The sequence below is a fragment of the Cebus imitator genome, unplaced genomic scaffold (genome assembly GCF_001604975.1).
Source record: "Cebus imitator isolate Cc_AM_T3 unplaced genomic scaffold, Cebus_imitator-1.0 Scaffold46, whole genome shotgun sequence".
Classification (NCBI taxonomy): Eukaryota; Metazoa; Chordata; class Mammalia; order Primates; family Cebidae; genus Cebus; species Cebus imitator.
In genome coordinates, this window is record NW_016107361.1 from 6,873,276 (window position 1) to 6,945,364 (window position 72,089).

Here is a 72,089-nt window from a genome sequence, read left to right on the forward strand (position 1 = left end):
AACCGTATTTTTAAATTTAATTTATGCATTTGACATGTAGCACCTGGAAATCATTGTAAAGAAGACTCATTAAGATTCCTCTGTGACAAATTTTAAACTTAATGTTTGGAGAAATGGAGAAACCTCAATTTACCTCTGAGGTTTATTTTTTCTTATTATTGAGAATATTCATATTGTTCTCTAGGCATTTCTCTTTGCATATATAATACATGTAAACCTCACTCTTAAATTCTTATAATTTGTTAAACTAAAAAAATTCTTAAAGTGTTTTTACATGGCAGTAAAAGAATATACTCGAGGCATTTTGCTTTTGCTTTAAAATCTAACATCAATTTCTCAGTGCTACATGAAGTAATACATTCTCGAATTTAAATTAATAAGAAATGTTGAGCCTATATAAGAAAAAATTAATCACTTGAAAAAGATGTAATGTATTTTTACACTATGTATACCAGAACAACAAAAGTTATTCTGGAAAAGAATTGATTTTGATGAAAAACTAAGCTCCTTAACAAAATGATTCTGTATCAAAGAATTCAATATGTAACATGATGAAAAAGAAAGTGCCCCTGAGAGGGAGTCAAGAGCCCTGATTTGGCCTGAGTCCCTCCTCTCCCTCACTGAGTGATCACAGGTAGCTCAGAATTCACGTTTATGATCCTCTTATTAATGTGTCTTTCATAAAAAGTGATGCTCAAACTCATATAAGCATATATTCCACTGGCAGAACATTCATGATATTTATTCTATTACTATAATCTTATATCCATATATAAATCTTTTAAAATAAATATATTTTAAAAGAATTAAAGCTCAGTTTCTGATATGAAATACATATAATTAAGAAGAGAGAAGATAACCTTACATAACATTGAATAATACAGTCAGGAGTTATATTACTCATAATAATTGTTTTTTATTATTAGAAGGGTCTGGGTGTTATGTGCATGTCTATAATCCAAGCACTCTGGGAGGCTGAGGTGGGTGGAATTGCTTGAGGCCAGGAGTTCAAGAGTAACCTGGTCAACATAGTGAAACCATGTCTCCACTAAAAATACAAAAATTAGCCAGGCGTGGTGGTGCATACCTGTAATCCCAGCTACTCAGCAGACTGAGGCACAATGATTGTTTGAACTCAGGAGGCAGAGGTTGCAGTGAGCAGAGATGATGCCACTTCACTCCCGCTTGGGTGATAGAGCAAGACTCTGTCTCAAAAAAAAAAAAAAAAAAAAAAGAAATATCTACATGCCAATTTGACTAAGCTTCAGAATGTCCCTTAAAAAAAAATTGATAGAAGGGACCCTTATATTTTAAAAGTGCAATTGTCATGTGTAAGGGAAATGGCTGTGGTTTAGGAGTAGGCCAAGGTGGCCTTCCAGTGCAGCATGACTCAGCAGGTTTGGAGTGCAGGCACACAACTCCCCAGGTTATGTAAGCACACACACGAGGTGCATTACCACACCACATGAGGTGCATTAGGTAATCACCCACATGTGCTTTTGCTTGACCCAGAATCACTATTGTGTGTAAGAGGTGTAATTACCCTGTTAATGCTGTACATATGGCTTGCTTGCACCTATGGCTTGCCTGCACCCAGGCTCACTCATGCCAGAGAAAGAGTAAAAGCCATGTTGAAACTGTCCATGATTCCTCCGGTGTTTTTCCAGCTACCCACCAGTCGCCCACCAACTCCCCTCAGACTTCACTTAGAGCCTGACAATTGACTGCACGAACAGGATCCCAAGCTGTGCTGTTCAGATGGGCTCTGGTGGAAACCTGGGTGGCAGTAGACAGGCCCCCCCGCAAACACGGAGAAGGTGCTAACAGCTGAAAGCTCAGAGAGCACTGAAGGAGCGAGCCTTTGCCAGCAGAGGCGGCTGGGTGGTTTTGATTGCACTACTGAGAAGTACACACTCAGTCCGTGAGGGATGAGCCCAGCTAAGGGACCTTCAGGCACAGGCGGGGTGCCTGGAGACCTGGCCACGAACTTGGAAAAGGAAACAGAGGCTGCAGTGAATGCAGGCCTGGTCCACCATCTCAGCCAGATATCCCCACTCAGTCTGAGACTGAGGAGGAGGAACAGCAGTTGCAGGCTCACCCAGTGGCCCATCAGAAAGTAGATCATGAACAGCCGTTGGGCCCTAAGGGTAGGCTCAGGAACACCCCCCCCCACCCCACCATAACACAACATACTTCATGTAGTGCCTATACCCCAAATGAGTTGCAGGAATTCGGCAAGCAGTGCCGCCAGCATCCAGGCGAACCTCTGCCCACCTGGATGCTTCCTCTGTGGGATGAGGGAGCAGACAACACATCTTGTTCCACCTCTAAGATGGAAAACTGTCCACTATCATGACTCACCCCTTCATCTGTGGCTGCAACCGAGTTTGGCACAAGAGCAGGTGGACCACACCCTGATTGGCTACGGCCGCCATTAAGGACTGTGTGGAATGACTCCGGTGAAATACCAGAAACTGTCAGTAGATGGCAGTCATATACAGATTTGGTGCAAGTCATTCGGGAGATGGGTATGCGGCAGGCTCTGTTTGACCTGAAACCTGGGGGCCAGATGATGAACATTTCACCTTCCACATGAGGGATCTCGTGTTAGGTTCTGCGTCCCCAAGTGCTTTCAGCTCCCATGCTGCTGTCCTCACCCTGTAGGTTGGGTGCCGCACACATGAAGTGACCAGTGCTATGGCAGCTCTTGGGGAACTAGCAGGCCCTCAGTGGGACCACGCCCTAAAGAAGGAGAGCTGTTCCACCCACAGGGGACTCCCCCACGGGATAAAAGGTGGCCCCAGTGAGTGACATGCTCACAGATGTGGATAGATTTGATTTTGGCCGGGTTTGACTGAGAGAAAATTGATAAGCAGCCCAGTGAAGTACTCTTCAACTTTGTGGAGACGCTTGTCTCTGGAGCAGCAATTCCAGAAAATGCCCAATGGGGAGAAAGACATTGCTGCGCGACGTAGTCCAGCCCAAGAGTTTCAGCTCAAAGACTGCTTGTTGCAGCCAGACGGAATCTTAGAGCCTTTTCTGTTTGATGAGGGAACTGGCCTAGGTACCTGGCTTGGAAGGATACCAGACACCCAAAGGCCACATGTGGAATTAGCAATCCGCTGGTTCCCTACCAGTGTACAGCAGCTGGTGCTGGTGCGAGTGGACACGGGCGAAGATTGCAGCCATAATTATGGGAACCCGGATAAGTTTCTAGGCAAGGTTGCATAGACAGCTACGAAGGACAGTCAGTGAGAGTGAAACCTGTATCTCTGCACCTTGGCATTGGCCGTTTGGCTCCCCACTTATGCACTGTGTATGTGTCTCCCATACCTGAATACATTTTGGGGGTGGATATTTTACACGGCTTGGCAGCTATGCCAGCTGTCATGGACTTGATGGACCACTTGAAAGAACTGGGACAGTACCAGTGTGTGGGAGACTTGGCTAATGCCTTGTTTTCTAGAGAGCCAGAAACAGTTTGCCTTCATGGGAGGGCAACAATTGACTTTCACAGTGTTGCTGCAGGGCTACGTGCATAGCCCTACCATATGTCACGGTCTTGTTAATGATATTATGCTAACCTCTGATTCTCTTGCAGATTGAGAAGCGACAATGCTCTCCTTGCCTAGAATTAAGATGATGCAGCTGAGATCACTTTCCTAGCAGCCAAATGGGCTATTCAGCAGACATAAGCCCTACGGATAGTTGACCAGGGGCTCCTGTTTCAGCTGGGTGTGCATGTGACCACAGATGGTTTTGGCTGGGGGCCCACAGCAGCACATGGAATGCTTGAGAACACCAGTAGGCTTTTGGTCCCAACTACGGAGGGGAGCTGAGCTCTGGTTCCTTGATAAAGAAACAGCTCGCAGCTGCATATGCTGCCCTTTAGGCTCATGAAAGTGTGGCAGGATGGGCTACAGTTGTCATGCGGACCACTTACCCCATAGCAGGTTGGGTGCATTCATGTATAATGACCCCATGGACTGGGATGGCGAAGAGATCCACTTTAGCAAAGTGAGGGCATCTACTTGGAACAGTGGAGTAATCTGAGTACAAGTCCCTTAGCAACAGAGTTGCAAGAGGTCTTGGGACCCGTACTCCTAATGCAAGGTAAAGCCATTGGGCCTAATCCACTCCTAGACCCTGAGCCTTCACCATTTAAGGAAGGGTGCCCCCCTATTCCCAATGGGGCATGGTATACAGATGGGTCTAGCTGAGGTGCTCCTGCTGCCTGGACTGCTGTCACAGTCCAGCCTGGTACTGACACCACAAGGTTTGATACCAGGTGTGAACAAAGTAGCCAATGGGCTGAACCCAGAGCAATGTGGATGATGATCACTAAGGAGGTGACACCTATGGTAATCTGTACTGATAGCTGGCCAGTCTATTGAGGCTTAACCTTGCGGCTAACTACCTGAAAGTTACAGAAATGGCTAGCTGGTCACTGGCCCATGTAGGGCAAAGCCATGTGGCAAGACCTATAGGAGGAATGATGATCTCTTCTGACCAGGTATGGGGACAAATGGTAACCTGCTGTTGCCTGCCCCAACACCCCTGAAGGCAGGGGAAGCGAAAACGTTGCTGTGGCCATGGAACCTCCAAGCACCCCCACCCTGCTCCAGTGGTGGTTAGCCATTGTAGCTCCCTGGGGGGAGGGCTTACTGTACAACTTGCATGTCATTCCTTGGGTGTTCAATACATGGCCTCCACCATGGACTGTTCATAGGGGATGGGCCAGGAAGGAACCCCCCTCTGGGGGACATATGTACTGTCCCTGTGGCCTGTTGTGAGCTCCCCCGTAGCTTTGGCATGAATGCAGGATTCAGGGGAATCATGGAGAGCCGAGAAGCTGTGACACCATCACCCAGTCCAAAGCCCTTGGTGGCTACATTGCTATCCAGGGGTGAAAGGTTAGCCTGTATTTTGCCTGAGGGACATGATTTTACCTCTGTTAGTACCTGTGCCTGCTCTGTTGTTTCAATGGTAAGTCAATGTTTCCAACTGTTGGATCTGCACCACCCTTCCAGCAGCAGCTGCGGACGGCTTGCCTCAGCACACACATTCATTGTTTGCAGAGAACTGGACATGGCTGGAGACTTGGAGTCCCATGGTGACGCCTGGAACACAACGCGGCGAGCTTTGAACAAAGGACACTGCAAGACCCACAGTGCATCCACCCCCTGACTGGCTGGTAGCATTTATGGTGGGTGGGGCTGGCTGGTGGGGGAGCATGTAGTACCTCTGGCCCCAGCACCGTGGTGCATAGAGGAACACTGAGGTAACATCCCTGTGGGATGGGTACCTATCACAGCCTGTGTAACTGTAACACGTGTCATCACATGAAGGTATGATGGAACAAGTGGCCCCACCAAGGTTGGGCTCCAGTGGATTTTGTGCCCTCTGGGAGTTTATGGGTCTGTGAGGACACAGGGCAGCCTTACCTACCCACGGGCTAGACAGGACTGGATATTGTACCTGGGGGTGGCCTTATATACCTCCCACTGTTCTCTCCACATTGCCCAGATGCCCACATAACTGGGAGACACTACACTCTCAGTTTTTGTGAGTGCAATAAGCCCCATGGTGGTTCCACCTCTTGGCAGTGACTATCCCTGGAGTGGGTGTCATAAGTGTAGAAGCACAAGTTACTGCTTGCACAGCACACCGCTTGGGCTCTGAATTACACCTGCCTGGCCACCCTCCTGTTAACGGATGAGGTTGATCAGATGAGAAAGGTGGCATTGCAAAACCAAATGGCCCTAGACATAGTAACTGCTGCCCAAGGAAGCACTTGTGCCCTTTTAGGAACACAATGTTGTCCTTTATCCCTGACAATTGGCAGAACACAACAGCCTACAAGGTCTCCCATGGGAGATGAAGTTGGTGGAGAGCCTTACTGATGACCACCTGCAGAGATGGTAGGCATCTCTAGGCTCTGGTCTACTCTGAGCTCTCATAGTCATAAGTAGCATAGCTGAGATCCTAGTAGTGAGATGTTGCTCTCTGTATTGTTGTTGTGGGTTATGGATTCAGGGCTCTGCCCTATGGGCACGTGTTCCTGCCTAGGGGAGCCCTTGCTCTAGGGGGTGGAGTGTGGGGAAATGGCTGCACAATAGTCAGAAGGAGGCCAAGGTGGCCTTCCAGCCCAGCATGACTCAGTGGGTTTGGAGCACAGGTGCACAAATCTGCAAGTATGTAACCATGCCACGTGCGGCACATTATGTAATCACATCAGGTGAGGTGCATTAGGTGACCACCCACGTGAGTTCATGCTTGGCTCGGAGCCACTATTGTCTGTAAAAGGTATAACTACCCTGTTAACAGTGTACCTATAGCTTGCGTGCACCCATGGCTTGCCTGCACCCAGGCTTGCTTATGCCCAGAGACAGAGTAAAAGCCATGTCGAAACTGTCTATGATTCCTGGAGTGTTTTTCCAGCTACCCGCTACTCTCCCAGTGACTTCCCTTGGACCTCAGTTAGAAATGACATTATGCCTACAAAAGACACAATATTAAAAGCCAAAAAAAAAAAAAACCCTCTCAACTACAAAGTAGAACACAGTAATACACACTGATAAATAAAAAGTTACAGCTACGAAAGATAGACAGGTAGAAGACAGGTGGACAGATTCATACACATGCAAATTTAGAGAGAGACAAATATAAATAAAAGCAACCAGGAAATATAAATGTAATACAGTCAGTGTTATAGGAGGCTATCACAGATCAATAAAAAATTAAAGCTTAAATATAGCTTTAAAAGTATATATTTGAAAAAAAACACAAGATAAGAATTCGATATTTGGTTCAGTGTAGAGGTAGAACAAAGTGCCAAGAGAAAACAGAAACCATCTGCTGTTTCTGACCTGTTTCTCTCCTTCTACCTGCCATGGACACAGCTCAGTTTTGAAAATTTTTTTTTTCTTTTATACTTTCCTTGCCCCTGAAGAAAGCCTAGAGCTCCCTAGAGAGCTCCAGTCACCAGAGGAAAGTACAACAGGCATACAAAACTTCCCTATTTCACTTAGCTTTGCTTTCTTTTTATTCATTGTTGAATATGAAGTCATTGAGTACATTTAAAACAAATAAAAGTCCTCTACATTTTGGACAAATAGAGAAACAGGCTTTCTTAGAAGTGTTATTGCCGAGACAGGGGCTACCCAGAGATAGGGGTTTAGTTTCTGGGTGGGGGGTGTGATCAGGAATCTGTCAGCTGTGTTCTGAAAATCTGGGGAAAAGTCACGAGAAAACGATCTTAGGGCTTCCATTTTTTGAAAATTGTGCAAAAATAGTGATCTAAGATGGTTAACTCACAGATTGAGCTACAAAGATTTGAGTTTGATCAAGCCTTATTTCTGTAAGACAAAATTTGAGAAAAACTGCTTTATTTTGATACATAATTTGCTATTCTTAAGAGGTAGAGTTATGATGGAGTTAATAGGTTCCTGTTATTTTTTAGTTTCGCTTTCTTTAAGAGTTCAAGTTACACTCTGATCCATATAATTTCTGAAATTCCTTGGGGATTTTGATGAAAGTGAGTTAAATTATTGATTATTTTGTTATTTTACTTCATAGTCAACTTCAAAAGTAGGCTTCTACAGCTAAATTAGTGAAAATACCATTTGAATATTAACATGTCACTAGATTTTAGAAGCTTAGTGGGTCTAATTTACATCCTCTGAGTGTTTAAATGCATGCTGTAACATATCTCACTTTTATGTATATTACATATTTCCTCAAGTATTAAAGTAATATACAATCATTGAATAAAATTTGAAAAATAGTAAACACTATCAAGCAAAATCAACTATAGTCCAATGTCAAAAGATTATATATATATACATATATATGTGTGTGTGTATATATATATATATATATATATATATATATATATATAAAATGCTAGGCATAATAAAAAGGTACATTATAAATACATAGGACATAAAAGTCAATTAAATTATAACATAGATCAGTACACTTTGGATCAAGCTTTTAAAAATTAGGATTATATTACATCTATCTTTCCATGTTATCAAATATTCTCTTACATAGCCATTTCACAAATAATTAAGCCAACACTCTATTGTTTGGTATTGATATACTGTATTTTCTAATTATTTATTACAAGTGATGGTTCATTTCAAGAAGTGGAGTTATTGAATTAAATGTTGTGGTTTTTTATATTTCTTAATAATTAATCAGTAGCCTAGATAATGTGATAAAAACAAGTTTCAGAGCTTCACAGACTTAGATTCAAAAGTTGGAAACTCAAATTTTAAGCTTTCTGCTTCCATTAAAAAATAATTTTTTAAATCATGATGTTGAAATTATAAATCACAAGAAGTCTGTTAATAGAATAGAATTAAATAATTGAATTTAAGTATGTCTACTTTAGACAAGGCACGGTGGCTTGCCCCTGTAATCCAGTATTTTGGAAGAATAAGGCAGGAGGATCCCTAGAAGACTGGAATTAAAGGTTACAGTGAGTTGACTGTGACACTGCACTCCAGCCTGGGCAACAGAGGATGACCCTTTCTTCAGGAAAAAAAAGAAAAAGAAAAAAAATATGTCTATATATCAGTTTACTTTAAACCTATTAAAGTATCTAGTAGACAACCTGGCATATAGTATATTCCCAAATAATAAATATTTTTTATTTTAAAAGAGTATTTACCCTATAACTGTCATATTTGTTCCAAACATTACTTCATTATTTGCAATTAAGAAGTTTATGTTATTATGGAACAAAATCTATTTTTCTTTTTGTATTATTCCCATTTTATTTTAAGTTTAGAAAGTTATTCACCAACTTGAAGTCAGAAAATAGGTCAGCTATATATTTTTAAAATTGTATATCTTAATTTTTTTTACAAGGAGAAGTATTATAAATAAGGTGAGGAGCCGAGAACCAGGTTACTAAATTTCTCCAACATTGCCTAATTGGATAATAACTATAGACTCCGTTGCATTCTCTATTTGAAACAAAGAACCTAGATGTCTGAGCAAATTCAACGTCACAGGAATAGACTCACACTAGATCAATGCTTCTTAGGTTTTGCATGTTGAATTAGGGCTTCTGATAACCTTGACCTTCGTACATATATTAAAAAAGGAGATGTTAATTCATACATATATTAAATACATATATATATATATATAAATACATACATATAAAAAAGGAGATGTTAATTCATACATATATTAAAAAAGGAGATATTAAAAAGCAAAGAAGCAGATATACTTTTTTATTATATATTAAATACTGAGCCTTGAAATATCTCTCCCAATTTAGTGATTGGTAAACAGAATCTAAACAAAATGTGAAACATAATGGATTTTTAAAAAGAAAAAAAAAGGGGGGGAAATGGACAAATAATGTAAAAAGTTAGAGAAAGAGTACCTTTCTAAAATTGACTGTAAGGAAAATAGTTGAAAACATTAAGAAAAGCAAAGGGAATTAGAAAGCGGGCAAATAACCACAAGAAATCAAAGTTTATAATGACTTCAGAGATGTATAGTAAGCTGGCTAGGATCAGAAAAATAAAAGAAAAATGCCACACTATTTCACTGTGTATAGAAGAAATAATTAAAAATACAAGAAAAGAGAACATTTCTGAAGTAAAGAAATGTTAAATATAAAACTGATAATGTATGGAGGCAGAAAAATTAATTTACTTAAAAGTATTAAAAATCAGAGTGCTGTGACATTTCTTTTCTCCAACACAAATTACAGAAGCCAATACAATTTTGAATAAAAAAAATCTCATTCCAAGTTAGTGTGTCCCATAAAATCACTTTTCACATGCAAATAATCCTTATATAATTACATAGGAAATAGAAATTCTACTATTCCTTTACTCTTCTCAATAACGTTATGTGAACACACTCTTTCTAAGTAAAATGCTTCACCAATGTTAACTTGACATTAAATTGACAATCAACTGAAAAATAAATCATAATTAAGTATTCAAAAAAGTAATAGCATTAAATGTCTAATGGAGAACAGTGAAACCAATTAACTCAATTGAATGAGGTATAAATAGTGGCTATAATTATGGCCACAAACTTGGGTGCAAAAGCCCAAAACCATCTTAGAAATTATTTTTATGTGGTAATAATGCATATAAAATAAGCTTGTCCTGAAACATATATTTAAAGAGAATATATATGTTTCAGTGTGGAAGATGAGGAGATATAAAAATGTGCTTTGTGATTTTTCGCTATATTTCAAGTTTCTGGCAATGAATATATTTTTGTGAATATTAAATGGTATAGAAAAGGATTTTCAACAAATATTTTCATTTACCTCTGGAAAAATAACCACTATATTTACTAAGCCATAAAATCTAGCTAGATTTGAATTTTATGCCATATTGAAGTAAAGTATATAAGAAAATATAGGTAGTTATTTAATAAATCTCTGGAGAAGTGAGTTCAGAAAAAGTAATGGAAGCAGTTAGAAAATAATTATGGATTTGACCCTATTAAAAATTTAAAAATACATATAAAATAACAGCAAATAATCAAAATGGAAATCACAAAATGAGTAAAATATCCAACAAGTAAATATTTTTTATAATATAATCCCATAAAGTATTTGGAAATCAGCAAAATAATAATAAAAATTATAATACCATAAGTATGTAGTCAAAAATAATATATAACTCATTCCAGAAGAATTATATTTGGAATGTAAGCATGAAAAAGTCAACTTTCCTAGTCAACAAAATGCAAATTGTCAATCAAATAATTTTTAAAAACATAAAAATTTGATGAAAAATAACACTATATATAATCCTTACTACTGGCCTCACTGTTGTAAGGACTTTTGGGAGATAATTTGACAATATCTATAACAGGCCACAAAAGTATCTATATCTTTTGACACAGTTATTTCAGTTTATGAATCTGTTCCACAAAGGATCTAAAAAATGGAGGCTCACAAGTATATGAGCATAAGTTTGACATTCATTAAAGAAACACGTGCTACGAAAAGAAGAAGTGTCATTGAGAAATAAATAATGACATTTGAATTTAACAATACAACCACATTTGTCTAGGAAAAATATAAAAATGATCAAAACCATACCATACTTATTGACTCGTGAGAATACAAGATATCAAATAAAAATAAAGAAACAATCTGTTGTATTCAGTATGATAACTTTAAATAGAGATATAGAGCACCATAGAAACTATAGAACACCAAAGAAACTCTATTGAAACAATATACACCAAAATAGCAATGAAGACTTTTTGATAAAAGGTAGGATAATAAGTGGTCTTAATTTCTGCATTATATTTTAATGTTTTTACTACATTATATATTTATCATATATATTGTGCAGATATGTATGTTACATACATACATATATGGTACAAATATTGTTTCTATAACAAAAAGCCATGAAATACATAGCTCTTTTACCTGTATGATGCATTAGAGATACATGAAATACATAGAATTAGGAGACTTGGTTCCAGTCCTGGTTCTGTCTCTTAATACCTGTACTATTTTGTACAAGTTACTAAAATTGTATCTGAATTTTAGTTTCTTCCTCTCTAAGCTGAGGATAATACTATATTATAGGGTTAGTATGAAAATAAAATAAAATAGTGCCTTGAAATTTTACCCCCACTATTCACTAGGCACTTGATAACAAATAGTGTTTAAACCACATAAAATTTTCAACCAAAAGTTTGACTTATCACACCTTTAGTTTCAAAATGTTCTTTAGTTGGATTATATACATATATATCTGTTGTGTTGCTGTTGTTTTGTGTTTGTGTTTGTGTGTATGCATACAAATATATTAATGGGGAAGGCAAGCCATAGTTCTCTTCCCTACTGTTCTTCAAACCACTTAACAATCTTGTTTTTCAACTATGAAATTGAGATATAGAGATTAAGATTCACCAAGGCTGCAAATTCCTTCAAAAAATTCACAAGTATATAGTGGATCATGATGCAATTTTTAAAAAATTATTGAGAACCTATTGAAGTATGTTGTGTCTTTTTCTTATGATAGCATCTCTGCTTCTACTCTTAACACCCAACATTTTCAATTGGACTAACTCTACACAAACTACTTTTTGATTTGTAACCAATTCTAGGAAGTACTGAATTGAATTTCATCTTTATTACTTAATAAATAGCCTCACTGCTTAAATAGGCAGGTAAAGGTGCATATATCATTATGTCTGTAGTCTTGGGCTTTCCTTTTACTGTTTCAGAATATTTTCTATTGTTATTTTAGTTGATGTTGCACCTCCAATTAGTGAAGGCACTGGTAACTCAGTGTGTGTTAAATTTATTGCTTCTTTAGGTCTACACTATGCTAAATTTATTTCAGAGTATGGAACTCAATATGATTACAATATAATCACATGGTTAATTGCAAGTAAAACTGCCTCTAAAATTAATATTTAAAGTAGAATTGCAGCCAAAGCAGAATGAATGAGGAGGTATTGTTATAACAGAGTGCCCTGAGGGAGATTAGTGTATTTCAGAAAAATCTGGATTGTGAGACAGGAAGTAATTCTTAATAAGTCTCCAGAGAAGGTCAGTCTACTTCTAGAAACTATATTTCTCACAGGCTACATACTCTCTCTTGCTTTACCATCTTTGCATTTTGCTAGATGATCTCTTGTAAAAAAGAAAAATAAGCCTTTCTTCGAGATCTTTTTTATTATCTTTCAATGACTCACCATAATGGTTTTTGCTTCTTTTACAAGCACCTTATGTCTAACATGACTTTTCTTTCCACGTGTTTGCTAGATGTAAGAACTAAGCTCATATCCTTTCCTTATTCCTATTTAGCATTAAATTCTTAGCAAGTATTTCAGTTTATCTTCTATCCCAGAAGATTAGTTGAATAAGTACATATGTAAATCATAAACAGATTTTTTTGTGGCTGTATCTTATTGTACTTTGCTGATTTAGCGCAATGTAAGATGATATTTTATATAAGGTGGTGATATTTGACTCCTGATACGGTATTGTACTCAACTTTGAATATTTAAGCACTCTCTCTGCATTTATCAACAGTCACTTGATTTCTAATGCTATTTATATTATACAGACTTTTAATATAAAACTTTAACTTATAAAATTTTAAATATAGAGATGTCATTTTTGTCATTTTTTTTCTTTCTTTAAAAGAAAGGGAACATGAAGGCATAATTGTAAAGGTTTTTTCTAACTGATTAAAAGAGTATTGAAAAGATTATAAATCCAAAAATCAGTCAAATATTAGCCCCAATATGATCTGACATTTCAGAAATTCAGTTGACTTCCAGTGTTCAGGAGAGGTGATTTACATACCATCATAACTGGGCATCTGTCATAAAATGTGTCATAGCACAGTACTCATCTGCACTCAATATCATAAAAGAAAGAAGATTATTCAAAATAATCTTTTCTTAACACATAAGATTGGTTTCAGTTATGCTGTTTTGGTTCTTTTTGATTGGTTAATGATGTCTAGTTGGTAGTTTTGTCTTGTATTTTTTGACTCCTGAAAATAACTGAAAAAAATTAATTGTAAGAGTTGCATTAATACTGAACCGAGAAAAATACAAGTTCACATGTTCTCTCTTAGTCTCAGATTAAATTTCTTCATCGATAGAATCATAGTATGTCTACCTAGAGAATTTAAGAGATTCCTCAGGTTTTATATTTAATTTTATAAATAAATCAACTGAGACCCAGAGAATGTTTTATCTTAAGCCACTAGGCAGTTAGTAAGTGGACTGCTCCTTGTACTTTGCTGCATCCCTGATTAGGTATTTCCTCATCTCCTTGGACTGTTTGACAAACAGATTTTCCCAGGTGATGGTGATAGCCCAGGAGAGAAAACCTTAAAGAACTTTATCAAGAGCCCTGCAACCTCACCATCACTCCATCTCTGACTACCAGCCTTTCATAAAATCTGGCCATTTCCTATCTCCCCATGATTTGGGCTCTGTGGGCTGTACCATGTGTGTTTAACTGGTAAAACTTTTAATAATTCATTCAACACATATTTATTTAGTTGAAGCTCTACAATGCACTTTTAATAATGAGAAAACATATGCAAAAGCTAGCTACAATTTTTATCAAAATTAAATGAAATTTAAGTGGACTTTCAGATTGGAAGAAAGGGGCTTGATTCCAAGAAAAAATAGGCTTAGAGGAAAAGGAGCTCATCTATGCCTTAAAACTCGAGGAGGCATTTGAAAACTGAATCTAAACAGCATACCAAGTAGACTCAGCAAACTACATTCAAAAAGTGTGGAGAGGTTCAAATGGAGGGAACAGAAAATGGCATGGATTATGGTTTGGTTGAGTTGATATTATGAAGCATTATAGTCTCATAGGTCATAGTCTCATTGATCTATTGATCTCATGTATATTCCAGCCCTTTTTGCTATCAATGGGACAAATAATTCAGCTTCTTGTCAATTTTGAGATACACAGGCTTATTTCAAGTTATGAGTATTTGCTTTAGGAATTAAAACAATTGTCGTTCATGTTCTTCATAACTTGTCAGGCAGCCCATATGTTGTGTGTTTAGAACAGGCAGAAGCCTGGATGCCATGAATTGAGGCATGTTGAAACACCTTTAACTGTAAAATAACACAAGGCAATCTGTCCATGAAAATATAAGCTTCAGCATGGAGATACACCATAGTGTTAGAACTAGGCATTTTATTAAAGGAAGCAATACAAAGGCAGTATTTTGCTCATAATCCTGTAACATTGGTAGTATCACACACTGATTTTTGAATGAAGAAATTGTGTCTGTAGAATTCTCCTGTCATAATATTATAAAACCCAAAGACTCTCTGAAGAAGAAATACTTACTTTAGAAATACACACACACACTTTTTTTTCTTATTTTTCCTTTTTTTAGAACCCAAGTCACAAACTATCATTATTCATGCCCTGCGGTTCACAGCTTACTGACACCTGAGTCCATACATGGTTTCTTTGGTTATATTTGCTTATTTATTAGTAATATAATTAACACCTCTAATGTACCATGCAATACCGGATTTCAAATATTTCTAAAATGTCCATTTACCTTTGTACCTCTCCCATATCTTGTCCTTGGATCTCACCCAGAAGCAATTTGTATCCAGAAATTAATGCTTATCATTCCTTGTTTTTCTTCAGTATTTTCTATTACATATGAATGCTTAACAAATATGTTGTGCATTTTTGCTTATTTTTTAAGTTATTAAAAGGAGTATAATTTTTTATAAATGTCTTAATGTAAGATTACTTTGTCAGATATTTAACTAGAATTTGAAAACAAATAGATAAAAGCCTGAGGGAGTAATAATACAAGTCCATTTAGCAAACATTTGTGGAAGAGTTACCATTTCCAGATGCTGGAGATGCAAATAAATATGGTTCCTTCTTTGAGAAATTTGTGATTTTGAGAAATGGATATTAACAGATAATTGTGATAGCATGTAAAAAGTATTATAAAAACATGTTTGTCAACCAGTATGACTGTATGAGAGAGGTGGGATATTTCTTAAGTCCTTAAGGATGTTCAGGATATTATTATAATAAGAGATATATTTCAGGTTGGGGGACACACTGTGTAATGCTACTGAGGTAGATTACAACAGATGTCAAAAGATCAAGAAATTATAGACTTAAAGCAGAAGGGAATAAGGCTGATAGATTAGGAATAGTGATGAAGTAATGAAGAGGATTATCGGGAATTCGAGAAGTTATATCCATACTATCTACACTGTAGATACTATTGATTCTATAGGATTGGTGATTGTTAGAAAAGGAAATGAAAAAGCCAAATGAAAACCAAGGATTACATAGACTCTTATATTGTATAGCTGAATAAATTATAACGCACCATAGGAGAATAAGAGGAGTGCGTAGGAGAAATAAAACTTTAAAAAAATATTTAACAATATTTGTTTTACCTAATTAAAAAAGACATGTTTTCACTATAAAATTTTTAATAGGTATGCAGCAGTATAATGTGTCACTACATATGCAATTTTAATGGGCATGTGCCTCACGATGTGTGAACCCGTGTGTGTGTACGTGTGTGTGTGTGTGTGTGTGTGTGTGTGTGTGTGTATCTCCCAAATTCTCATAGAAGTGGGAGTATTCAAGGACATTCAAGGCAGCATTATTTGTGGTGACAAGGGAGGAGTGGGAGGCATCTTGAGTATCCATAACTTGAATCAGTAAATAGGATACACATACGGTGAAACTTTAAGCAATAAATAAGAACAGTGCTTTTATGTTAGATGAGTCTTGTGTTGCATGTTGATGTTCTTTATTCTTATCACAAAACTGACCAGATGTGATTGAATTGTCTAATCCATGACTTTCGCTCATGTGGAGTCACTGTACTCTAAAATCTCATTACTGCAGAGTTTCTCTGCCATTTGATGTTAGGCGTAGCACAGGTGTAATTTGTCTGGAAACTTCAATAACTACTACACTGGGTCCTGGCCTTGCACTCATACCCTTTTTAATAATCCAAACAGTTCACATGCAACAATCTGCCTTTTTTTCTGAAGCCCAAAATCAGATGCCTCGTGTCTGGTTCTCATAAAATTATCCTGACATCCACAAAGCAAATGTGCTTTGAGCTTTGACTGCAGGGTAAGGTGACCCACCAGATGTGGTATTCTGGTGTGGTTTGAAGGAAGCAGATGATGTTTACATTAACCTTTTCAGGCCCTTTCTCATGTGGGGTTAGCAGCATGGCAGTTAAATAAAAATGCTTAGTCATCCAGAATCCCATAAGCACTTGACACCATGTCAAGTAATCTACTCTACCCCAAATGATTTGGCGGTTCCGTATATGGCAGAGAAGCGGCCAGTAATAAGAACCCAGTGCTATTTGAGTACTTATCTGCATCAGGACATTACTCTGACTATTTTCTTTTCCCTTTGGTAATATGCTTTTACCAAACCTCATTATGAGGAGACTGGCCACTAATAGGAGAGGGATGAAAATTTCATCCTGATTTTATGAATTTCTGGACTGCAAATAGATTCCTCAATTATCTATTTCTTGGATTGTGATCTTATAGGCAGAGCATTACAGACAGAGCGGATTAGTAAACAATGTTCCTTCAAATTGTTAAATAGTTCACTAAAGACATTTTTCACTAACAGAACTCCCGACTGGCCTACATTATGCTTTACTGTAAGTGAGAGACTATTATAATCTCACAATACCAGTAGCTTATTCCAAGAAAGGATAGAGATACTTTTGAAAATGACTATATTTAAATCTTCTATGCATTTATTTTCCTAAGAAATGAAAACCAAATTTACACACCTGCCTTTTCTTGGTTAAGCTCCTGTCTTCACTTAAAATAGCATGTGGTTTTCTTGAAACTTGTTATTTTTCTCCTTCTTTCCCTTCTAATTTATAAAAAAGAACATAGCAGTAGATTTAAATGTTCCAATAGCTTCAAGGCAGCACAAATATCATTTTATAGACATGAAATTTGTCATAATGCTCAAGTAATAGAAAAAAAAAACATAGTGACAATTTTCTTTTGTAAGCAGTTGTGACAGCTAAAAAGTAATAATTCCTATTAATAAGTGATTTAATGTGTCCCAACATGTGTCCAGGCTGCAAATATTATGTCAATAAACAGCTAATCAGTTTAATGTGCTGTAGGCAGGGACTGGTAGTGCATACAAATGTAAAGATAACAAGGAACAGAGTCTTTATCTCTTCTGCTGTGGGTTTTTCCCAGTGGTAACAGACTTCGAGACATCCCTATGTGAATTCTCTTTCATTTGTACCTGTCCAAAATGTCTGTTCTCAAGTTTATTCTTATCAGTGGACTATTCTGAAGCCATTTTTATTCCACTCTAATCTACCCAGTGTATCTTGCTGCCTCGGCAGTGTCTTACTTTGATTAGGGTGTATACTCCACCATCCTTGACAGGAAGACTGAGGGTGTGGGAAAGAAGGAAAATGGGGTGGAGGAGGAACAGGGTAGAGAATTGAAATGGATTTTCTGTGTCTTGCTCTTGGTTTTAAAAGGAAATGCTCACAAGTTACTATGGTTAAAAGATTTCTTTATGAAGCTAGTATTTAGGAACATAACCATGTTGAATATATATGTATATGCTTTTGATTCTGTGAGTGTATATATGATTATCTACAGTCATCTGCATGTTATATGTTAATTTAAAATCACAGAAAATTTTTCAGAATATAATATTGTCATTAAATGTGAATGATAAGACTAAAAAAAGCATAAAGGCTAGATAACTCCAGAAGCTCTAGAGTCTTATTTGGGTACAATGAAAATGATTAAAGATAACTATTATTTATCCAATATTTACACTACGCCACTGCTTTATAGATCCTCTTTAACAGTACTCCCAATATCCCTCTGAGAAAAGTATTGCTGTTGCATCTATGTTAGGTTATTGAAGTACAGTAATCAATAAAGAATTTTGTTTTCTCAAACCTAGTTCCTTTATTTTCTCCACCAGTGTATGCTCCAACCCCTGGGGAAAAAAATGCTTTTTTGTTGATAGAAGCAAGAGACAAAGGCATCAGTAGCAAAATAAGCTTCCTGGTTAGGCTCTGAGATGTGCCCCACAGCAGCAACACAGTAGTTACCCTTGTAGGCACTCTACACTGAAGAAATTAAATGTATTTGAAGTATTCTCTGGCAGAGCACTCCAAGGCTGAACATCTCTGCAGGATAGTGCTTTGACTTGGTTGGGAACAGAGTGCTGGGGCAGAACTAACTGGTAGATTGAGTAAGAGTATTCAGAGAGAGGAGACTACACAGCACCCATCTGGTAAGAACTCTTCATGGCTGAAGTGAGACTTGGAGGAGAAAGGTGGAAGCCTCTTTTGCAATACGCTCTGGCCTTGGGATGATTTTTATAATTATCTAGAATTAAAGTTATTTTCTTTTAAAATATAGATTGTTTCTGCAAACCTTTCCAGATGTTGCTAGCATAAGTTAGGTGTTTGTTCTAGAAAGAAGTGAAACAATTATTATCCCACTAACATGACTAATCTCTAATTTGAATTCAGGTCTGTCTGACTCCAAAATCTATGCTTTTAAAGCCATGCCACACTGTTTAAAGAGTACATAAGGGACAACTTTTATTTCTCTATTGATATCTGCTATCATGAGCATAGATACTGTCTGGCATATAATAGTTAACTAATACTTCTAAAAATAAGGAGGTCTCATGCACAGTAGAGAAGCACTTTTAATCTTTTTCAGTTTTCTAAAATCTATTGTGATTTATTCATCCAGGAAATGCCTAAATTATATCTGTTCATAAAGCCATATCGAAGTAAATGTCATGGCAGATAAAAAATTGGTTAAATGTGTATTTCTTATAAATAATAGCATTCTGAAGAAATCTCACTATTTTCAATATTAAATGTACATAGATAACTCTAATATAAAGGTAAATTATTAATAAATAAATGTATAGATAGATTGGGGAGGTAATGATAAATGGAATACAACTGCAACCACTGGCAAAGAAGTAGAATCTCAAGGGTCTTCCTACAGAGTAGGTACAGATATTTGTACTGTGTCTACCTGGCTAAACATACAACTTTTGTCTATTTAAAGTGAATTTAAAAAATAAATGTACTTATATTTCTCAACCTGGGAATTACATTTGCTTTATAAGTGATTGTTGGAAGTACTCATCTTTTATAGATTTATCCCGAGAGGATCTTGAAAGTTTTTCCATTGCTAGTTTTCACTACGTTTTCACTCTTTCACAGAAATCAAAACCTCGACTACACTTCAACTTCCATTTCTACCTTTGCTAAAACTGCACAAAAAGTCTAGCTGTATTATGAAAATTACACTGAGAAAATAGAACGAATATTCAGAGTGCTTGTTTTGTGTAAATGGCAAGTAATCCTTTACTGTTTGAAAATTAGGTCATCTCAATCTCTTGTACAATGTCATGGTCAGAGTAGGTGCTCCCAAAATGTTGCATTGGATTGAAGCGATGAACGTGTACCCACAAATAAATGATTTATGGAAAGAAAATCAGACAACTCAGGTTCCTATGGTAAAACCAGCTAAAGAGTCACAACTTAGTTTGTGGATGATGGTCTGGAATACTTATTCATACGAATTTCAGCAAAGTTCTACCTAAGTCATTTGGACAAAATTAAGTCAATCTAATTCAATGACTGTACTTGAAAGAATATACTTCAATTTTGAGAAAAAAATGTTCCTATATATAAATGTACATATACAAACATACATGAAATGAGAGTCCCACACTTAGTCACCTAATAGAACATCTGGGAGAGTTGTAATATCCTCAAAAATGAAGATTGCTTATAAGCTAAATTGAGCAGCAGGAAGCAACATCTTTTTGGCTTGCTGAAATATCAATATACAGAGGTATACTCCTGCCTGAGGAGGTTGGGAGGGGGAACAATTGTTAATCTGAAGTCAAGGGTATGACTTTCAGGAGACCCAGTCTACAAATCCCCATTCCTGTAAGGGATGAGAATGAGAGAAACTTGAGGAGGATTTTCCTCGCTCCCTCTTCCAGATGAATGCTAGCTATGCATCTCTGCCCTGCAATTTTTTTCTTAGGTGGTGGTGTTTTGTTTTAGAATACAGATGGCCAAAATGAGCTCCATTCAGGGAATAAAAGGTATTATAAGAATATGTGAGAGATGATTTCCTTCTGGGGTTGGTTGTGCAGCTCTTGGGGAGCAAATGATAAAATTAGAAATTTCTGTACTTGATTTCATTACAAAGGAGTACTTTTGAAACAGGGCTTAGCAGCTATTTTTTTTTTTTTAGCTCATAAATGCTTGTACAAACAAACACATACACACACGCGCGCACGCACACAGACACAGACACATACACACACACACGATGTGTTCTTTTCTCCAATCGTCTCATTATTGACATTTGCAGATATTATTTGTATGACTTTGGTTACAGCTCCAGTTAGGTCTCTATTGCTGCGAGTGACCTTGCTTATTGCATTAGTTGAGGTACTTAAAGCACAAACATATTCTCTAAGTATGCTAAGATCACAATACCAAGGGCACTGACAAATGAGTATTTAATACCAGCCGAGATGGAAGTAAAATGACTGTTTTCAAATAGGGTTGATTGAATGAAAAGCAAAGATCATTTTGAAGCTAAAGTATGAACTGTGTGACAAGTAACACAATTATCTCTTCAAGAACTCATTATAGCTTTATAATTATTCATAATTCATACAGCACTCATGTGATAGCACTTTTGGTGCCACATACAGATATTAGCATACTTTATGCAGAATACAAAAATTAGAGATATGATGCAGTATATTGTTATAATTTATACATATTTCGTTTGTTGTGATTTTGTTTAGAAAATGCTAACGTGGCGAGGCACGGTGGATCACGCTTCTAATCCCAGCACTTTGGGACGCCGAGGTAGGCAGATCACCTGAGATCAGGAGTTTCAGAACAGTCTGGCCAACATGGTGAAACTCCGTCTCTATTAAAAATACAAAATTAGTGGGATGTGGTGGCAGGTGCCTGTAATCCCAGCTACTTGGAAGCCTGAGGCAGGAGAACCTCTTGAACCTGGGAGGCAGAGACTGCAGTGAGTGGAGATCATGCCACTGCACTCCAGCCTGGGCAACAGAGTGAGACTTGTCTCAGAAATAAATAAATAAATAAATAAGAAAATACTAATGTAATTTACCATTGGCTAGTTACTTTAAATGCATTGTCTCATATAATTCTCTAGCTAGTGAAATTGAAGATGATTTATAATTTGTCTTCAAACTAGAATGCAAGCCCATTGATGGCAGAGACCACATTAAAATCTGTCATATACTTTATATAATTTGATTGCACAAATGTTTTTATTGAATTGAATATTTGTTTGTCTTGTCCAAATCAGAAAAAAAAGACACCTTTACTTTAAAAGTATAATTATTTGCAAGTTCATTCACAAAACATATATTGGAATTAATATATTGTAGCTGTAAGAAGTGACTTAGCAATGTTTCTATTTATAGCTGGAATTCTGGTAATATTTAAACATAGATATTTAAATGATAAATTGATTGACATTTAAATAGAAAAACATACTTTGCACTGAAAGTAAAGGGGATGTTTAAGTTCAACAGTGTTTCTCTTGTTTAAGCAACAGTACTTAACTAGTAAAAATATTATTTATGCTAGATTAAAAGAATTGAGGCTGCTTTGCTAATTAAGTGCTTAAATTTGAAAAATTTATTCGGCTATAGTTTACAGATATTTTAGTTTCAGGCAGCTACACTGTTGGTTAATACCAAATATTTTAATATTTATTTTGTACATGCTTTGTTAAGAGAGAATCACTCGGGAAACCGGACTGCTGGTCTGGATGAAGCCCACAGTTTCCCGAGTGATTCTCTCTAACAATACCACCTGTGCATTGGGGGAAGTGGGTGGAGCCAGAGGAAGTCCACGCTGTTCGCAGTGGGGAGGAGCCTGGCTCTGTTCAGTTCCTCTGTGGTGGCCTGGGATTCAATCTGTAAGATGGGGGCCTGCTAACATGACTCTCTCTTTGCTGAGAGTTCCTCCTTCCTTTTTAACTTTCCATCCAATAAACTCTGCCCTACTCATCCTAAAATGTGTCCACGTGCCTAAAATCTGAGTCGTGTAGGCTGGGTAGGGTGGCTCAAGCCTTTAATCCCAGCACTTTGAGAGGCCGAGGCGAGTGGATCACGAGGTTAGGAGATCGAGACCACCCAGTCCAACATGGTGAAACCGCGTCTCTACTAAAATACAAAAAATTAGCCGGGTGTGGTGGCACGCACCTGTAGTCCCAGCTACTCGGAAGGCTGAGGCAGGGAATCGCTTGAACCTCGAGGCGGAGGTTGCAGTGAGCCGAGATGGTGCCACCGCACTCCAGCCTGGCGACAGAGCAAGACTCCGTCTCAAGACAACAACAACAACAACAACAAAACAAACAAACAAAAACTGCGTCGTGTCACAAGAACCCGGCTTTTTCTGCATCACTAAGGAGAGGGAAAACTAAATTCCCCGGGGCCTTTATTTTCATCTTACTTTTCTCGTTGTAAAGAGATACAAGTGACATTTTTATAGAACTTAATACGATATTGTTCTGGAACTTTATTTTGGAGGAAATGTGTTTTCTATTCCTCTGTGTCCTCCAGAGTAATCACGATGGTGCTCACCCTTCTGAGAGTGTTGGCTGCTCTCACTTTCATACCATATATTGATTTCTATTGAAACACATTTCCTGCTTTGAGAACAGACCCTGATGTCCCATCTCTATACCTTTCTTGACAATGATGTTTGTGCAGGATGTTGGTAATCAGAATTATTTGCCCTCACAGTCATATTCTTTATTTCTGTATGAGACATTCATTAGGATATTGGTGTGAAAAAATGTGAAACAGACAATACCAGCTTTACTTCTAAAGCTTTCTAGTTTATCTTATGCCAAGTAACAAAGCTTTGAAAACACATGTAGATAGGCATTTTAAAAAATCTTATTTTGAAATTTAAGTGATAAAATTAGATTTTTATCTACTAAATTTAATAAAATGGATCTAAAATTTTATACAAATGTGGAAATGATTTTTCAGGCATGTGATTTAAATTGGTATTAATTTGATAAGTTTTAAGGACATTTAGCATGAAGTAATGCCTTCCTAAAAAGTTCTAGAAACACGTGACTTGGGCACACATATAATCAGGAAACAAAGTGATCCTGGAAGATTCAGGTAGTGTCCATAACAATAATGTGAAACAGACATGCTCCTCAGATGTGTGACCTTGGTCCTCTCCATCAATCTCTCTTGGGCTTCCTTTCCTTCACCTGTGTAATCAAGGGATTGAACTAGATAATTTTAAAGTCACTTCCAACATCATGAGGCGTATTCCCTTTTGTGAATTTTCCACTTACAGAAACTGACTGAGATCATACTCAGGAGATAGGCAATTCCATACATAGCAGATCTCAAAACATGCTTTACCCGCCTCTACAACATTTCCTGCACAGCCCGAAGGGAAAACTAACTGATAATTAAGGTTTTTTTCCTTTTTTTGATATTTCAACCCATGCATTTAGTTCTGGCATATTGATAGTTAATTGTAGTTTATCAAAGACAAATTACTTCACTAGTTATAACTGAATCCCGAGTCGCACATAAATTGCTCTTGAAGATTTGGTGAAAATGTGCTTAAAGAAGCATCATATAAAAGTTATTTAAAGTCAATATTATGATCCAGAAGAGCAAATCAACCTTTGGAGTATTTTCCTTTAAACCTATATTTACTTTGGGGGAATAAATAAAATTTAATACATGAGAATTAGGCTAGTTTAGCTTCAAAAAGTCCAACAAAAAGATTTTCTGAGTGAAAGAGGAAAACACACACACACACACACACACACACACACACACAACACAACACACACACACACACACACATCTATTATGTCTTAAACTATGTAACCTGTTATACAATATTGATGCAATTTTTTTTTTTTTTTCTCCTTAGCTCAGTTAAATCCAGGTTCTTGTCTCACAACCAGGAAAAATTAGACATGCAGACACATTTAAGGATGAGGAGGGTGGAATTTATTAAGCGAAAGGAAAGCTCTCAGAATGATTCTCCAAGCAGGTTTCCTCCTTACAACGGAGTACCAGGACTTCCACACATGAGCTAAAGAGGCCCAGCTCCTCCTTTGCATAAGGCATGAATTCCTAGTGGCTCCACCCTGTCCCTAGTGGGCATGTGAGCCCTTAGTCTGAGCCAGTTCACATTGATGTATTTCCCTTATTATGCATGTGTTAAGAGAAGGTGTTTTTCACTGTGGGCATGTTTAGGCAAGCCCCCTATGCACAATGGCCTGAGCAGGTCAGAGATTCTGCAGAGACTCTCCCCTATCTGCCTAGGAAAGTACTCTGCCTCCTGCCTCTGTCTATATAATTTGATGTACCATATTCCAGTTAGTTTAAATATGGCCTGTTAAATATGTTTATATTGGCTTTATAATCTTCAAACAAATAAAAACAACACATGCAAATGTTTGGGTTCTTAGAAACAAATGAGGACATTTCAAAGCTGAAATTTTTAAGTTCATTTATATTCGACATTTTGGTGAATGCTTAGAAAAAGATAATAAGCAATACATTTTATTTGTGGAGGGTACTAACTTGGATGATGTTGCATACACAGGGGAGGACAGGGAAATAATTTTAATAAAGAACCTAGAGGCATTAGAAATGTGGTAAGGAAATGATAAAACCAAGATTTAAATTGTAAAAATGCAAATCATTACACGAGGGGAAGAAGTAACTTAATGCAGCTACTCAGAGGGTGGGACAGACACAAGAAAATAGTTTGAGGCAAAATAAATCTCTGGGTGATAGTGCAGAGCAAATGAGATATGAACCAGCAATGATAATGGGCAGAAAATGTTCCCCTGCACTTTTGAACCACAAAGAGGCATTGTGGCACAGAAAGATGAAGAGCATGACACCTAAACATTGGATTTAGCTTCTGCAACATATCAAAAAAATAAGCATGAATGCACAGTTGGACACACAGCTGTTTGGGGATCCCATTGCTAGGGAGCTGCCACAAGAGTAAATTTCTGTTACATGTCTATTCCGTGGATTCCTTCTAAATTAATATAGTGTAAAGGAACAGAGCAAGAAATGGTGACTGCTCATATGAGAAACATCTAAATCCTAGGAATTAAAGAGAAATTCCGCACACATTGCAGTTGAGCTTCATTCTTATTAAACACAACTCATCCTTCAAAAAACTCAGGCAACAGAAACAAGCATTTCTAATACACCAAGAGAATTTTTAAACTCTAAGCAAGCCAGTTGCTCTTAGGCTTTTGGTCATATAGCACATAGTAAAAACTGAGGTTATTTTTGTAGAATAAATAAATGAATTAATTAGTAAATATGAAGTAGAAATTTTTATATCAATTTCATAGGTGAGAAAAATTGAGGAACCACAGAAGTTAATCAACATTCCTAACCATACCCAGACAATAAGTTGTAAAGCCAGAATTTAAACTCAAGTGTGCCTAATGCCAAAGTCTATGATTTTCCCATTATTGAACTAGTTCATTGACTCTGTAACTGACCCAGTGGCTATCAAGCCTGGAAAGGAAACTTATGTCTTCTTATCTGCTTGCAGAGACTTTCTTTGGGTTTCTGTTTTACAAAGCCTTTCACTAGGCTTTTCACTGGCTTTGATTAGCTACTGTTAAGCATATAATAGAAAGAATATCTGGAATTTTTTCAAATTCACATACATAAAATTTAGAAATCATGGTCATAGTAGATTTCACAAGTGAAAAAGCTCATATAAACAAATTATGATGTCAAGACATGCGACTACTATACATGCATTACTCATAACCTATTACTGAGCGTGGAGCCCAGCCATCACAGTGCCATCACAAACAATCACTAGTGAAATGAGCTTTGCAAAGATTGCTTACATTTATCAGGGCCTATGGAACCAAAAAATACTCAGCTGCTTAATAAAACTGATTTTGTCACATTTCCCATTTTTTTTTTTATGCTGACAAATAATTTGGTTTTTGAGTGCACTTATGTAGGTCTGAGATGTAAAGGTTTGTAGGGAACTAAATGGACTTATCTTGCCAAATAGTACAGCATAGATACTTTCATTAGACAGAATGACTGTTAAACGGACATGATCCAAAATTAGGAATATGGACTTATTAATTCTAGAGATCAGTTAATTTAAGGAAGATAAAAATATAAATATGTCAATATTCCAGAATGGAACTTGCACATGATTACACATAGCGCTGATTTGCTTAGAACTTCATTTTTCACCCTTCATAATTTGTTCTATCTTTCAAAAGGTGACACTTTGGAGGATTATCAATTATTTATATTCTGATGGGCTCAATCATATGAAGCCACTTTAAAAAACTAGACCAAAATTTTGCCTAATGTAATAAACATGATAATAATTTAAAACACTGATGCCACAAGCAAGAAATAAAAATTAGCCTGTGTAAAAGTGATTTTCCAAAGTTATATTTGGCATTACCTTTCCTTCAGAAAAATGTGAGAAAAAATGTCAAACATATTTATGTATTGTAATTTTAAAGAATCAGTGAGAAAATCCTCACCTTTGATATAGCAACTTTAAAGAGGTCTATGAAAAATAACGAACTGGGGGCTATGGATCAGTGGGATCATGTCTCCACTTTTGATTCCTGACTTTGGTGCAGTTATTTAGAAATTATTGAGATACGGTCACAGAGAGGCTGTTGAATGGATCATCCTGCTTTAACTGGTGATATTTTTGTGAGAACATATTTAATTCAAGGCAGTTCCTGAACAAGCAGCTCACGTTGGAGGCAAACAGCAGTCAAGCTAGGGTCCCAGAGGTATCCCTACATTACACCCATCACCAGCAAATCCAATGAAAAGGAAGTCACCTGGAAAATCAGAGTATTGTATCTTGTTAACAAGATTGGCAGACAGAGGGTTGTGAGGATTTTTCCTTCTTTGTCCATTGAATTCCAATATTCTGACTTTGCTGCCTGAGCTTGTGATTCTTAAGTATACAAGTATAAACTGCTTATATATTATAAGATGTAATATTATACATATTAACCTATGTATAAACTGTAAGAAAATATGTTAATATTATCCTTTAGATTTCAGATATGTGGAGTATTAAACATTTATGGGATGGTCAGAAAAGGGGAAAGAGTTACAGGAGTGATAAAAGGTGATTCTAATTGTTTGGAAAAGTCTAAGGCCTGCTCACTGAAACTCAGGCATAGAGTGAGATAAGATTCTGACTAATAGAAGGTGGAGCTCGAAATCTGCAAGCCACATAAAAAACTAGGGTTTTTGCTATCTAATGTTAAACATTTTACTAGAGTTATCTAATGTTAAACATTTGCTATCTAATGTTAAACATTTTACTAGAGCCTCAGGGAAAGGCTGCAACTAAAACAAAGAGTCAAGTTCCCCCCAAATTGAAAAGGGATTGATTGGCAGAAGAAGAACCAGACAAAACTGGGAAATTTGTAAGAAAGTGAAACTTCAGTCCTTAATCTATTAAATACATGCTGGGATCTCTCCTACCCAATTGTATTGCAGCAAATTGTACAGGAGTCAATGGGCAGATACATTTGGAAAGATACCAAAGAGCTCATGTGCTGAGAAAAGTGTAAAAGGAGCACAGGGATTATCTGGGATGTGAACTTTGAAGCGTTAACACAGTTTGAGGTTGGTGAAAATTTAAACTAAAATGCTGAATCTTGACAAATTAACTCTATTCATAATGCATACAAATTGGCAGCAACAAGGTATTAGACTTCCTAAAGTTCCTGCAACTATCCTGGGCCTTTAGTATTGCAATTTGTAAACTTTTGAGAGTCGCACAACAATATAAACACATTAAATATTACTGATGTTAATGAAAAATACACAGTTTCCGGTAATAATGAAATGGTTGCACAACTTTTAAAGCACAAGTCTCGACATTAGAGGCAGTTCAGCAATACATGTGTGTTATGTGTGTAGGAGTGTGAATGAACACATACATGTGTTGTTGTTGCTGTTATTATATTTTTAAGGATAGACACTGCCCTACTTCTGGAGATTCTGATTCCACAGGTATAAAATGTGGCCTAGCTATATGAAGTTTTAAAATACGTATACATGTATATAAATGATACTGATACAGAGCCAGGTTTTATAATTACAGTTTAAAAGCAGATCATAGAAGTTAGAAGTATAACTGTGGCCTTCAGAGAAAAATTGGTCCAAATTATAATTCTACATGTGGTAGCCAATTAGTCAAGTTACTCAGTTTTAGATTCCTTTGTATTAAAATCGGGATGTTGACAGAACCTACTTAATAGGGTGATTGTAAGGATGAGCAGAGAAAAGATATACAAAGCGCAATCCACTCGCTGGTACAACAAGTGAATTTAATAAATATTATAATGAACTGCTAAGGTATAACTATTAAAAATAATGGCCAGTCTCTAATTATTAAATGGAAAATAGAAATCATGTAGCATCAATCTTCTAAAGCAAAGTATTTTATCATTCATTAATATTTTACTATTGAAATAAGTTTTCAAAATAACATATTTTAAAATAAAATATACAAAAACTAATAAATGACCCAAGTACTCTTGGAACTGTTATAATTATTAATCTTTTGAAATTCAAATTGAATACAGAAATCGAAAATGGTAACTAGGTAGTGTTCTTCCCTGATGAGCTAGTGACATTTGGGCCAAATTGTCTATCACATATGGCCCCATTTTTATAACCCTCCTATTCAACTAACAACTGCTGTAGTAGTAACAACAGTAACACTGCTCTAGTTTTTGGCTTTTTGTCTCCAAAGTTCATTTACTTATTTAGGGGGAGGGTGTGATAAGAAATCATGCTATAATTTTTATCAATGTTTCATGCACTTCTGCATAAAATCTAATTACAGATAATATGTGTATTTATTAACTGCAAAGTTAGTCCAAATTCTTATTTATTATTGCCTTCTTGATCAGTCACCAATTAAGAATGATGTGTCAAGATTTCTTATTACAATGTTTCTGTCAATTTCTTCTATTTTTAAACATGATTAAGTACTTTCAATGCAAGAAAGATGTATGATTATTCGAACTTAGTTTACATTTGGTTCTTCATCATTAAATTTATTCTCTGTTCCATGTAATGTTATGCCATTGATAAAATTTGGAAAACACTCTAACTAATACCATACATTTTAAAATACTGGCCAAATACAATAAAATTGGGACCAAATTGAAAAAAGATATTGGAATAAATATTTACAACTCCACCTTTTGAGAGAGTATGTTATGTGAAGAAAAGATGTAGAAATAATTCTGATAAAATTATCTTAAAATTTCTCATCCTCCAATTTAGCAAAAATCAGTGGAACTGGAGATGTGTGTCATGAGAAACGTGGGAAGCCTTACCTAGCTCACATGGACAGTCTCATGAAGGGCACCCAGAAAAACTTACTAGGGGCCGTTGCAGATGAATGGTGGCAAAAGACAGCTGGGTGTTCACACCAAACACAAAGTCTGAGAATCACAGAATTTCTCACTAACTCACCCTCCTATCAAATTAGCCAAATGACCCTTAAAAAAATGTCATCAACCAGTGGGACAGTATGCACAGCCAATCTACCGACACAATCACAAAAGTGACAGTGGAGCTTATTCAGAGAGAAACTTCACAGGAATGATATTTCTTGACAAAGACAGCCCAGGTTTCTAATTTCCTACCTAGTACTTTAAAAGGTTAATGACTAACTAATGTAAAAGTCAATATTTAATATCCAAGCTCATGTTTTAAGCAGAACATTCAGAGAATGTTATGATAAACAGAAAGAGGAGTCAAGGAGAATCTACCATCATTGTTGCAGAGAAAATAGAAGGCTTAGAGAGAATGTATTTAAGAGTAAACAAGCAATAGAGACAACAAAACCAAACATGCAAACTAATTAGATTTAAGTAGATTGTATTAAAACAAATAAGTTAATTATATCTTCAGAAGACATATAACTAGCACACATTGAAATAAGATTGATATCAGAGCACAGAAGAACGTTTAGATATAGTTCACTCTCAAGGTAATTAAACTAAACATGAAATTGCAGAATGAGAAAATGTTGAGATAATTTAAGATCTACGAAATAAAATTGTGAAAGTATAACTGCTATACTTAAAACAATAGCATAAATAATTACACAAGTCAATAGAGGAAAGACTTAAGAAAAAATACTGTTAACATAGTGGACAATTTATAGGTAGGAAAATGACTGTGTGATTTGTGGTCTAAACAATTAAGAGCCAACATACAAATCACTGGTATTTATGAAGAAGAGAACACAGAAACAGAAAGAAATTAAAAGATGAACTAATATCTCCATATCTGTATCTATCTCTCTGCCTATGTATTTTTGGAAATAACATAAGGTATAAATTTGGGGAGATGGAAGGTGAAAAATGTGGAAAGAATATAAAATAAAAATTGAAAAACAAATTCTATTTGTAATAGTAACAAAAGAGATCACATACTTTAAATATATTAAACATAGAACAAAGTAGGTATATATGTCAATAAAACCTTAAAATGCTTCTGAGAACACAAAAGGAAATTCAAATTTATAAAAAAGCATACTTTGTTTTTGGAAAAGGTGACCAAGCCAGAAAGTTTAAAATTTTCTCTTAGTCAATCTATACATTGAAAACAATCCCAATAATTTACTGTGAAAGTTAAAAAAATGAAGAAAATTTGGGGAACATTCTTGAAGAAAGATAAATAAAAATTATTAATCAAGCTGGTGTTAAAACATTCCATAAAATTAGTCATTTTAACAGTAAATATTGGTACATGAATATAGAAACAGTTTCCTTGAGGAGACTATTAAGGTCAATATGAATTAAGGTTTGATACATGACAAAAGTTACAATGTAATCATTGAGGGAAAGAGAAATTATTCAATAAATGATATTGAGACACCTGAAGAGGCAGAAATTTAAATCCTAGGAAAAACATTTGGAAGCTTTATCATAAAACAGCTTCTTTTTCTTACCATATAAAAAGTTAATAAAAAGTAAGAATAAGGCCAGGCGCAGTGACTCACGCCTGTGATCACAACACTTTGGGAGGCTGAGGCAGGTGGATCACCTGGGTTCAGGAGTCTGAGACTAGCCTGGCCAACATGGTGAACCCCTGTCCCTACTAAAAATACAAAAAATTAGCCAGGAGTTGTGGTGGGCACTTGTAATCCTAGCTACTCAAGAGACCGAGGCAGGAGAATCGCTTGAACCCGGGAGGCGGAGGTTGCAGTGAGCAGAGATCATGCCACTGCACTCCAGCCTGGGCAACAAGAGGGAAACTCTGTCTCAAAAAGAAAGAAAGAAAAAGGCAGAATAAATAAACTGATAACCTGTCATAAAATGGGCAAAGTACATGGCAAACACTGCAAAGATTTCAGAAAACAGCAGAGGTCATTTAAATACACTACAACATACCCCATGTATAATCAGAGAACTAAAATAAAAATTAAAACTATAATTAAATTCCATTCTTCAACTGTTAATTGGAAAAGATCAAATAGTTTGAAAACACTGTGTTGGTGAAGTGTCACATTTGCTGACTAGAACTTTTTTTTAAATAAATAAAGCAAAGTTAGGAAATATATTTATAGTGTGCTATCATTGGTATTCATTAAAAACAGAGTATTAGCACTGTTATATGTAACAGAATATCTTTGCAAGGCAACACAGAGTGATTGCTATCAGTAGAGCCAAGGAACCTGTAGAAAATAAAAAATAAGTCGTCTTTAGAGTTGGTAAAAGTTAAATGACAGAAGATAAAATTGCCATGTCAATGGAATTAAAGAGGGAAGGATAAAAATTACATACATATTCAACCAAATGTAACGCATGAATGAAGGGAAATACATGCATCATGGGGAAAGCAATAAAAAGGGAAATAAACAGTAAATCTTGGGAAATATATTTGAAAATAAAGTCCAACCAATCAAAATCAAATCTTAAAATATGCCAATAATTATTTAAAAAATTAGAACTAAAGACTTAAAAATGATGTACATTGAATCTACCCATGTAAATACAAAGTTAAATCTAAATATTTAAGGCAAATATAAGTACTAAAATGGAAAATAGAAGTTATCAATTATAAATTAAACCATATTTGTTGAATTTTTATAAATGTAGAAATTAGTAGACTTAAGTTTTTCACTATTTAAATGGCTCTCATTTTTGCTAGTATGATTTAGGGTTCTGACCCAGTCCTTTGTAGTTAAATTATTGTTACCTTCAGTTAATCTTTATTTTGGTAATCATAATGCTTGTATTTTGCTCTATTATCTGTCTTAGCTATTTAGAATAATTTTTGTTTTAATAATTTTTCATAATAATTTGTTTGCATTCATCAAATGTTTCTCTTACTTTACCACAGCATAAAATTCTGGGTTTACATTATTTTTTCTTTTAGAACTTGACCAATGCTTTGATGAGGGAGATGAATGCTCAGATCACTAGCTAAACTGAGCGGTTGGTTACATTCTAACATTTTAGATCAATGGGATGAGGGAAAAATGAAATAAATTGTTTCTTTTTTTTTTTTCTTTTCTTTTTTTTTTTTTNGTCACCCAGGCTGCAGTACAGTGGCACGATCCCAGCTCACTGCAACCTCTGCCTCCCAGGTTCAAGTGATTCTCCTGCTTCAGCCTTCTGAGTAGTTGAGACTACAGATGTGCCCCAACATGTCCAGCTAATTTATGTATTTTCAGCAGAGATGGGGTTTCGTCATTTTTTGCCTGGCTGGTCTCGAACTCTTGACCTCAAGCGACCTGTCTCCTAAGTGCTGGGATTACAGGCATGAGCCACTGCGCCCGGCCAATGGTATCTATTTTCTATGACCCTCTTTTACCCACAGGCTTTTTCAATTTACAAATACATCAATGTTGGTGGTATTTCTCTTTTTATTATTCATTTTTGAATGTTGCCCAGGCTGGCCACAACCTTCTGGCCTCAAGTGATCCTCCTAGTTCAGCCTCTTAAAGGGGGCCTTAATTAAAATTTGGAAATCAGACGAGAGGAACCATTTATTGGCCTATTATTCAATACATATCACCAGAAGTCAGAACATTCAAATGCATCCAAAATCGGTATTAGCAAGGTTTAAATGGCCTGTTAATGATATTTCAATATGTATTTTACTTATATAGAAAAGGGAACTTTAAAAAAAATCTAGATTTATCTGTAGTTGTTTTTAAATGAAGAATTTTTCTTTAATATGTGCACCATCCTTAAATATAGCTATCCTTAGAAATCGACATGCTCAAATATAACGATACTTAATGACTTACCATTCTAAGGTAAACAAAGTAAAATTACTAAGTTGATGTAGTGAAACTCTACACATTAGAAGTCATTATTCTTATAAAATCCAAAGTATTTAAGGAGGACACACAATTTTTCCACAGTTTTGATGTTTAGTTTTGATTGAAAGCTATAAAACATTTCATTTTATAATAAATTATCCCATTAGTAGAATATGTTAGCTTTCCAGGCAAAAAGTTGAAACCTGACTCATTTTTAGTCTCAGCATCTTGATTTGGTGAAAATTGAAAATCAAGAGTCAAAACAATATTAGTGGATTGAGGTCATAAAAAATTAGCAAAAAGCTTTAATTTGTTGATGGAAAAAACTAAAACTTGGTTAGTTAACTCATGAATCATGCCATTGTTATCCAAATGTGAAAAGCCTCTACTAGTAATATCATTAGTGTTTTTTTCGGCCTTTTTTTTCATCTCTTGGATTCTTGCTGCTCATTAAGATCCAGTTTGTATTTATTGTCTGTATTTTGGCTTATAGATACATGATTGTTCAGAAAAAGACAAATGCTCAATGTACCTGTAATTGATGTCTTTTGATAAATAGTCAAGAGAAAATCTTTCAATGTTATTCTTTCATTTTATGGTAAACAATAGAGATATCCCCTTTTTATAATGATCTTACTGTGGCTTACTTATATTCTTTTGCTGCCTTTTGATAGTAAAATATAGAACTACTAGAAAATAAAGTTTTAATGTTTTTTGATCATGCCTATTCCAGCAATTTATAATAGCAAATTGAATATACTTAGAAATTCAATTTGCTATCCATACTTACATATGGATACAACATAAGTATACTACATATGGATAATTGAAACTATTTTCATGGCAATAATGTCAATGGTGAATTTATAGTTTCGTAAGGTATATAAATAATATTAGTAAATTAACTGAGATAATGACTTGTAAAAGGCTTAAAATATGGGTTTTAATGTCAATAATCTATAAATTTAAAACTATAGATTTATTATACTTCTACTAACCTTCCACGAAGATTAATATATGTGACCAGGAGGTTGAACAAACCTGAGTCATGACATGAAATTTTTAATTGGGAGAAAATGTCCCATACATTTTTATAAAAGTGCCACAGTTTTTCCATGGATTTTCTGCTTATGTTTAGCTAATAGTCATTGAATTACTTGAGTTGTTTGAACATATTTATTCAATTCATCAAATAGCATATGCAACCCATAATAACAATGTAAATTTCAATTTGCCCTCTCCCCGCCTATTTCCACCTGGAAGCCTCCAGTAAGATAAAGAAACTACAACTTGACAGTTCTATACTTTTTTTGTTAGCTCACTTTTTCTCCCACTTAATACTGATGTCATTTCTCCAGGTTTCTGGAGAGAAGAGAGGCTAGAACAACAGGTAACGGGCTATAACTACTCTTGCTGAGCTGGCCACAGGTGTTTTAAGTGTTGCTTTCGTTTTTGGTATGCCTTCCTTTCACAGACTCTTCAGAGGTTCCTGCTGGGCCTCCCACTGCTGCAGTGCTTTTGATGCAGCTAGACTATTCCCTGAAGCAGTTCCTTTTCCCGTGTTTTGGCCTCTGAGGATCAACTGTACAGCTCTATCTTCTTTTTGATGAGATCTTTAGTCTCCCTTGGCGAGTCAATTTTATAGGACCCGAGATGATCGCATTCAGGCTCTCTACAGAGCGGTATACATCTTTTCCAAGAGAAACATTCTCTCATCCTTTTTACTGGCTAAATTTGGAATTGCAAGGAGACCTCAATGCAGCAACAATCCCGGGTTCTATCAGCAAAGCCACGCATTTTTTTGGTCACATTATCTTAATAAAATGAGACCACAGGCCACAGTATACTCTAGCTTTTACAGATATAAACCAACTCCAAAGTTTTAGGTCCTTCAATTATAAGGACCATATTACCTTGTTTCCCAGTGGTCCTTTTGAACATCTGACTGATTCTATAGTTAGAAGTTGGCCTCCTGTGGTTGTCCAGTTCCTCTGAGATACTCCAAGAATGGTATCTCATTAGGTCAAAACCTGTGTAGAAGAAATGGGGAGGGCCAGGATGTCTGGGAAAATCTTCAGACATGAGGCCAGATCGACTTTGGGAGAAGGAAAGTGGGAGAGAAGATTGGGTATAATGCTCATAGACTGCCATGTAGTCAGATGGAGATTTGACAAAGCCATAATGGAGTCCTAAAGCCATTGCTATGAGATAACTCCTGTGTCTTCTAAAAATGAGTTTTTCATAACATCCTTGCATCATTAAGTCACTGACTGGGAGCAGCTCATGAGAGTTGTAGTCTTCATATATATAAGCGCAGCGCAGCTGTGGAAACTATTGGCCAATTACACTTCCTGTGGTTGGAAGTCTGGCAGATACATCCTTATGGCCACGTGTTATACCTCTCCTTCTCTGTAGAGTGTGAAAGTATGGACTCCTAGTGGGGTAAGAGTTCTGTCCAAATACATCATTTTATTAATACTCCCCACAAAGCCCTATTGCTATCTCTTACTCCTTCTATCTCTATCTCTCACTCTTTTATATTCTTAAAGTACAAGATTCAAGGGTCATGCAAGTTTTTCCCATCCCCTTGGAAAATATCTATGGTTATTTAGTCTTGATATGTCATATCAGTTTTTTCTGGAGTTCATCATTTTCTATTTTTGACATTTTGCAACATATCTATTCCTGAATCTAGTAAAAATGATGGAACTAAATGTTGGTTATTTCCTTTAATATTGAACCTGATAATAAAATAATCACTATTAAGTTAATTATTTTCAAATGAAAACTCACATAAGGCTTCTCAGAGGAAAAAAATGGTAGTTTTTGACAAACTTGTTAATTAAACACGCTATTGTGACTCATGAAGGTCACACAAAACTTCTGTCTTTTTGTTCTATGTAGCAGAGTATGTCAATGTATAAGCTGGAAAAGTAGGCTCACATTGTTATCTATTCATTCTTTCTCCTGCAGAAGTTAATAATTTCCAAGAAGTCATTTTTTGAGAGTTTTTAGCATGAAGGGGTGCTGAATTTTATTGAAGGCTGCTTCTACATCCATTGAGATAAATATGTGGTTTTGTCCTTGGTTCTGTTTATGTGATGGATTACATTTATTGATTTGCATATGTTGAAGCAGGCTTGCATCCCGGGGATGAGGTACACTTGATTGTGGTGGATAAGCTTTTTGATGTGCTGCTAGATTTGGTTTGCCAGATTTTTGACGATTTTCACATCGATGTTTACCAGGGATATTGGCCTAAAATTTTCTCTTTTTGTTGTGTCTCTGCCATGTTTTAGTATCAGGATGATGTTGGTCTCATAAAATGAGTTAGGGAGGAGTCCCTCTTTTTCTATTGCTTGTAATAGTTTCAGAAGGAATAGTACCAGCTCCTCTTTGGACCTCTGGTAGAATTTGGCTGTGAATCTGTCTGTTCCTTAGCTTTTTTTCGGTTGGTAGGCTATGAATTGCTGCCTCAGTTTTAGTACTCGTTATGGGTCTATTCAGGGATTCATATTCTTCATGATTTAGTCTTGGGAGGGTGTATGCAACCAGGAATTTATCCATTTCTTCTAGATTTACTAGGTTATTTGTTTAGAGGTGTTTATAGTTACTCTCTGATGGTCATTTGTATTTCTCTGGTATCAGTGGTGATACTTCCTTTATCATTTTTTATTGCGTCTATTTGATTCTTCTCTCTTTCCTTCTTTATTAGTCTGGATAATGGTCTTTTTAAAAATCTTTTTAAAAATCTTTTCAAAAAACCACTTCCTGGATTCATTCATTTTTTGAAAGGTTTTTTGTGTCACTAGCTCCTGCAGTTCTGCTCTGATATTAGTTATTGTGTTCTGCTAGCTTTTGAATTTGATTACTTTTGCTTCTCTAGTTCTTTTAATTGTGATGTTACAGTGTCAATTTTAGCTCTTTCCTGCTTTCTCTTGTGGACATTTCCCTTTAAACACTGCTTTAGCTGTGTCCCAGAGATTCTGCTACATTGTGTCTTCATTCTCATTGGTTTCAAAGAACTTATTTATTTCTGCCTTAATTTTGTTATTTACCCAATAGTCATTCATGAGCAGGTTGTTCAGTTTCCATGTAGTTGTGTGGTTTTGAGTGAGTTTCTTAATCCTGAGTTCTAATTCGATTACACTGTGGTCTGAGAGATTGTTTGTAAAGATTTCAATTTTTTTTTTGCATTTGCTGAGGAGTGTTTTACTTCCAATTATGTGGTCAATTTTAGAATTGTGGTCAATTCTTCTCAGCACCACCAAGTGCTATGTGGTGCTGAGAAGAATGTATATTATGTTGATTTGGGGTAGAGAATTCTGTAGACATCTATTAGGTCCACTTGGTCCAGATCTGAGTTCAAGCCCAGAATATGCTTGTTAATTTTCTATCTCATTGTTCTGTCTAATATTGACAATTGGGTGTTAAAGTCTACCACTATTATTGTTTTAGAGTCTAAGTATCTTTGTAGGTTTCTAAGAACTTGCTTTGTGAATCTGGTGCTCCTGTATTGGGTGCATGTATATCTAGGTTAGTTAGCTCTTCTTGTTGCATTAATCCCTTTACCATTTATGTAATGCCCTTCTTTTTTTTTTTTAATCTTTGCTGGTTTAAAGTCTGTTTTATCAGAGACTAGGATTGCAACCCCTGCTTTTTATAATGCTTTCCATTTGCTTGGTAAATATTCCTCCATCCCTTTATTTTGAACATATGTGTGTCTTTGCATGTGAGATGGGTCTCCTGAATATAGTACACCAATGGGTCTTTACCCTTTATGCAATTTGCCAGTCTGTGTCTTTTAATTTGGGTGCTTAGCCCATTTACATTTAAAGTTAATATTGTTATGTGTGAATTTTCTTTAAGAATGTTGAATATTGGCCCCCACTCTCTTCTGGCTTGCAGGGTTTCTGCAGAGAGATCTGCTGTTAGTCTGATGGACTTCCTTTTGTGGGTAAGCCGACCTTTCTCTCTGGCTGTGCTTAGCATTTTTTCCTTCATTTCAGCCTTGGTGAATGTGACAGTTATGTGTCTTGGGGTTGCTATTCTCAAGAGTATCTTTGTGGTGTTCTCTGTATTTCCTGAATTTGAATGTTAGCCTATCTTGCTAGGTTGTGGAAGTTCTCCTGGGTAATACCCCGAAGAGTGTTCTCCAACTTGGTTCCATTCTCCCTGTCACTTTCAGGTACACCAGTCAAACATAGGTTTGATCTTTTCATATAGTCCCATATTTCTTGGAGGCTTTGTTTGGTCCTTTTCATTCTGTTTTCTCTAATCTTGTCTTCATGCTTTACTTCATTGAAACTCTAATATCCTTTTGATCTTGAATCTCTGATATTCTTTCTTCCACATGATTGATTCAGCTACTGATACTAGTAAATGCTTCATGAAGTTCTCATGCTGTGTTTTTCAGCTCCATCAGGTCATTCTTCTCTAAACTTGTTATTCCAGTTAGCCATTTCTGTAACCTTTTTTTCAAGGTTCTTAGCTTCCTTGCATTGGGTTAGAACATGCTCTTTAGGTGGCAGGAGTTTGTTATTACACATGTTCTGAGTTAACTAGGTATTGATGGTATGTATCTCAAAGTAATCAGAGCTATTTGTGACAAACCCCGGGCCAATATCATACTGAATGGGCAAAAGCTGGAAGCATTCCCTTTGAAAACCATACTGCCAAAAGTAACTTATAGATTCAATGCTATCCCCATCAGGCTGCCATTGACTTTCTTCACTGAATTAGGAAAAAAACTACTTTGAATTTCATATGGAACCAAAAAAGAGTCTGTATAGTCAAGACAATGCTAAGAAAAAAGAACAACGCTAGAGGCATCATGTTACCTGATTTCAAACTATGCTGCAAACCTATGGTAGTCAAAACAGCATGGTACTGCTACCAAAACAGACATATAGACCAATGGAACAGAACAAAGTCCTCAGAAATAACACCACACATCTACAACCATCTGATCTTTGACAAAACTGAAAAAAACAAGCAATGGGGAAAGGATTCCCAATTTAATACAGGTGTTGGGAAAAATTGCTAGCCATATGCAGAAAACTGAAACTGGATCCCTTCCTTACACTTTGCACAAAAATTAACTCAAAATAGATTAAATACTTAAACATAAGACCTAAAACCAATAAAATCCTAGAAGAAAACCTAGGCAATAACATTCAGGACATAGGCATGGGCAAAGACTTCATGATTAAAACACCAAAATAAAGGGTAACAAAAGCCACAATTGATAAATGGGATCCAATTAAACTAAAGAGCTTCTGCACTGCAAAAGAAACTGTCATCAGAGACACCAGGCAACCTTCAGAATGGGAGAAACGTTTTTGCAATCTCTCCATTTGACAAAAGGCTAATATCCAAAATCTACAAAGGACTAACAAATTGACAAGAAAAAAACAAACAACCTCATCAAAAAGTGGGAGAGGGATATGAACAGAAACTTCTCAAAAAAAAAAAAAAGACATTTATGAGGTCAACAACTATATGTAAAAAGGCTCATCATCACTGATCATTAGATAAATGCAAATCAAAACCACAATGAGATACTATCTCAGGCCAGTTAGGATAAGCAACAGATGCTGGAGAGGATGTGGTGAAATAGGAACACTTTTACACTGTTGGTGGGAGTGGAAATTAGTTCAGTCATTGTCAAAGACAGCATGGCGATTCCTCAAGGATCTAGAACCAGAAATGCCATTTGACCCAGCAATCTCATTACTGGGTACATACCTAAAGGATTATAAATCATTCTAGTAATAAAGACACATGCACGTGTATGTTTATTGCAGCACTGTTCACAATAGCAAAGACTTGGAACCAACCCAAATGCCCATCAATTATAAACTGGATAAAGAAAATGTGGCACATATGCATAATGGAGTACTATGCAGCCATAAACAAGAATGAGTTCATGTCCTTTGCAGTGACATGTGCAAAGCTGGAAACCATCATTCTCAGCAACCTAACACAGAAACAGAAAACCAAATAACACATATTCTCACTTGTAAGTGGGAGCTGAACAATTAGAACACATGGACACAGGGAGGGTAACTTCACATACTGAGGCCTGTTGAGGGGTGGGGGCTAGGGAAGTAATAGCATTAGGAGAAATACCCAATATAGATGACGGGTTGATGGGTGCAGCAAACCACCGTGGCATGTGTATACCTATGTAACAAACCTGCATGTTCTGCATGTGTATCCCAGAACTGAAAGTATATAGAAGAAAAATAAGTATTTTTTTCATTGTCTTTCCTGCTCTTCCCTGAGAAACATACTGATTTATACACAGTTTTACAAATGTAAATACATTCCAATCTGAAACTAGTAGATGAGAAAGAAAATGAAAATAACTTATTTTAAATGTTAAGAAGCTAATGTGTAACACATGAGCTCTTTGTAAATCTAAATCTAAAATAAATTACTAGGTGACTGATTATTTTGAAAAAAATCAAATTTTCTTAATTTTCAAAAGCTAACCCAGCCTAGCGTTATTTTGACAGAAAGAAAATAAAAACAAATAATATAATATTTTGAATTCTGTCATCTTAGTATCTAGGGAGACTTAATACCTCATTACAAAATTATTGATTTTGGTGCACAGAGCACAGAAGTTGTATATTACTTACCCAAAGTAATGGCATGCTTTGAGCCGAATCTGTATTTAGTCTAAGCAGGTTTCTTTGAAAGCATAGAACATGAAACAACTTCCTAAATAACTGAATGATTGCTAACAATCCCAAGTTAGAAAACATGGCACTTTTCAGCTAAATCTAAACTTTTACATTTAGGTTGAAGGTAAATTTAACAGAGTATTGCTGGATAATTTTAAAATTCTATTCCCAATAATGGATGGTCAAAAAAATCAGCATGGCTTAGTACTTCATCAGAATAAATGACAGTTTAAGAACTCATCTAGTTGTATTTCTTTATTTATTGAAAGCATTCCACAAGTATGCTTGTAATAACAGACTTATAAGTCAAATATGTAATATTGATATTCAATATAGCTCCACTTCTGGTATTTTCAAATATTTAAATATCTTTATTCTTATATATTTAAATAATAATATCAGAAAAATCTAGTTGCAGAAACAAGCAGGCAGACAACAAGCAAAACAATGTAAGTTTTCCATTTGCCTGGAAAGATAATTTCAGAAACGGAAAATGAAGGCAAAAAAAGTTTTCTTGTTTTGAATAGGATGAAGTAGCTAGTTATAAAAGAAGCTTATCATGAGAACAACTAGAAAATTCAACAAAAAAAGTTAAAATCACTTATGTAAGGGCATGAGAAAGCTGCTGAAATAAGAACTAAAAGGTCAAGATTCAGGAAAGAAGAGAACGGACTTGAGGTGTGTTGACTTTCTCTATTTGTCTGAAGTCATTTGCTGGTACTAGATTTAGGATGTCAGATGAAGAATTCAGGCTTTGCCTGGACAGAACACAACTTCTGGAGAAGAGAAACATGAGTGGAACTTTTTTTTTTTTTTTTTTTTGCTTCCTATTCCTCAAAGTGTAGGAATGAAGTATGTTTTGAGACTACTTTAAGTGACTACTATAGTTTAGATGTTAAGCTAAACTGCACTGTTGTCTTTTCTTTTAGCCATTTCCTGACTTTTCATATCATTTAAACAAAGTAAAAGTATCTGACAAGTTGAATATCATGTGATAAATATTAACACACTTGAGTGATTGAAATGGACATCTTTGTGTTGACCTAAGTTTGTATTTGTTTTTCTTGGTTAATTTATGCAAATTACATTTAAAATTACAGCATTTTAAAAACACATTTTTACTTATGATTCTGATTTACAGTATGTTCTAGCATGAACAATAAAACTTACAATATATTTGCAATCATCTTTTTTTTTCCTTTTTTTTAATTGCATTTAGGTTATGGGGTACATGTGAAGAACATGCAAGATTGTTGCATAGGTACATACATGCCAGCGTGATTTGCTGACTTCCTCCCCTTCACCTATATCTGGCACTTCTCCCCATGCTATCTCTACCCAAGGAATATGAGTGGAACTTTTAGTAACTTTTAGCAACTGGGTAGACAAAGTTGATGATATATAAGGTGCCAAGATTTTAGTGAGAAACGATGAGTAGAGAGCTTAACCCGGTGCACAGCCAGTTCCCCTCAAATTATTTACCCCTATTCTGAAGCTGCTCAAGGCAAGGAACTGAAAATGTAAGCAGAAACATTTGGAAAAGGTCAGAAATCTCTGTTGTCTCATTGTCCTGTCCTTAAAATTAGAGTTTGGAACTTACTAGAGAGTCCCTGATGAATATACCAGGTTTTAATTAAAGGCCTGGAGGTCTTCACTTGAGGAGTAAGTGGGAACAAGAAGTACTAGATCCTTATGCAAATTACTATCTTACCTCAACTCAGCTCAGACCCTGATTAGATTCTAATCATCAGCCACTACTCTGTCTGTCCAGCAAAGTGAGGAGTAAGCCTTTCCTAGAGAAATATAACACTACAAATTTTATAATACATAATGTTCAGTATTTAATTTTAAAAAATCAGAGATGCCAACATCGGAAAGAAAAACAATTACAAATAGACACATCCAAATGTTGGAGTTAATAAAAATACTTTAAAATAACTATAATGAATAGATCAAAGAAAATAAACAAAGACATAGAAAAATAGATGAAAAGATGGGGAATTTCACCCAGAGAAATAGCATCTACATGTCAGGCGCAGTGTCTCCTACCTGTAATCACAACACTTTGGTAGGCTGAGATGGGCAGATCACTTGAATTCAGGAGTTCACGGCCAGCCTGGCCAACATGGTGAAACCCCGACTATACTAGAAATACAAAAAATGAGCTGGGCATAGTTGTGCATGCCTGTAATCTTAGCTACTCTGGAGGCTGAGGCATGATAACTGATTGCACCCAGGAGAAGGAGGTTGCAGTGATCTGTGATCGCACCAGTGCACTGAAGCCTGTCTCAAAAAAAAGAAGAAGAAGAAGAAATAGCATCTACACAAAAGATTTACATAGGAATTCCAGAACTGAAAATGGAAATACCTAAAATAAAGAGTTTAATGGAGGGTTTAACAAAAGAATGGCATGAGGCTAGGAGGTCCAGGCTGTAGTAAACTGTGTTCCGACCACTGCACTTCAGCTGCAGCAACAGAATGAGACCCTGTCTCAAAAACAAAACAAAACAAAACAACATAAAACAAACAAATAATATACAGGTGAATTAAATAATTTTTAGACAGATAAAAACATAGAATGTATTGGCAGCAAAGCTTCACTAAAAGAATAGAGATAAAATTTTATGTAGAAAGAAAATTATCCTAGGATATGTAATTACAGAAATTTATGACTAGCAAAGAAGAAATTCATATAGATGAATGTTGACTGATGGGTAATAAGAATAATATTTGACACTGTTGTATATAATATATATGTGTGTTTATATATATATATATATGTATGGTTAAAATGCATGAAAACAATAGTGCAAAAAGTGGAATGATGTATATGGAAAGAAAGAGTTCTATTGTAAAGAAAGTACTAAAAGTAATCATTAAAATATTTAATTTTAATAATTCAAGAATGAATACCATAATCTATAGCACCCATTAACAGAATAGGAAAATAAGCTATAATTAACAAATTATTTGGGGTAAAAATAGAATGGTTAAACAAGCCCAGATTTCTGTAAAATAAAACAAGAAAGAAGATAATGAGAGCTTAAAGCAGGTTGGTCAAAGAGAAAATGAATAATTAAATGGCACATATGACAGTAAATAAATCTTAAATTTCATTCATAGCAAATGAACAAAATATTTCCAGAAAAGAGTAAGATTTGTTAGATTGAATTTGAAAAAAACTCTCAAGTATATATATTGCTCTTAAGAGGAACATCATGTTACAAGAATCTAGAGAGATTGAAATCCAAAAGATGGAATAAAAGATATATCATGTGAATATAAACCAAAAAATTTATGTTGCTTTATTAATATCAAATATGATTTTAAGTTAAAAGCATTGCTGAAGATGAAGAATGACATTTTATAATGATGAAGGGGTAAATCAATGGGAAAATATGACCTTTCTAAATCTCTGTGCAATCAATAAATAGTTTCAAAATACATATAAAAACCTTCACAAAACTTCAAGAGTTGATAATACCTGCAGTTAAAACAAATCAGTAAAGTTGTAGAAAATATGAACAACATCATTAGCAAAGCTGGCCCAATTGTCTTATAGTGTGCACTACATTTAATAACGACAAAATTCAAAGTATTTTCAGGTATACTGGGGGCATCTACTGAAATGACAGAAGACAATCTTTGTAAAATAACATTTTATCATCTTACTAAGGAAATGTTTCATGCTCAATCTGCTTGGTATCCGTAACAGAATTTCTGTTAAGTTAGAAGTACATCTTATGCAAGGAAAATGGACAAGATTTGATGACGCCTTTCTATTCTATGAATTAATATTTTTCATGCAATTAAAGGGGACTGCAACCCTCAAAATGAATGACTCATGGGCTGCAGTTTTTGCAAGTGCAGATCAATGTCATTACTTTTCTAAAAAAATTTTATTTGCACAGATAGATAAAAAATACATTTTCTTTTCAACTTAAAGAAGTTTACTTCCAAGTATTTATATTGCTGAAGTCTCCTTTTAGTTGTGCATATATAATTTATATTACTTCAAACAGAAATTCTCCTTCATATTGACACTGGAATTAATGTGCCTATCAGGCAGTTAGCCCAACTTGCCATTAATAATGCCAAGGTCATGAGGTCTACTATTCATTGGCCAGTGAGTACTGTATCATGCTATGCCCCTAATAAGCCTCTAAGCTTCGCCAGGTATTTTATAAAATGTGCATTGCCAAAATGGGAAGCAAAATGTAAAACGTACATGGATCAGCACAACAATTAGAAAAAAAAACTGCTTAAAGATCATGCCCTTTGAATCAATAACATCATCTTTGTTTAATAAATGCAGCCCTTTAATTTATCAGAAAAGACTCAGATTCGTCCCTCATTAAGGGAAGACTGTGCTGCAGGCTTTGTTTACTTAGAAAACCAAATTGGAGGAAATGTTGCTAGGTTGCACTTGTATATGGTCTCAATAATTTGCAGTGAGCAAAATACATTTGCAGCCTTGACAAAACTAGGAATTATTTCATATGAAGTAAATTACTTAAAAATGAAACCAGCACAATTTAAAAAAATCTGTGATTACTTGTTCTTAAAATAATCATCTGCGAAGTATGGTATTATTATAAAAATTAGCTAAAATAGAGTTTAAAGGCCCCCGGATCACTACTCTTCGGCTTTCCAGGGGCAAAGTGTCAACAACGAGGATATGTGCAGTACATCGAAATGTAAGATTATAAGAAGTTTGAATAAACTGATAAAAGGGCAAAATCAGACATGTTAGTTTAAATAAAAGTGTATTTTGTAAGTAAGGCTAATAATTAGGCATAAAATATAGGTATAATATGCATTTCTCAGAGAATTAATTTCACAGATTTGTCTCTGGAAATACATGGATTTAACTAAGAACCCATTTTGAATTCTCTGGTTTTGAGTCCATATGTGTCTTTGGCTAATGCAGAGATGTGGGTAAGATTTGACATTTTAGTTTTTAATTAATTACTCCACTAAGTATCTTGCCTGAATATACTATACAAAGTGGAAGCAAGTGCTTCTTTGACTAAATGTCATTATTTTTCACAAGCTTCATTATTTTTCACAAACTGTACCAAAGGCCAAATGAATGGGTTACAGTTTCACAAATAATTAGACTAAATTATAAAATGTCAAAATAAATGAACAGGCATGCCCTTTGATGTGTTTTCCTTATTTAAAACATTATGAATTTGCATATGAGCCAATTTACCAAATTGGCAGTATTTAACTGTTCTTTTTATCATTTGTGTAAATCATCTGGTTTCCTCTATTTAGGTGTTATTTACAGTTTATAAAGTTGCTAATACTAAGGTGAAATCCTGGTAGTTTTTCTTCTGCAGAAGGGAAGTTAATAGTATCCGATAATTTCTAACTGCACAATAAAGACTATGTTTTTTTATACAACATAATTTAAGCAGACATGTCAAAGACTTTCTTAATCAAAATCAGCTCACTCTCTGGTCTGAATTTTCTCCATTTATAACTAATAGTTTAAATGTCAATGTGTATTAATATATGTGGAGATCCATTCCCTTAGTTAGGCATTCAAAATAAGTATATGGAACCATGCACTGTTTTGGCCTTATATTGTCTTCATAAAGTTATTATCTCAATTAGTTGCAGCCTTTCAATGACCAGCTTCTCATTGACTCCAGTTTACTCTTAATTTATTATTCAAGCTACTGATAGTAGATTTATGGCCCCATTGGCATACAGCCAATGATTTTGCTGAAGTCACCAATATCCTCATCATTAAGATCTTCCTTCTCAGTGGCATACAACACTATACATTTATTTTAATCACATTTGTGAGTCAGCTGAGGTTGTTTTGCTGCTCCTGGCTGGGCTTGGGGGCAGCTCTAAGTGCAGATGAAATCCAAGTACGCTTCATGAGTCTATTATTTTATTTGGACCAGTAGGCTGACAGGGAATGTTCTTCTCATGATAATGGTAAAAAGTCCCAGAGGGCAAGTGGAAATATGTGAGGTCTCTTAAGGCCTAGCCTTGGAATTGGTCACTCTCACATCTGTCCATATTTTATTGGCCAAAATATGTTCCCTGGCTGAGCCCCGGGTCAAGGAGTTAGAAAGCACATTCTGTCTTTTGTGTCAGGAACTGTAAAGTTACAAAGTAAAGAACATTAATACAAGGAAGGTTGATGAATTGGAGCCACACAGATAGTGCAAAAGATGTTTTCTTCTAGGATATCGTCATTCTTTGCTCTCTGAAATGCATTGGTTTCCCAGTCTCAATTCTACTCTGCTTTCCCTCTACTTGTCATCCTTTTGTCTTGCTTCCCAAATGTTGGCATTTTATGAGGCTTCTTATCAAAATAGAGTTGACCCTTGAAAAACATGGGTTTGAATCGTGTGGGTCCACTTTTATGTAGATTTTTAAAAATAAATATACTGGAAAAATATGTAGAGATTTATGACAAGTTGAAAAACTTGCAGATGAGCTATGTAACATAGAAATGTTGAAAAAATCCAAGAAAAAAAATAGATATTCATTGGATGTATAAAAATATGTAGATATTAGTCTATTTTATCACTGACCCTCAAACAACATGAGTTTGAACTACATTGGTTCAGTTCTACACAGATTATTTTCTACCTCTGTTTCCCTTGAGAGAGCAAGACAAACTCCTCCTCCTCCTCAGTCTACTCAACAAGACCCATGAGGATGAGGATGAAGACCTTTACAATGATTCGCTTCTATTTAGTGAATAGTAAATATATACAATTTTCTTAATAACATTTTATTTTCTCAGGTTTACTTTATTGTAAGAATATGATATACAATAGATATGATCTACAAAACATGTGCGAATCAACTGCTTCTACCTTTGGTAAAGATCCTGCTCAATAGTAGGCTATTAATAGTTAAATTTAAGGGGAGCCAAAAGTTATATCCAGATTTTTGACTGTGTGTGGGGTCAGTGCCCCCTAACCTCCAGGTTTTTCAGGAGCCAATTGTATTGATATTCTTTTCTTGTTCTGTGCATTTCCTCTCTGAGTGGTCTGATCTACTTATGGAGCTTTCTATTATCATAAGTTTTAGATGTTTCACTTGAGTTTCAGACTCAAGTTTTTGAGTCTATGTTAGACTTGTCAACCTAAAATACATTAAGAATTCAAATTCAATGTGCCCCAAACTAAATTGTTGATACATATTCCAATACCAGTGATCAAAACTACTACTTCTATTTTCTTTAACTATCCTAATGGCATCATCTTATGGTAAAACACTGATGCTTGAATTCTGAAAAACAAATGTATCAACTTTTCCTTCCACCTTCCGGATTTAATCAGCTGCTAAATCCTGTTGAGTCTATCAAATCCCTCTCCTAATATTTCCACAGCTCTTGCTGTAATTTATTTGACAAATTTTATTATACCAATTGTTGTCAAGATATTCTGCTAAGCCATGTTAAACGCCCAGAAAGAACTTAGTCTCATAGAGGATGTAAATATTAGGATATTGATAAAGTACTAAATAGTGTCCAAAGTATGGAGGGATAATTTTTAGCAGGGTAAATCAGGGACAATGTGATGTTCTCTAACCAGTCTTTGAATTATGTTATACAAGATGGGTAGGATTTAGATATATAGAGAAGGCAAGATAATAGGGACAAAGAACATTCTAGGTAAGTGAAATTATGATTATAATTACAAAAGAAAATTGGAGTATTGAAAAATTAAATCCCAAGAAGGTTTGAACGTAGCAAATACTTGGTTTTCTTCCCACTGTATGGGTCCAATTGTTAAAGTGGAGCAAACAGGCATTTCCCATTCTTTCTGAGAGGGTAGGCACAGTTTTATACCAGAAATGTCAGGGTTAACAGTCTATTAGCAGGGCCCATGACTGGTGGGGGTAGTGTTACTAGTGGTGAGAGGTTGTGATGATGCCAGTGTAAACTGGAGCGTTACATATTTGATAGCATGAAATTTCTTATGTTATTGGATTCCAGGCACTTTGTTCCCTATCAGTTTTCGACAGCAGCTTTTACACTTGCTAGTACTTTCACGAATTGTCCAACATGCCTCCAATGCATTATTTTTGCACTTAATCAGTAACAGTGTTTGTGTTCTCCAGGTCCCTGTCATTGGTCAGGTTCTCCAGAAGCCGACATTGAGGTGCAGGTTTCTGTGTCAGAGATTTGTTAAGGAATAGCTCTCAAAATTTAAAGATGTGTCAAGCAAAGCAGGAAAAGGAGAGAGCAAGCATGGACATGATTTCAGGCAAAGTCTTAAGGTGGGGAAGTTTAGCCTGTTCCCTGAGGGGAACTCTGGATTTTAAGTTATACCTTAGAGATTGTCCTCTTCAAGGGACTGGTGCTGGGCTTCCTACTTCTGTGTGAATCAGTTATTGAAAAAGGCCCACATCAGGGGTGTATAAATCTCAAGGGTACTTCTGTATGTCTGCTTATTTAGGCAAAACAGTTTCAGCAGTACAATGGCAATTCTCAAAGAGAAGTGCAGGTGCAGGCTATAGGCAAAAGCACAGAGATTCCAAGGGAGAAAAAGGACACACACAAATGACTAGAGACAGAAAAGGTTTCTAGATGGAGCAATGATAGTGCTTGTTATAGACTACCTGGTTAAAAAACATTACAGTATTGGAGTTTCCGATAACATACTTTCATGGAATGATGAATGAATCTTCAGTTGGTTATCTGTCATACTTGGGGGTGAAAAATAATAAAAATGTTGGTGTCAAGGGATTTTCATATAGAAGATCATGGTTTGCAGAGAGAGGCAGCACGGAATAATGGTTAAAATCATAGACTGCGAAACCCAACTGCATCGGTCAAATATCACCTCTGCCATTTTTAGAGGGCGACCTTTGTAAATTACATAACAATATCTCAGTTTCTTCTTGAGTGAAATTAGGGTTAATTGTTTCACCTACATGAGAGGTTTTGTGAGTATTAAATCAGTTAATATTTCTTCATGACTCACAGTAGTGTTTAGCTCATAGTAAATACTAAAAAGTAATAAATTCAGTAGTGAAATAGCTGAGTTAAATGTGATCTACAACTTCCTAACAATTTCTCTGCTATGGAATATTACAAACAGTATGGGTCTAAGACAGATAGTGAGCCAATGACCAACAAAACTCTTGGGAATATGTATGTATTAAATTCATTTTTTCTTAGATCATTACAAAAAAGTGAATAGAAGATTAATAAGCACTGTTTTCTAATAGTCATTTGATTTTATTATTACTATACTTTGAATCATTGGCATATCAGGTTACAGATTCTTGGACCAGATTGCCTGGATTTAAAATCTAGGTGTACTACTTACTACTTCATTCATTTCATTAAGCCTCTATTTGCTTACTGAAAAACTGAATTCTGTGTGTAAATTCTTCATAGGATTGTTGGAATGCTTAAATGAGTTATCATATAGAAAGAGCTTAGAAAGAGGCCTGACTCAGTAAAAATTTTAGAAGAGACTTATTATTTGCTAGCCAATTTATACCACTATATAACATTGTCTTAATCTCATTTTTATAAGTAATTTCACAAAAAACTTAGCATGTCATATATTCTACAAACCAGTCCTCTGGTTAATTTGGTATCTCTTTAACATGATCTTTTTTGGGCTTCATACATCTTTTTTAGTAAATCTTATACTGTACCTCCAATAGTTAATGTCTAGAAAGTATATTCACATGAGTTAGGGTTAAAATTGGCCACAAATATATTCCTCCTATATTTTTATATACTTAAATCTGAGCCCTTTTCCAGTATGCTTAAAATATTCCTGATGCAGTTAATGTCTAGGAATTAAGTAGAGAAATGATTTATATAATTAAATGGGATAATTTATTTTTATTTTAGAAGTACCACACACAGCTTTTTAAATTCAATAAAACTTTGAGACTGGCTTTTAAGAAATTTCAGTGTGTTCCATTTTATAATACTAAATGTCACGTTAACATTGTAATGCGATATAATGTACAGACTATTTTGACTGAGGCTGTATTATATGAAACAAGATGGAAAACTCCATACGGAATAAACTAAGTACTTTATCCAGTTGCAAGAAAGTGTATAGAAAAACTTCAAGGTCAGAATTTACACTATTTTTCACTTCTAGCTGTCAAGTAGCCTTGGAAAAACACACTCAACACATTTTATTCTCAAGGAAACACAAATCCTGAAGAAAATGTATCCAATTCACAATTCTGTCCCAGCTTCAAGGGTAAAGTAATACAGAAGTGTTCTGGAAACTTTAGGAGATGCAATGAAGTGAAACAAGAGTAAGCTCTTCAGAATTAAGAACAAGGTATTTTCATAAATGTATCTTGCAACGCAAAACCCAAAGAGTATAATTCCTCATGTATTGAGTCATTGTCATATGAATATGACTTGTTTTTGTTTCCCTGGTGATACTGAGCGGTTGAACTATATAATACAAACCAAATTAAGTATAGTTATTTAGTTGCTAATGTGGGCTGAGTGTCAGCTGGGCAACAGGTAATTAAGGACAGTGCAATGAAACTGAGACAAGTTGCTGTCTCTGACTTATTTTAATATTTCCACATTTAATAAGCTAAAATATAAAAATCAAAATAGACAATATTTTAATATTTTCACATTTTAAAACTGTACAAAGAAACTGAAACATGGTTTCTGTCTCTGAAATATTTTAATATTTTCATATTTTCTTTCAATGCCTCTTTGAAATTTAAGGTACAAGAATAAGCAACTCAAGGGCCAGACTGAGTTGATACGGAAGTGTCCTAACTCATATGGGTGTTTCTAGAAGCATTTCCTAAACAATGATACTGACACTTAAATATACCATGCATATAATAATTCTGTACATTCTGGTGTTTCCTATGAAACTAACTTCTATTCAGATTACAATGTCAGATGTAATTACTCAGACCTGAGTTCAAGCCCAGCTCTAATTTTTAGCTGAGTGAATTTGGGCATAATATTTAAACTTTATAATTAAGAATGACTTTTGAAATATTGTTGTACTGTCACCAAACAAGTGTATAAAAAAATCCATAGTATCAGCCATAAATGAGGCACACAAACATTTGTAACTGCTATTACTATCGCAATTATTTAGAAAGATTTCTGAAAAACCTACTAGTTTTTTTTTATTAATACATATATCTAGTACTAGTTTGTCCTGTTAAAAATAGATGAAATACATTTTATTATTACAAAACTCTAAATTTTAAAAACGATTTGAAGAAATATAATTTCCTTAGCCTAGAGAAGGAATTTTCAGTAAAATTTTATTTAATAGTTATATAGTAAAAGCATGCCTATTGATGTTAGGGAAAAATTACAATAAATACTAAAATCCTTAGTATTTAACATTTTTCTGAGGTCTCTAGCAAATGCATCAAGTCAACAAAGATAGATGAGTTAGAAATATGAGAAAGGAAAAAAGTACAGACAATGTTTTCAGGCAATATTATTTCTGGGCATAATATTTAGAAGTACAAGAGATTTAACTGGCAAGAGTTCAAACTTTAGTGCTATCAGTCCTCACAGAGTTTGTTGGTTTTAAAGACTGGCATGAATGACAACTCAATCCATGATCAATTCTGTTTGATGTAGAGTAATGAGCAGATAAAACTCACTAGTTCCTCACTGAAAAAATCTAATCCCCAAATAATAATACTATTGCTTCATTATAAAACCACAAATTACAGACATCCTAGGAATAGTCCTTTAAAAAGGGGAGCTAGATATATATACATATTCAAATACAAATTTATTCATAGGCCAAAAATAATCTATACAAATAGGGAGATATACCTTATCCATATGAGGGAGGATACAATATACAAAAGAAGACAATAATTAGTTTGTAAATCAAATTAAGCTCCAATCAAAATTCTAACAAGTTTTTGGTAGAGCTTGAGCAGGTAATCTTAAATCCACATGGAAAAGACTCAATACCCAAGATTGTCCAAAAAAGAACCAGGCAGTAGAAATTATCTTACTATAGATCAAGGTATTATAAATATAACATTCCTTAAAATCATACGGTATCAGCACAAGAAGAAATACTAGAACAATAGAGTGGATTCATGTTCATATACAAAATCATGTTATATGAGTTTATAGTAAATATGGTATCTCAGCTCTATGGAGAAAGTGATTCATCCAATAGATGCATATTTGCATAATCATACTGCATTTGTATAATTTACTCCATATGATAAAAAGAAATTCATATTTTGCACTATTCATGAAATAATTTTCAAATGAATTATAAATCTAAACATTAAAAAAACATAAAGTATTAGAAATTCTAACTAATATGTTTATGAATTTGAAAGTAAAGGAAGACTCTGTTTAAACAAGACATAAAATACCAGTTAACACAAATAATAAAAAAAAAAAAAACAAAAAATAAAAGACATAAAAACAAAAGGAAATAAATGATGATTGGGTCTATATAAAATTTTCAAACTTATTTATCAGGAATAGTACATAAAACATATCAAAATACAGATGACTCATTGGAAGAAAATATACACAAAAATAATATCACAATTTAAAAAACTACAAAGAAATGATTAGTACTCGAATAGAAAAAGAGTAGTTGATGTAACTGGGTAACTCATAGAAAAGGAAATAGAAATGGCCAACAAGTATATACAAGGATGTCCAATTAATTTAAAAAAATTAATTTGCCACAGTAATTATATTAGTTCTCGGTACATAATACTGGTTGTCCATTCAATGGCAACTCCTTTCCCGCATGTATAAATAAATACATAAAACTTCTTAAGTTTCTATTTTTAGGACATTTATCATTTGACAGAAATTTAGACAATAGTGATTATCATGGAGAACATGAATTTAGGAAATATTTCTCTGTCATTAATTGATTTGGATTTTACTTCATTTATCTAGGTCTAAAAATGTAATATGATTTAAAGAATTGTGGTAATTAAAAACAATTTGCTGGGAGGAAAAAAGATAATTTTCAGTTTAGGTTATAATTGTGGTAATTAAAAACAATTTGCTGGGAGGAAAAAAAATCATTTTCAGTATAGGTTATAATTTTACAGTGTATATATATGAATTCACAGTGTATATATAAATATATGTAAATTATTTATAATCTATATAGAGAATTTGTGTATTATGAATGACTATCAATGAATCAGATAGACACTCAGTTCCTAAGTGTAGTTACTTACGACTAAGCAGTACAGTTGCAGGTTGTGATCCATCATTATTTCCTCATGGCAATCGTTCTCAACCTGGATTGCACATAAAATTATTTGGTGAGTTTTTAACAAAACAGTGATGCCAAGAGCCTCCCCCACCACCTGGATAACCTGATTGATGCCCAGGAAATGGCAATTTTAAAAGATACTAGAATATTTTATTGTATGGCCACTGTGAAGAATTACGACTTTGTGGGAACGCAGTGCAGGATTTTAAACAGAGTATAAACTTGTTAATCGACGGTAATCTTTCCCTAATCAGAGTATTTTTGTTATGTGTACACAAAGCCTCCATTTTTTTAGTTGATTATCTCTGAATAACTATTAATAATAATGTCATTTGATTTCAAAATGAATTACAACAGGATTTTTGAATGACAACATATCACATAAGAAATTATTTAAAATTTTAAAAATCAGATACAGCTCTAAAAATTATCTGATTACTGAGCACAAAGATAATGCAGGCATATCACTTAATACTATATGAAAAATTTCTGTCTCCTCACCTGGAAATATTACTATTGCATAATCACAAATTGAAAATTCCATCTTAAGATGCAAATATATTTTATTAGTTGGCTTATTATTTTAATTGAATCAATTAAGTGGCATTTGCACAAATGATTATGAGGTATTATGCATGCATTAAAGCAAATGAACTTTAAGGTAATGTGTAAAATAACTATAGTAGAAATATTAAGTTGGAATATTTTAATGCCTTTTTAAGTATAGCAATATACTATAAGCACAAAATGTGGAATACCATTACTATTATTCCTGATTAAAATATAAATTTAGCTGTAGCCAATAAAATAATACTTAAAGTTTAAAAGGAGATTTGTTCTTATTGTTTTTAAAGGGTAGCAGCAATAGAGGTGAGATTACAGAAACAGAACACTGATTTGATTCTGAGAGAGACACTTAGGCTTGCTTTATGATGCTCAAAATAATTACCTGAATTAATATATCCTATATAAATACAATTTGAGTTTCCAATGGCAATTTAAAATCCCTGTGATTTTTATAATCAAATCATTCCTTTTTACCACAGGTAAATCTGATATTTGAAACAACAAACTTGTAAAATGCTTCTTATCTAAGTAGAGCTTTTTATTCCATAACAAAACTCTGTGTGGGTTTTTAGGTAGACAGAATAATGATCCCACAAAGATATCAGCATCCTAATCTCTGGAACCTAAGTATATGTTATCTTACCTGACAAAAGGGATTTTATTGATGTGATAAAGTAAAAGATCTTTAGATGGGAAGCTTATCCTGAAATTTCCAAGTAGGTTCTTGGAAGAGGAAGTTCCTTCAAGGGCTCTAGAAAGGTAAAAGACAAAGTAAGAGGAAGGAGATAATGATGGAAGTAGAAGGTAGAGTGATACAATGGAACATAGAGCAAGGGGCCACAAGCCATGGAATGAAGCTGGCTTCTAAAAGTGGAAAAAAAAATTTTTTGTAGCGCCTCCATAAGGAATGCAGTACTACCAACCCTTTGATTTTAGCTCTTAACACATATTTCAGACTTTTAACTTCGGGAACTATAAGAGAGTTGATGCTTTAAGCCAGCAACTTTCTGATAATTTGTTAAGCAGCAATAGGAAACTCAAACAGGTTTCAACATGCATTATATGATTTATTTCTATTTAATATATTTTAGAGAAATATAATTATTTCTCAAAATAGGTTGAGCAATACCAACTCAATAGTAAAGTCTTAATATTCTCTCTTACCTCCTTGTAAAGGACACTGGTTTTGATATTTGTGTTCAGGTCAGGAGTTCAAAACCAGCCTGGCCAACAGGGTGAAACCCCATCTCTACTAAACATACAAAAAATAGCTGGGAGTGGTGGCTGGTACCTGTAATCCCAGCTACTCAGAAGACTGAAGCAGGAGAATCGCTTGAACCTGGGAGGCAGAGGTTGCAGTGAACAAAGATCTTATCACTGCACTCCAGACTGGATGACAGAGCAAGACTCTGTCTCAAAAGACAAACAAACAAACAAAAAAACCCCACCGCCACTAACAAAGAACTATTTGGGTCTTTCTTTGAGTATCTACTATATACTCAAAGTATATATATCATACACTTGATTTTAATATAAATCCTTGAGAGGCAATACAATTATCTAGGGTCCTCAGAAGCCTGCAGACAATGAGGATCATCTGCTGCTTTCCTAAGGGAACCAAAACCTTAAAACAACAATTAATATTCTGAATAGCAAGCAACAGAATCAACAAGCAACAATATAGCAAGCTTGAATTCAAATCCAAGTGCTCTAAATCCAGGTGATCTACACCCCAGCACTGCTCTGCTTGGAAGCTCCCTAGTGCTAAAATGGGTCTGTGATAACAATGACTCCCTGGCCAGCTTAGACTCTGGGCACTCAGCATGGACACACAGCTTAATCTGCAGTGGTAAGCAGCCTCCCAGAAGACCCAAGATGATTTCTGTTTCTTGACATTCGCACCCTTGTGTAGTCCTCTCCTTTGTCGTATCAGGGTTGGTTTGACTGACCAATAGCCTATGGCTGCAGTGATGGGAAGTAACTTCTAAGTTTAGGTTATAAAGACTGCTTCCATCTTGCATGCTCTCTTGCTCACTGTGATCACTCTTGGATCATTCGCTTTGAGAACAGCCAGGTGTCATGTCATGTGGACACTCAGAGTATGGAGAGCACACATGGCAAGAAATGGTGGTCTCCATCAATGGCTTGTAAGGAACTGAAACCTGCCAACAACTATATGAGTAAATAAGGAAGTGAATTCGCTGCCCCAGTCAAGCCTTGAGGCAACTACAGCCCTGGACAACAAACAGCTTTACTGCAGCCTTATGCGGGAACCCTAGCCAGTACTACCCAGCTATGATGCTCCAAGATTCTTGACCTATAGAAACTATGAGATAATAAAGATATATTGTTTCAAACTGCTATGTTTTGGCAGTAAATTGTTATGCAGTGATAGATAACTAATAGCTGCTCTTGTTGCTGCCTCAGGTGGCTGGATGTTGAGGGGCAAATAGGACTCTTCACTGAAGGAGCTAGAGAATGGAAGAGAAGGTTTTGTCAGATAAAGGAGGAGGAGGAAGGATAGGTTTTTCTGCCAGTGGTAGCATTTCCACATGTGTCTCCTACTGTATTTGATCTCCTTTATGTTTAAGCTAATGAGGTTATATAACTTTTCCCCAAATCCACCTGACGTGTTTGTGTTCATACTGTGTTTTTCCTCAGCGTTTCCCTCTTCCACATTTGTGCGTCATCATTCTTTAGCCTTCCTTCTACTTCCTGCTCAGGGATCTGCTTATTCTGTGAATCAATGATTCACGTATAATAGTCTCCATTTGAAGTAATGCTCTCATTTGTGCTACCAAAGCTCTCTACACATTTAATCTTCTCATCTTCAGCTTTTTAAAATCTGAATTGGTTCCAGGTTTCTCAATTATATTTTAAACTTTTTGTGAGAAGCATCTGCAAATGACTCGTTTGTTTCCTGATTCCCAAGACTTGCAGGGTTGAGTTTAACTAAAAATAAGCTCTGGGGAAAAAAAAAATATATATATATATATATATATATATATATATATTTACTTCTGCTAAATTGTTTGACTAAAAATAAGCTAACTAAATATATATATACATATATATATATATATATATACTTGTGCTAAAATTGTAGTTATATCATTGGATTTCATTTTGTTCAATTTAATATAAAGAAGAAACCTGACTCAGGATCAGTAGGAAATAATCTCACTTGGAATGATAAAATGGTAATTAGATAGCCTTGGGCTCATTTTTCTTTTTCTTACGTTTTATTTAAAAAAACTCCTGGGCCTTTTTTTTTTTTTTTAATAAATATATACACAAGAAATAGACTCTCCTGCGCAAAATTGCAAATCTTAAGTAATAGACATATAAAATCATCTTGTTCAATTCATACATATTTTAGGGACTTGATGCAAATTATAAAACAAATGATCCCTGTTGTAGTTTAGTTTCATGAATGTAGATCACAATAGGATGAGTTAACTCTTTTGGATTTGTCATATTAGAATCTTGTCTGGAATCTGCATCAAGACAGACAGGTTATTAGCATTTAATTCCTAGGCAAAACAAAATTTAGCACTCATTTCAAGTAGGTATTGCAGGATAAGAAAACGTCACATTTCACATGGTATTCACACCCTAAATTGCTAGGGTTTGAGGCTAATGGAGCTACTTATTCACAAAGTAAATCTTACAGAAAATGAAAGATAGTGCTTAAATTGGCCACTAAGTTCTGGCTTATGTCAATTAATTTCTGAGAAAACTTTTGTTTTCTTTAAACAAAACAACATGAATCCATAGCTGCAGAATAAGTGAAAAACAGTTTTGTAATATACTCTTCAATCAATTAGGCATTTAAAAAATGTACATAGCATTATTTCAGCAAACGGCCTGGACATAAACTTTTAGTGTTTGAATTAATTCCAATAGTCTCAGAAATTGAAAGAAAATTAACCACATTTGTGAGAATTTGTTTACACACCCTCTAGTAATTAAGGGCAATCTGCCCTATTCTTAGAATCTTTGAGCCAGTAAAGGGGAAAAAAATGGGCAGAATTCTCAGTTTAAGCAGAAGCCTTTTTAGATACATCAGAATTCACATTTGGGGCAAAATAAATAGTGATAAATCATAATAACTTTTTAATGAAGTGTTCTACAAGGAGATACAGAGCAAGCTAGGCATCCTTAGAAATACTAACTGTTAATGAATATTCATCTCCTAGAGGAGCTTACATTATGTGGAAATTGAATTCAAACCATGCTTTAAGTACCTAGTCTGTTTTTTTTTTTTTTTTAAAGCAACAAGGTGATATAAATTTTTAGATTGGCAGCATTATTATTTTTTGTTTATATTGTTTCTTAAACTACCTCAGCTTTGCCATTTTTTGCCTTTTAAAGTAATTTTTTATATTCCTTTCTGAGAATGAAATGCATCTAAAATAAGGAGAACATTCCATAGTGTCTGTTTTGTAGCCAACTGCCAAATGTAATCTTTGTCTGGGTCCACAGTCCAGAGAGGACGGCCATGTTGTGGGGAGAGCAATATGCTAGCAGTGACAAATTTTAGTCCCAGCAAAGCTGTTCTAGATTGGGTTCTTCTTGTGGCTCTGACATTTGGGACTTTCTGACCTCTGTCTCATCTTGATATTCACTTATTCTCTCTGAATCTCTTTCCATTCTGTCAACAACAATATTAGAAATATTTATAATGGGGTACCATGTGCCAGGCACTCCACTTACTAGCTCAAAAAAGTTTGAATGACATAGACATAAAGGTGGCCTAATGGGTAAGTGAGACAGTTCAATAGAATCTAGAATGCAGCTGTAATTGCAGTAACTTAGCCACTGGAAAATTAAATGCGGCTCCGGGCATACAAAGCTTAACACAAGGGCAGGTGAAAGAGTGGCGTGGAGGAAGTGTCACTTAAGCTGTGACATGAGGGGTGAGAAAATACACATAAAGCAAAGCACAGACCTGGACCTTATTATTATTTGGCAAATTAGCTCTATTTTAGAAGCCAAAAATGACTATTGAATCCATAAGTCTGCTCTTTGGCCCTAGCTATTCATATCATCAGTTAAAAATGGTTTAATCTGTTTGATTTTACAAGAGGTAGCTTCACTATTGAGTGAAAGAATATTTTCCCATCTAGCCAGGAGTATAAAGAGTGTTTAGAAGCCATTCTTATGTTCTATACAATGGATAAGTTTCTTTTATTTTATTAATTAAAGTTTATTTAATTCCATGAGATGCTTGAAATTATTTCTAACTGGGCAATTCTTGTTTAAAAATAATTTTACCTGTCTTAATGAAATTTCTTGTTTTTTTAAATATTACTTTTTATCTTCTGTTTTAACATAGGAAATCTAGTGCTGTTATTCTGGATTGGGGCAGGCTTATTGCATATTTTAATTTCAAGCGCAATAACGTCATTGAAAAGCTAACAACTCTTTCAGTTTATTCCCCTTCCTCTCTTTTACCTTATCAACAGTTAGAAATAACAGAGGCTTTCTGAAGTGAAAATAGAAATGTTACAACTTGCACCACAGTACTGGACTGAAATGAAGACATAATACAGCCAGAGTGGTTTAAATTAATAGCAAATAAATAAAGAAAAAAAAGAACTTCATTGTGAGGATCATAGTCACGGGATAGCTCTGTCCCTTGGTGGAAAGTGGAGTAGATGGACAGAGTCACCACAGGAGAAAAAAAATGCTTAAATTAAGGTTCCCTGAGAGATTGAATAAGAGTATGATTAGTTCAGCCTTGCTTTCATTCTCCACTTCCCCCTCCCATATAGACTTCAGTTTTAATAATGATTAAAGAATAATGCCTGAATCCCATCTGAATGGCTTTTGAGATTTAACTCACTGAATCTATTCATAGCTCTGAGCTTGTAAGGGGGACTGAACAGATCTGCACAACTAATCGTGGAATATTACACTGATACTTCATCTCCCACATCAATACCAATTACGCCTGCACAGAGAGCATCACATATTATTTTAATAGGATAGGAATTTTTAATCCAGTCAGGTAGTTCTGGATGAATGTGTTTGTATGTCTGTCATTAAAATTTGGTGGCTCATACTGCTCAAGACAGACACATTTTGAATGTTTAAAATTTCCACAGATGTTATTCATCCATCAGGATGGAAAATTTCCTGCTCTCTACTATATAGATTCTGCCTCATTAACATAAATAAAGAATAAAGCATAACAACAACAATCTTGCTTAATGTGTACACACAGAAATATTGTCATAGGCATCTGGCAATCAGTTGGAGGCAGTGAAAACTGCTAAATGAATGGAAGTGGAACAACTAGCAGAAGTATGAGATCCTGTACTGGAGAAAAAGGCTTACTGTTAAAAGCTTTTGTTTCTTTGTTCTAATGTTTTTTATTTTTATTTTCAAGGCATTGTATTCTGCTTGGACTGTCAGATAAAAGGTACCTTTACCAATTATTTGAGCTGTTAACATTATTTAAAAATTCCTTCCTTTAATTTGAAGGAAGATAAATTTCTCTCAAAGCTATTTGATTAAAAAATTATAAAGAAGAATGCTAACTTTTTAACAGCAGGACATATATATGATAGTATCTCACAGGCATGATTAGGCATCATGATTGTAAAAGAAATACAGCTAATAGTGGTATATCCCTTGCTACATTCAAGAAAATACCTTTACAGAAGTTTGAATATTACATTTGAAATTCCTTTTACTATTCATAAACTTTGCAAGTTTCAAAAATGTAGGGAATGTCATAGTAAGGCAGTTTTGGTTTTGACTTCAATAAGAGCTTAAAAAAATCAAATGAAAAATTTTCATTAATGATACATGCATTTTTCACTGTCTTTCTTTAGACAATGCTCACCAGCTTTCTGCTTCATGTTGACTCATTTTATTTTCATATTCTTAACTAGGCGGAAAGCTTTCTTGAGGGCAAGGACCATGCTTTATTTGTCATTCATAATGATGGATGCAGAGAAGACATGTTATGTATTTTCTTTTTCTTCATGAGTAGATTAAAACTCTATATTCTTTGCCTGGGGTTATAAATAATTAGATATTTGAATTGATAAGAATTAAAAATTAAGATTGGGATACAAAATGTATTACAAAAGTTATGATTCTAAAAACATATGTCACACAAATGGAATATTTTAGCTATCCAAAAAACTAAATTGCCCACCATACCAGCACTGAAAAAGTGGAATTTGAAATTAAAAACACATTACAATTCACATTAGCATCTCTCAAAGTAAAATACTTAGATATAAATCTAACAAAATATATATAAGGTCTATATGAAGAAAACTATAAAACTCTGATAAAACATATCAAAAATAAATAAATTGATAGATAGTTCATGTTCATGGATAGGAAGACTCAATTTTGTCAAGATGTTAGTTCTTCCCAATTTGATCTATAGAGCCAAGTCAGTCCAAGTCAAAATCCTATCATATTATTTCATGGATATTGACAAACCAATTCTGACAAAAGACCTGGAAAAGCCAACTCATTATTGAAGGAGAAGAATGAAGTGGGAGATCTGACACTACCTGACTGTAAGACTTATTATAAAGCTACACTAATAGTAATAATAGTGTATTGCCAAAAACAGACAAACAGATCAGTGGAATAGAATATGGAAACCCAGAAATACACTCATGTAAATATAGTAAACTTATTTTTAACATAAAACAAAGGCAATACAATAAAGCAAAGACAGTTTTTCTTTTCATAGCAATGGGTGCTGGAATAAAGGAACATTTGTACGCACATGCACACAAAAATCTAGGTACAGATTTTACATCTTTCACAAAATTTAACTCAGAATGGATTATAGACTCAAATGTAAAATGAAAAACTATAAAACTCTTAGATAATAATCTATGGGAAAATCTAGATGACCTTTGATATGATAATGAGTTTTTAGATCTGATACCACAGGCATGATCATTAAAAATGATAAACTGAATTTTATTAAACAGATGAGAAGACAAGCCACAGATGGGGACAATATTTGCAAAAGACACATATAGTATAAAGAACTGGAATCCAAAAAATATAAAGATACCTTAAAACTCAACAATAAAAAATTGAACAACCAGATTAAAAATGGGCAAGAGACCTGAATAGACACCTCCCCAAAGAAGACATACAGATGACAAGTTGGCAGATGACAAAATGTTCTACATCATTTGTCACTGGGGATTGCAAATTCTGTTAAAACAACAAAGTGATACCACTATACACCTATAAAAATAGCCCAAATTCAAACTGCTAACACTATCAAATGCTGGCTTAGCTCATTCTTTACTGATTAAAATGCAAATGGTACAACCATTTTAGAAGATTGTTTGGCAAATTTTAATAAAACAAACATACTCTTACTATACAATCCAGCAATTGCATTCCTTGGTATTTGTCCAAATGAGTTGAAAACTTATTTCCACACAAAACTATACATGAATGTTTATAGCAACTTTATTCATAATTGCCCAAACTCAGAGGCTGCCAACATTTCCTTAGGTAGGCGAATGGACAGATAAACTGTGGCACATGCAATGGAATATTATGAAGTTCTAAAAAAATGGAGCTATCAAACCATGAAAAGACACAGAGAAAATGTACCTGCATATTACTAAGTAAAGGAAGAGTATCAGAAAATGTAATGACTGTATAATTCCAACTAAATGACATTCTGGAATAGGCAAAGCTATAGGCAAAATATTAAGATCATTGATTACCAGGGGTGACAGGGAGGGAGAGTTGAATAGGCAAAGCACAGAGGAATTTTAGGGCAGTGAAACTACATTATATGATATTATAATAATGAATACATATTATTTAACATATTTAAAAACCGTAGAATATACAACACTCTAATGTAATCTATGGACTTTGGGAGATAATGATGTGTTACTATAGGTTCCCAGATTTTGACAAAGATTCTGCTGTAGTGTAAGAAGTGGACAGTGGGGAAGCCTGTGCATATGTGGGACAGGGGACATATAAAAACTCCATACTTTTTGCTCCGTTTTTCTGTAAACCTAAACCTTCTCTAAACAGAAAGTGTATTAGTTTAAAAATCAAATTTTCAGGTGACAAAAATAAATTTGAATATTATTCAAGTTCACTGACTCATGTTTACTTTTTCTGATAGTTAAAACTTTAAGTTCCAGTTGGCATAGAAAGTGCCTTTGGTAAGTATTTCATTTTGTTGTTGTTGTTGTTGTTGTTGTTGTTGTTGTGTGGTTGTTGTTGTGTTGTGAAGGGTTAAGTCAGGGCATTTTAAATTCTTTACTTTTTACAAGATATAAGGCAGACTTCTTTACTCACATATAATCTTAAACAGCTACTACATCATTCAGGGTACTGTTTGCAAGTAACAGAAACCAGCTTTTGGTAGTGCAAGCAGAAAATGAATTCATTGACATGCTATTCTGAAGCTCACAGAATTTTTGAGAGTTCTAGAAAATGGCAAGAGGAAGCTACTCAGCCAGGAGCAGGGCTTCAGATCTCTCTGTGGACCTGATCCTTTGAAAACACCATAGAAACTGCCTCTGGTCACAGACACTGCAACTTGTATTTTCAACGTCACCAACTTTAGGCACACAGTGCCTCTTTTGAATCGTAGCAATTGATGCCTCCGAAAATTGAATGAGCCATAATTATTGTCTCTGATACCATTCTTGACAGAATTGATGCTGCTTAGCTTCTTCTTCATCTTTTCATCGTTAGTTTTCATTTGAGCTTTTGGACAATTGAGGCTTTAAATCTCTGGTTGGTGGAGGCTATGACTTACTTTGTCTCAAATTCAAGAAAGCTCAGGAAAGTGACTCTCTTGAATTTTTCATTCCTAGGTGAAAAGGTGTTTATACCCTTGCCACTCAAAAAGAAAAACATAAATCTCCTACCCAATGATATGTATATGCCATAAACTACATGAATAATAATCACATGCATTTTTAACCATGAAAATATATTGGTATTTACCTGGTGCCCCTTTTGTTGCCATGCTGGACTACGGCTTATGATGATGTTGATGTTGTGGTTTTATCTTGGTTTTGTTTTAATGGGCAAATGGGTGATGACAAGGAGCTTCTGTATCAGTAGGATATATTATAAATTGGAGAAATACGACTGATAGCTGAAGAACAGAATTAGATAACTAGTAGTGAGAATGCATGCAATATTTCATACATTTGTTTATTTATTTAGGTAGGTAGTTTGTTCAGAACTCCTCTGAGAATTTGTTGAATGCATGGCCATTGATCCCACAGAATGTACATACTTATGAAATTATGCAAAACATGATGCAGAAATAAGCATGGATCAGAAGAGCTTGAATTTGTCAAATAATTAGATATGGAAATTGAAAAAAACAGGAAAAGCCACTAAATCCTCAAATGTTTCAAACCTGAATGATGACAGTAAACAAGAAAGTGATGAAGAAGTTTTTATGGAGTGGATAATAAATTTGGTTTAAAAGTATTAACACTTTCCTTTAAATTGACTTTCCTCAAAATCTGGCTATTGTAAAAATGACTAAACATTATGTCTCTAATATTTGTGTGCTGAGTAGTTAAAGGATGCAGAATTTTGGGCAGGACTTTCACTATAGCTTTTGGATGGAACATTGTATAGAGCTGACTGTGGAGGGATGTGGCAATGCGCTCTAGATTGAAGAGCATAAAAGAAAAAGCATGTAGAGAACACTGAAAACTTTGATCACGAGTAGTCTTTATTATATTGATCCCTGAGATTTAGTAAAGTGATATTTTCTTGCCACCTTTAAAGAGTTTCAAAGTTATTTTCTAATAGTAAATTAAGTACTATTGAAAATTTGCTTCAGTTCTTCCTCATGTAGCAATAACCTCTGTCATTGCTAAAGGGGGGTAAATTTACTTAACTCCAGCCACCATGACCAGATTTTTATTATATTGGGTTATCAAGAAAAGAAATGGAATTATCTTTTCTCAAGGTCATTTGCAATAGGATAAGATGCTATCAATTTAGATAGTTTAGTTGCCACTGTCATTATAAGTTGAAAGAGACAAGCTGACCTCTCAAACTACTTCTCAAGATAAATTCATAAGCTTTTATGAGTTACCAATCCCCCAATCTCATTATCTAAGACTGATGTCCTAGTCCTTTTGTTTCTATTAGAATATGGTGAAAAACTAGCCCCTAAACATTATTTTCTTCCTTCTGCTGGGATTAGAATTGGTAGATGATACAGAGAAATGAAAACTAAATGTCATGATACGTTCACAAAAAAGATGAGATGGCCATTTGATGGATATACATATAATTCTACATCTTTAGCTTGATTCATCTTTAGCGCCAAAGAGGTCGAATTAATAACACAAGATATGCAATTCATATATTGTATCTCTTTGAGACAAAGATAACTATTTATTATGTTACTTTGAATTCATTAAAAATTTAGTTAGAGGTTCATTAACAAGGATAATGTTTTAGAATATGTAGTATGAATATTGCCAGTTTTGTTTAGCATTATTCAGAACCTATTAACTGATAGAAAAATGAGAATTTTTAATGCAATGTTAATTCATATGTTTGTGAAAAATTGACAATTAACTTTGAAAAGGTAAATTAAAAACAATACAATAGATTAAACATACATAATGCATGTAGTATTGCTATTATCCATCTATGCATATTCATACATGTTAAACTCTCCATATATATATATATATATATATATATATATATATTTAGTCCATTCCAATTAATGTATTATTTTTAGTAGAGCACATTTTGATAATGTGCTTTCTTAAAAGAAAAATATTCCAGCATCTGTTGTCTCCTCATTTTTTAATGATCGCTATTCTAACTGGCCTAAGATGGTATCTCAATGTGGTTTTGATTTGCTTTTCTCTAATGACCAGTGATGATGATCTTTTCTTCATGTGTTTATTGGCTGCATAAATATCTTCTTTGAGAAGTGTCTGTTCCTATCCTTCGCCCACTTTTTGACGGAGTTCATTTTTTCTTGTAAGTTTGTTTAAGTTCTTTGTCAGATGGGCAGATTGTAAAAATTTTTTCCCACTCTGCTGGTTGTCGGTTCACCCTAATGATAGTTTCTTTTGCTGTGCAGAAGTTCTTTAGTTTAATTAGATCCCAATTGGGATCCAGTTTCAGCTTTCTGAATATGGCTAGCCAGTTTTCCGAGCATCATTTATTAAATAAGGAATGCTTTCCCCATTGCTTGTTTTTGTCAGGTTTGTCAAAGATCAGGTGATTGTAGATGTGTGACATTATTTCTGAGGCCTCTGTTCTGTTTCCATTAGTTTATATTTCTGTTTTTGTACCAGTATCATGCTGTTTTCATTACTGTAGCCTTGTAGTATAGTTTGAAGTCAGGTTGTGTGATGCTTCCAGCTTTGTTTTGTTTTGTTTTTTTTCCTTAGGATTGTCTTGGCTATGTGGGCTTTTTGGTTCCATATGAAGTTTAAGGTGGTTTTTTCCAATTCTGTGAAGAAAGTCAATGGTAGCTTGATGGGGACAGAATTGAATCTATAAATTACTTTGGGTAGTATGGCCATTTTCATGATATTGATTCTTCCTAACCATGAGCATGGAATGGTTTTCCATCCATTTGTGTCTGCTCTTATTTCATTGAGCAGTGTTTTGTAGTTCTCCTTGAAGAGGTCCTTCACATCCCTTGTTAGTTGTATTCCTAGGTGTTTTGTTCTCTTTGTAGCAATTGTGAATGGGAGTTCACTCATGATTTGACTCTACATTTGTCTATTACTGGTGTATAAGAATACTTGTGATTTTTGCACATTGATTTTGTATCCTGAGACTTTGCTGAAGTTGTTTACCAGCTAAAGAGATTTTGGGCTGAGACAAAGGGATCTTCTAAATATACAACCATGTTGTCCGCAAATAGAGACAATTTGACTTCCTCTATTCCTAAAAAAAATCAGAAGACAATAGATGCTGGAGAGGATGTGGAGAAATAAAAATGCTTTTACACTGTTGGTGGGAGTGTAAATTAATTCAACCATTGTGGAAGACAATGTGGGGATTTCTTAAGAATCTAGAAATAGAAATACCGTTTGACCCAGCAATCCCATTACCGGGTATATACCCAAACCATCATAAATCATTCTATTAGAAAGACACAAGCACACATATGTTTATTGTGGCACCATTCACGATAGCAAGGACTTGGTACAAACCCAAATGCCCATCAATGATAGACTGGATAAAGAAAATGTAGCACATATGCACCACGGAATACTATGCAGCCATAAAAAATGATGAGTTCATGTCCTTTGCAGGGATATGGATAAAGCTGGAAACCATAATTCTCAGCAATCTGACACAAGAACAGAAAACCAAACACTGAATGTTCTCATTCATAAATGGGTGTTGAACAATGAGAACACATGGACACAGGGAGGGGAACATCATATACTGGGGACTGTTGGGGAATGGGGGGGCTAGGGGCTAAATAGCAGGGCATGGTGAGCTGGGGAGGGATAGCATTAGGAGAAATACCTAATGTAGATGATGGAGTGATGGATGCAGCCAACCACCATGGCACATGAATACGTATGTAACAAGCCTGCACATTCTGAACATGTACCCTAGAACTTAAAGTATAATTTAAAAAAAATTCAAAAACAAAAGAAAAATATTAACCAGTGCATTGAGTCATTGCATTTTATAGCCAAAAGGGATAATAAGAATTATATAATGAAGTCCTCAAACCTGACTTTTTACAGATGAAAAGTCAAAAGAAAGGAAAAGATTTGTCCACTAGTCAGTTTCATCAGAAAGGTCTCAAACTGATTTCCTTGTTCATAGTTCAATCTGTTTCCCACTATATAAATCAAAACTTCCTATTTTCCTCTCTTGAGAAGGAAAACCAGCTTTAGGGCACTAAGAAATCTTTTGTGACTTTTCACTTTGGAGTTCTTTAATTAGTAGAGACCTTGATGGCAATCTACATTAGCCCACTTATATTACCGAGTCTTCATACATATGGTGGTTGGATGTAGACTTCTGTTGTTCTGGACCTTTATTAAATAAGTAGATTAAAACGTTTCAATTTGTTTCTATTTCTTTCCTTGCTTGTGTTCACTTCAATAAGTGTCTTCTATTGAATCAAACCAAAAACTCTCAGTCTCTGCCCATATGAAGTTTTTTGTCCATAGCTTTAGCTAGCCAAAGCATTCTCTCTATAGAGGTTCTCTACTGAGATTTTGAGATTTGACTCCACGAAGACTGATAACAGAGGTTTTCTAGGTATCCTTTTACCACATAACCAAATGCTAAATATTTTACTGCCCTCTTGTTTATATCCTGGTCTCCTTTAATAGTTAATTGCATAATAGTGTTTCTGAAATTGCTGTAGAATCATTTACTACTAACTACTTAAAGTCTTAAATATATCCATGCTCAAATAAATATATCCTTATGTTCCTGAGATGGTTGTTAAAGCAATATGCTTTTCCTAGCTAGTGACTTTTACAGACATAGGAAGTCTGGATAGGACTATAAAGTGATTAAAAAGTATTCATCACACTGATTTAGTTTTATTTAATAGCTGATATTTCTTAAAAATTGAAATCACTGTGTTTCTAAATAAAAACGGGAAAAATTGTTTACTCTAAAAAGTCATTTATTTTTTAGAAGTCTGGCTCATTGGTATAAGGCCAGATTCTGAAAGAGCTAATGCTTTATCTGAGTCACAGCTACAACTGAAGAGAAAAAAGAAAACAGGAAAAAACAAATTGCAATGAAGGCAGATTGTTATCTGGAAAAATATAATGATTAATTTAATTAAGCTCATAATTGACATGTATTAAAACCTAACAGTTATTTCTGAGTCAGTAGAAAGCCAAAGTACAAAAACAAGTGATCCAATCCTGCATTACAAAAATGTTATTTTCAATTTATGTATTAACGTTACATGGGACATTTCAGATTTTTATATGCATTATTTGACAACAAACTGCTTATACAATTTTAAATGCTTATTGATTACAATGTGAAAATTGCAAAATATTTATAGAATCAAGACAAAGCTCATGCCATTATTTTTTTTTCAGCCTTTAAAAATAATTATTTTCTTAGATGTTGAGATTTATAATAATGCAGTTTTGTTGAGGCAGATAAGAAAGCTCCCACTGGTTTTGTTAACTGGAAAGACTAAACAAAAACAGTTCAAATATTATTTCATTTATTTCCTCATGTCTTTATCTTATACTACCTGCTGTCTTCAACATCTTGATTTAAAAAGTCTCAGATTCTTCATATTTACATGTTTATGGAGGACAACAAAAATGAAAACAACAATCTATGAAGTTATTGCTCAAGTCATGTTCAAATGTATTGAAAGGTTCTGATGTGAAACGTTATTTTTTATATCAAGAAGATAACATAAAGATTAATATTTCAGTCCCTGTTACCAAAATGCTGGGGTTCTAAGCCTTGTTCTACCACTTAAAATTTGAGAGAACATAAACCAGTTACTAGACTATCTATGCCTGTTTCCTCAGCTACAAAATGGGAATAAACATAGACCCTACCTTCTTGGTTTTATGTGTAAAGGTTAAATCTGATAAAGCATGCATAGCATGGTGGTGTATACTGATATATAGGAAGTATTCAGTAAATATCTGTTCTTTTATAAGTTGAATTTAGTTCTATTTTTTAAATAACTTTTTGTTGTTTTTTTTTTTTTATTTGAAATGTAGTTTTGCTCTTATTGCCCAGGCTGGAGTGCAATGGCAAGGTCTCTGCTCACTGCAACCTCCGCCTCCTGGGTACAAGTGATTCTCCTGCCTCAGCCTCCTGAGTAGCTGGGATTACAGGTACCTGCCACCATGCATGGCTAATTTTTTTGTATTTTTAGTAGAGACAGGGTTTCAACATGTTGGCTAGCCTGGTCTTGAACTCCTGACCTCAGGTGATCCACCCACCTTGGCCTCCCAAAGGGCTGAGATTACAGGCGTGAGCCACCACGCCCAGCCTAGTTCCATTTTTATGAGAGGAAATCCCCCTTGAAAATGCAAATTTCTTGGGACATATATTTTATTTCACTCATGTGTACTTTAACAATATTATAATTTCCATATGGAAAGAAATAGAAATTTGAATGAAATAATTTATATTCAACCTTCAGTTTATTTCTGAGGAATCCTTAAAGAATCTACAAGGGTCAGAAATTAATTCCGACCTGAAACAATTTACTCATTTATTAGAGGTATATCTCCTCTTAAGTGGATGAGATCTTTTGATCTCTATGAGAGCTGTATGTAGAACTGAAGACATAAAAATCTATCAAATATTTTATTATTAACCTCAAATTATAAGTCTGAATCCTGGTGAAATTACTCTTTCACTCTAGATTTCCTGGAAACTATGTTTCATGGAATACAGATGTAATTGTCATTCATTTTGAAAGAAAATTAGACTTAAAATGCAGGCTCTTTGGGGTATATTTGCATGTTCATCATATAATGACTGCCTGGACAAATAACATATTCCTTGTTGTATCCAGGACTTACAGCAATATCTATCTTCTTGTCCATCTTTCTCTTTCAAGAAAGAAAGTAATCATCCCAAGTGTCTAAAAGGCATACAGTTCCCAGTTATACACACTAAACATATGTACGGAA

The 72,089-nt window shown here is 34.8% G+C and overlaps 1 long non-coding RNA gene across 1 annotated transcript; it reads right to left on the bottom strand.

Annotated features, from left to right (window-relative positions):
• Window positions 1–23,357: 23,357 nt before the first annotated feature.
• Window positions 23,358–54,902, bottom strand: LOC119470996. The gene is made up of 2 exons (XR_005199985.1): window positions 54,835–54,902; window positions 23,358–23,850 (listed from the first exon to the last, which is right to left on the bottom strand). It is a non-coding gene; the product is annotated as an uncharacterized LOC119470996 (long non-coding RNA).
• Between the last annotated feature and the right edge of the window lie 17,187 nt (window positions 54,903–72,089).